This window comes from Pterocles gutturalis, unplaced genomic scaffold, assembly GCF_000699245.1.
Source record: "Pterocles gutturalis isolate BGI_N339 unplaced genomic scaffold, ASM69924v1 scaffold2340, whole genome shotgun sequence".
Classification (NCBI taxonomy): domain Eukaryota; kingdom Metazoa; phylum Chordata; class Aves; order Pterocliformes; family Pteroclidae; genus Pterocles; species Pterocles gutturalis.
The window spans coordinates 1-64417 of NW_010140386.1; the positions used below are offsets into that span (position 1 = coordinate 1).

At 39.2% G+C, this 64417-nt stretch overlaps 1 protein-coding gene across 1 annotated transcript; it reads left to right on the plus strand.

Annotated features, from left to right (window-relative positions):
* Window positions 1-423: 423 nt before the first annotated feature.
* Window positions 424-47048, plus strand: RPAP2 (RNA polymerase II associated protein 2; the record flags this gene model as incomplete). The annotated part of the gene is made up of 12 exons (XM_010083615.1): window positions 424-469; window positions 1484-1598; window positions 2267-2365; window positions 3385-3450; window positions 4691-4779; window positions 7063-7098; window positions 7963-8902; window positions 9979-10073; window positions 12387-12467; window positions 18858-18926; window positions 40664-40813; window positions 46943-47048. Coding segments are annotated over 12 exons (1892 nt in total), but the record flags the coding sequence as incomplete, so codon positions are not given.
* Window positions 47049-64417: the final 17369 nt, after the last annotated feature.

Sequence of the window (64417 nt, forward strand, 5' to 3'; positions counted from 1 at the left end):
GGCCGGCAGTGGGGTGCCGGGGTGGCAGCTGGGGCAAAGCTGGGCTGGAGAGCCCCTGGGGAACCGGGGGGAGCGTGGTCAGCACAAAATTATTATCCCTTTTAATATAATATTTAATGATAGAGTTATTTAATATATTATTATTCCTTTAGCTTCCTGACTGTACAAAACATGCTGGATGAAAGTGTGAAGAGGGTTGGGCCTGTCTGTCCTCACACTTGTAAAAACCATGTGTAGCTGTTGCTAAATGGTTGCTAGCTTCCTGGAGTCACTCAGCCACCAAAAGCAAGTTGCCAAGCAGTTCTCTTGATTATGCTTACAATTGCAAGGTCTTAATATTTTTCAGGTTCCAGTATTTTCCCCTGTTAAAGGCAGAAAGTACACTGATTTCTGTATGTCTACATTTGTGTATTCGATTTCTAGGAAATAAGCATTCAGCTGCTCCGAAGGATGAAGATGCTGCTCAAAGGTATAATTTCTGACTAACAATACTTGGCAATCATATTGTTTTGCCTCACTTTGAAATTGCATTCTCTGCCTTGTGTGGCTGTTTCACTTTCTCAGAGTACCGTGACTTAACTTCAGGAGATCGCCAGCATCAGCGTTGTGCAGGCTTGTTTGGAGTGGTGCCATGTAACTTCTAACAGCAAGCATGGATGTGCATTGTATAATATGCTAGAAGCTTATGAATCTGACCTCCACAGTTGTATTTCCTTACTCTGTAGTGCTTGCTTTTTGCCACGTTACTTTCTTTGCATACCTGCCATTTTTCTTTATTCACTTTATAAACCAAACTTGAGAGGAAAAACCCCTTTCTGCCGTGGGCAACCTCCTGAATATTCATTTGACTCCGTAGCAGACTTCTACTTCCAGGTGAACAGCGTAGACCTCTATTGGTTAAGACAGCAGGACAATGTATATGGACTATCTCTGTGGGAAGCACTGCCAAAGGGAGATCAGAGACACCTAGGTGGTTGCTCTCTGGGTATTTGCTGACAATAGAATACTGGCAAGACTCAGGAAATACACTCTAGTGGGATGTGTTTGATTTATTCTTTCCTTTATTTTGTACCCTCACACTCAGTCTCCTCCCAGTCTTTTTTCTTCCTGCTCTTCACGTCTCATCCAGCTCCCCTTCTCATGACAACACTCCATAAATGGTCTGTCCCAGGCTCTTTGTCCAGCAAGTTCTGGGTTTCCCTGTCTTGCAAGAAGAGTTGAGTAACCTTGTATGGAAGTATTGCAGTGCAATAAGAGTCAGTGCTTTTCCTGACTGGGGTGGAAATAAAGCAAACCAAGGTTGGAAACTCTTTTGTAGTTATTACAGAATTACTAGTCAAGTTACTTCTTGCTTTGTTTGGCCAACATGGTGTGATCCAGAAAAAGCAAGCTACTGTATTTCAGAAAAAAAGATAAAGATCCAATTGGAGAATTGTTTATGGCAATCTCCCTTCTGTGTCATTCAGTGTCTGTTCTATTACAGGAAAGCAGCTTTGGAGGCTGCTATGAGAAAGAAGATTGAATTTGAGAAAAAAGCATTGTATATTGTTGAACAACTCCTGGAAGAGAACATTACTGAAGAATTTTTTCTGAATTCTGTAGGTGTTGCAAGTTTTTATACTATTTTTTATCTTAGCGTTCAACTTTTTTTTAAAGATTTCTTGTAACAATTTGCTGTAGTTTTAAGTAAACAAATCATTTATTCCCTCTCTCGTCAGCTCTGATGATGTTTGTCTTATTTTCAAGGGTTCTGCAGTGAAAACATGCCCTAGTTTTGCAGGACTTTTGTAAGTCCTGACTTCATTACCACTGCCTTTGTTTATTTGTCTGTAGTTCTGAACTGTTAGGTGAAGTGTAAAAATTTAGTTCCACATCACGTCATCTGTGAATTTAGGCAAAAGTATCTGTAATGCCCCACAGTTTATCTGACAGCACGGCTTTGGTGAAACAGGATGATGATTACTTCTGCTAAGGTTGTAAATAGGCTGGTAAATGGGGTATACAAAACATGTAAATAGAGGAGAATTATGAAAATAGGTGCAAATAGAGGCCAAATTATGAGACTCTTGTATATTTAAAAAGAAGTGCCTATGTCTGTCTTCTTTCCTTATTTACCCTTTTACCATTTTCACTGTGTAGGTTCTAATTGTTGTTTATTAAACTTACTAAATAACTAAAAATATTTATTTGCTTATGAGAAGTTTTGAGTATGAAAAAAGACAGATCTTCTAGTATCTGTTGTTGAACTATTGTCTTGTCATTTTAGGGAAAATGCATTACTCCATCTCACTATAAAGACATTGTTGATGAACGGTCTATCATCAAATTATGTGGTTATCCTCTATGTCAAAATAAACTGGAAAATGTAAGTTGCTTTTTTATTAATGCTGTTATCATAAGTCTTTTCACAATTTTTATTCTCTTGCCTTTTCTTTTTAATTTTAAACTTATAATATTAAACAGATTAAAATACTGTCAAGTAACGGACCAGGCATCATATAATTCCATTTCAATATAATCCTTCTGAAGTAAAAGGTAAAATTTGATCAGTTGACAACCATTACTGTATGACAGAATCAGTTAGCATCTACTTTGACAGTAATAAAGATGAATGAGTTATGGCTTCATGGCCTTGGTGCATGCAGAAGCTTCCTAATCTTCTTCCTTCTTCAGTGTAACCACACATACCTTTCTGAGAAGGACTGAAGAGAAAAAAATAATACAATGCAGGGATATCACTATGTGAATGCATATGTCTGCTCTAAAAATGTTACCTGTGTCAAAATCAGTCACAGTAAGTATGGTATGGCAGAGCCTAAGTAGAGCTCAGAGTTCAGTTAGATAGCCTGTGATGTAACACCAGTTGTGGTAGCCCTGATTATCTGAAAAAAATCTGAGTGGAAAAAATTTTACTGTTTTGGACTTTAGATGTCCCCACAGAACTTCACTCGGAAACTGTATTATGTTTTATGTAAGTTCCTCTCTGGGTTTGTCTGGGTAGTGGTGGGGTCTCTGCACAGTACAGTCTCACGTGCATGTATATAGACATGGATTAACAAAGGACCTGTCTGTAATTGCCCAATACTTAAACATGAGTAAAGTTTCTACCATAGCAGCTGCATTGTTTTATGTTCAGTGCTGGCTTTCTTGTAGATCTGAGGCTGTCTTCTACTGCTAGTGAGATGTAAATGATTGAAAATAAATTGCTGTTCTTACATCTGAGATGGTACATTATCAAAAGAATTAGAAAAAAGGTGGTTGTAGTATGTACTTCAGTTAAAATGGAACATATTGCACATATTAAAGTATGTTAATCAAGAATGAAGTTTTCTGTAAGGTCGTGATGGAAGTTACAGTCTTGCTGATAACAGCATATTGTTTTAGGTGCCAAAACAGAAGTACAGGATTTCAACAAAAACAAACAGAGTTTATGATATCACTGAAAGAAAGGTATGGTAACAGGTCTATTTCTATTTCTAAAATGTATGTAATACTGTCTCAACATCAGAAATGCATTTTGTAACAGCATTCATATATAGTGGCTTGTTTCAGAGCCAATATGTTTAGTTCTCATTTTCAGGAACTGTTAGAATATTAAAATTTTTGTGCATTTCAGTTTCTAGATTCTCTGTTTGGAAAGAATTAAAAAACCCACTCATTTTCTCTTCTAAATTTAAGCATAACATGGAAAGTTTTCCTTGGATAGTAGTTTGATTGTGATGGAGCCTATCTGTTAAAGACATTTGCAAAGAAGTGTTCTCTGTTTTGCTCCAGTAGAGTCAATGAGCTTTAGTAGCGTCAAGGTGCACATCCTTTTCGTTCTCTGAAGTTTGCAGTAGTGTAATACAAGTTACCTCATATGCATTCAGTAGCATGTCTACCTTTAGGGTTCTTTTTGGGGACTTTTCAACATAAAACCTATCTCTTTGCAAAGTCTGTTTCTTTCTTTAAGCATATTCATTGGTGTGGTTGAGTAAAAGTTGTCTTTGCCTGCTCACAGGAGACACAGTCACATACAAGTGCTTATACACTAAATTGTAGGATAAATATTTCTAGTTCCAGAACAAATTTTAGTGTCACTAGTATACATTCTTTTCCTCTGGTTACAACTCTGGGATACACTAAATTCTAGGAATTGCATTCTCAAGCTACCAGGCAAGAATCTGAGAAGAAGTGGGATTTTTTTGGCGTGTTTCCTGATACGGGTGTGCAAGTTAGTTTTTCAAAGATGCTGCACATTTTCAGATGTTGTTCTGAGTATTGCAAAATATACAAGTTTTGTTGCTAACCAAAATTTTCGTTATTAAACACCTGAATTTTATTGCATGCCTTTTAAACTGTATGACTGTTTTGTTGGGTTAGGGATTGCTCTTTGAACAGTTTGGGGCTTTTTTTTTAATTATTGTTACATAGAGTCCAACACTGGTTTGCTTCTCACTAGGTGATAAAAGTGCAGAAAGCAGAAAAATGGGGAGAAAAGAAGCAACTAAAAGTGGTTTGTGGGGAATGGAATAGACCTATTTGATAGGTTTGGTTTCTCAGGTGAATTGAAAAAGTGGTCATAGGCTTAAAAAGAAATGTGAATTGGTACTTAAATTTTACAGGTGTAAAAACCTATTACTTTTGTACCTTTCTATGAGTATTAAAATTGTGTTTAGTCATGTTTGCTTGCTTTCTCTCTTGTTTCCAGTGCTTTTGCAGCAACTTTTGCTATAGAGCATCTAAATATTTTGAAGCTCAAATTTCGAAAAGTCCAGTATGGATGCGAGAAGAAGAAAAGTAAGCATAATCTGATACATTCATTGCTCCTTTTGAGAATATTATTTTGTCTGTCCAAGCTGCAGTGCTGTTTAGTTAGCTGCAGTGCATCAAAATGATTCAGCTGCAGCAGAGGTAACCGATGTTACCATGTTAGCTTAGCAGGGTGTTCATTTTAGAAGTGGTGCTGCCATATCGATTACAGTAATTCACATGACTCAGTACTGCTCATGATTACTCAGTAGACATGACCATGTTAATTTAGAGGGGAGACTAGTCATAATTAATAGTCAACTCCTATGAACTTTAAAATGTGCTTATTAGGATTATATTTTTGCAAACTAATGTACAGGATGAATTAATCTTATCCTATACAAGAGATTTTCTAATTTTAGCACAGCACTTGGCATTGGTCTTAAGGTTAGACTGTGAATGCTTGCACCTGAGAGTAGACTAACGTGAAGAGGTTCTTTATCCTGTCTAAAACTTTAATTTCATATTGCCTGTTTCCTGTTGTTACTGCAATACACATTTTGGAACAGTGTGATACAGTCTGTGTTCCTAGTTTAGGAAACATAGGCTTGCAACTAATGAATTGAGCCAGTGGGTGTCACTGTTCAACAATAAATACTTGCCTAGAGAATGTTCAGCTGAATTTATTCAGCTTTCATTTTCCAAGACACTACTTACCATAGCCTCCTGGTTTTCGGCAAAAAAAAAACTAGCTGGAATTATATATGAGCTCAGTTTCACAGTTCAGATCAGTTGTATGAAATACATGAGAGAAGAGGTTTAGAGCAGCCTGTTCTGATCGGAGGCATTCTAGTAGGTAAAACTGATCTCAAATGTTTAGGTAAGGTCACCAGTATTTTTGTGCTGTTGTTTTTGCTGTCTTTATAAAAAAGTATTTCTAAAATCTCCCTTTACTCTTAACATCAAAAGCGTGTAGTTCTGCTATGCCTGACATAGTTACTTGTGTATGCTGTGTCGTGGTGGGGAGATGGTATTTTCAAAAAACAAGCAAAACCCCAGATAGTTCATGGCTAGGTATATCTCTTTGCACAATGACATACATGTGCACACACTGATAAATGTTTACACATTAGGATATCTGAAATTCTTTTGCCAGAAGAGACTACAACTTCCACTTATAAATTTGAGTAAGAGTTATATGGAGTTAATAAATTAAATCGTTGTATGTTATCACCTTTAGTTTCCGAATGCATTTGATTCATATAAGTGGTGCAGCTTTCATCTTTTTAAACCTGTGGGGTTTTTTGTATACTGTCTGAGAGGTGTTAGTGCATTGATGTGCATTTAGTGCATGCTTAAAAGGTTTTCTTTCATTCATAGGACAGGTGGGTGAGGATTTCAACATTTAGTGTTGGATAAAATTAATAGCATTGTGATGCTGCCTCGTAGCTGTAATGAAGCAGATAAACTGCAATAGAGCTTTGGAAAGAAACCCCATCAGAATTTGTTTAGTAATAGTTCTTAGAGTTTCTGGAAACCTTTGAACTCCATTTTCTTGAAGCAGTATAGCTTGACAGCCTAAATTTTGACAAAGTAAAATTTTAAAGAAGTAAAGGTATCCTGAATATTCTTTTTTTTCTTTATGTTAATTTGGAGCATTTTCCTGTAAATGGCCCAAGATTGTTTTTACTATAGGAACCTTGTGACCTATGAGGAACTTGGCATGTTTGGTTTGTTGAAGAGGAAAACAAAGGGTGACCTGAAAGCAGTCAACAGCTACTTGGAAAAAAGTTAAAAAGATTACAGAGCCAAACTATTCTTAGTTGATAGCAGAAAACTTAGAAAGGCATGGTGGCCACAAATTATCATCTGGATGGTTCAGGTTGGACATTGGGAAAAAAAATTGTACTAAGGTTATGGTGGAATGAAACGGGATACTCAGCAATGCTTTGAAATCTCCATCTTTGGAGGTTTTAAAGATTTAAACTTCATTGATTTGTGGCTGACCTAATACAATGCTGGTGACAATTGCATTACAAGCAGGAGGTCAGACTAGAGACCTCCAGAGGTCCTTTCTGACGAAAACTGTGTGACTTGCTGATTCTGTTAAATGTTCAGCATAACAGCATTGTGCTGTAGGCACTTGAATCGTGCTCTGTGAACACGTACGTATAAACCTAGTCTCACTAGCCCTGCTTTGAACAGAGGGTGTTAGACTAGAAGATCCTCAGATGTCCCTTTCAACCTCAACGATGTATTTTATGTATTAATCTTTGTTTCAAGAGCATTGATTTAGCAGGAAGATCTTCATTCTGTGTCTTCTTTTTGCAGGCCACCAGACATAGAGCTGCTGAAGGAGGGACAGAGGTATCATTTTTTTTGTTATATGCACTTACAGTTAGAAATATTAGCATCATATCAGGTGAAAGGGGAATCTTTGATTTCCTGTGTTATAGACAAGGCCTTATTAGAACCTACACAAAGGATTATTTGTCTTGTTTCGTTTTTTCCTTTGTGATTCTAAACCAGCATATTTGATCTGTATGATTTAGTGTACAGCTGCTCTTGGCCTGTGTGTCTTAATTGAGCCTGTTGAAATCTGAAACAAATACACTGTTTGTACTTTGCATATTTTATACCATCTATTATTTATAAAGAAAATGGTACCAATTATATGTGATGAAAACTTCTGTACTTCTTAATCTAAAACATCTGTATCAGCTAAAATGAAATCATGCTACTCTGTCATCTCTCTGTACCTTGCTGTGTATTGTGACTTTTTGTTTGTTTTCTTTTGCAACGTATGGCCATTAGGTGGCAAACTCACGTATGCTAAAAACAGGTCGTCTGTCCCCCTGATTTTAGAGTATTATATTCATATATATGTTAAGATGCCTATTCATTTTAAAATTGCACTATTCATCATGCTAAGTCTGACATTATTATGTTGTCTTTATTAATATATTTTTACTATTATTTTCTAACTGCTAATAAGCAACTGAGACTCACTTCTCTACATAGCGTCTAGACTTGTCATCTTGATTGCAGAACAATACAACTCTTTGAGTTCAAGAAGACTTTTAGAATAGCAGCTATGAGTCTTCAACCAAAAAAGTATACTTCTACTATAAGGGAAAAATGCTTTATTTATCTTTCTTGCACAAGAATGAAAAGCTGTTACAGGTAACACCCGTTTCTTACTTCATTGATGGCTTGTGTTTTCTATTACAGTGGACAGTCTGGAGAAGAGGTGAAACTACGTGATGAAGTAATTAAAGCATCTGACATTGAAAATCCTAGGATACCTTCAAATCCACGTGAATCTGGTTCTCATGACACAGACAGTGACAGCAGTAGTGATGCTGAACAAGAATTTGTTTCTTCTGTCCTCCCAGGAAGTCAGTCAAGTTCAGCCAGTTTTGCACAGCAATTGCACAGAAACAGCATCCTCAAAAAGAAGCGTTCTCAGAAAGTCTATTCCAGCCCTAAAACTGAAACCTCAGATGTGGTAGAAGCCACTGAACAACTGTCTAATTGTAAATTAGATGCTCAGGAAGAAATGCATGCTTGCTCTGTTCATAATAGAATAACTGCAATGCCTTCAGAAAATACTACTCCAGAAAAATCGAGTGCTTCAGAAAGCTACAAAAACACCTGTAGAGGTTCACAGATAGTTTTTCTAGGTGTGAGCAAGAGAGGGGCAGAACATCTTAAAAGAACACTAGCTAACTCAAAAGAATATAGAAAAACTGAACTGAGGGATCCAGTTAATTCTAAAGGCAGTTTATTAGAAGTGCTTAAGCAAACACTTACGGAATGGAGAACTGAGGATACTTTAAAATTTCTCTATGGCCCCAACTACACTTCTTCGTGCTCATCAGAATGCATATCATCTGCCAACCAGGAGGATGAAGAGCTTGATGAGGATGACTTAGGTGCAGCTGATGACCTTAACAGTGTTGCTGTAAAGCAGTCTGAAAACAGTTTGAACTATTCTTTACCTTTCACAAGCCCAGGTGAAATAGTTAAGCCTGTGCCTAGTTACGAAAAGTTAAAAGAAGAAACAGAGTTCCTAGAACTCCGAGTAAAAGAGTTCTATAAAGGAAAGTGCATCTTGGCTGAAGAGGCAGTGACACATGTACAAGCGGAGGAACATCCAAGCAAAGACAAAGTAAGTGTCCAGTGGAATAGTGTCAAGGCTGTATAAAGCTTGCCTTCAAAGACTTGCTACAAGCTCTTTGTTTCTGTCATCATAAGTGGGTATGATCAAGGTAACATCAAACTATTAATGTAAAAAAGTCAAAGGAAGGTTAGATAGATTTACAACAATCCCATAAGGTTGAGGAATCATATTTTAGGTTAGTAAGAATGAATTTGTATGACTCTTTGGGACGCATTCAATTCTGATAGCTGTCTTTCAGTTTGTGAAGCATGAAGGTAAGGAAGGTTTACTTAGGTGAACAATCTGTCATGAAACAGAGTAGACCTTGGGTGAAGAGGGAACGTGTTTGGGGTTCCCCCCCCCCGCTTTGATTAATTAAATAAAATTTTTATTTAATTATTTTTTTCTTTTATTCATGACAGAGTATACTTGAGGTTGTATTTCTTCTCTTGAGTAAGACTAGATCTCTGGCATTACTTTTTGTTAAAATTCTCTGAGTTGGAACCTGCTGATTTATTTGGATATGTTGCTGCAATCTAGACAATTTGGGAAAAGACCTTGGGAGGATTTACTGACCACAAGAAATAGAGTAGTCTGAGGTTTTACCCCCTCCAGATCAGACAAACGAGCTGACAGCAGCCGGGTCTTCTTGTCACTACTGTAAAAACAGCATGCTGACTAGGACAGGTAGGTTGTACAGTTTGTCCTGGTGTGTGAATTGCTTTTGCTTTTAAAGTTCAAGTGTGGTATTAGCATCAGAGGGTGGAATTTTCATAATGCTGCTTCTTGTAAAACAAAGCTATTGCATTGCTTCTTGGAAGAAGCTTACTCTGACTTAAGTTTTGAAGGAATTTACCATTAGTTGAATTAAAATGTCTAGCTTAGGGAAGGGGCTGCACACTGGATGTTGGGTCAGATTAAGCAAGCTTGAGTCCATGAAGATATTACTGATTGCGGGTTTTTTTCTATTCAGAGATAACAGTTTTCTTATGTTTAAACATTTATTGATATGCTGTGACAATTTTGATGCATTGACTTTAATTAAATACTAGGTTATAGCTGTTAAAGTTTTTTGTCTAATGCAGGATGATCAACAGGAAGATCTCACCTTCCCACTTGTTGATTCAAGTGCACAAATGCAGATAAGAAAGCGAATTGTCCTTGAAAAACTGAGAAAAGCGTAAGTATCCTTTACTTTGGTAAATATCAAGCTGAAGTTGATGCTCATTCATCATCCTTTTAAGAAACAAACACACTGTGCAAGGACATTCTGGCTTTTTCTAGGTGGCTTTAGTCATAACTTAAACCCATTATTGCCCTAAGAACTTATCTATTTCTGAGATGTCAGTTTGCACAGCCTGCTGAGGTAGATATCAGAATCCCACTACTAAGGTGTTCTCTAGAAGAAACTTGTCCCTTCCTGCAAGCTTTAGAGCTTGTAGTTGACGGCATTCCAGGCTGACATGAGAGCATGTTCCCGCTCTTCAGTAGTTGGCAGAAGTCAATGCAATTGTGCCATTACACTGAAAATTTCTGGGTTTTGGTTCTGAATGTTGGTATAACACATGGAGCTTAAAATGAGAATATGTGCTTCCAAAAAAAAAAAAATCCACAGCAAGACCTTTATTTATCATCCTCCTTTCCCTCAGTTATCTGGAAATAATATAAACTACTTAGATTCTTCTAAGTTGATTAAAAGCAGATTCTGATGGACATAAAATATGAAATATTTAAATAGCTGTATGTACCAACTGCTCAAGTCTAAACTGAAAAACTTGAAGTTGCTTGGGAGGAGTGCAAATATTTGTCTTGTACATTAAGCATACTGTTGCCAGTAAACAAATCTAAACAGAAGGAAGTGGTGTTGTCAAACCTGTTAATAGTTTAAGCAAAGGTTTTGCTGAAGGAGTTTCTAGTCCATGTTCGGATGGCTGGTATCAGTGTGTCTCTAGCTGCAACCATTAAAGGCCCTCAGAGATGAATCTTAAATCTTTCCAAACATCAGACCTTTTTCAGGAGTCCCAGGAAAGACATTAAGGCAACTCTGCTGTAGCTGTTAAAATTATTAAGTTGTCAAAGTTGAGAGGACCTTGAATATACCCCCGTTGTCGAGGCAATGCAGATAAATGAGTGTTTGAAGGCCATGATTGTGGTGGTTTTCTTAGGGGTATTTTGCTTTTCCACAGTTGTAGTTTGTGTTAGCCAGCCCAGCTAGATTTCGCAGCAGCTCAACCAAAACTCCCCCCAAAACCCCCAAAAAACTCCATTTTATTTCTCTCTACCTGCAAAAAGTGTGGACAGGCCACAAACATGGAATCAAACTATGCTGCAAAAAAGGTGGCTATCTCTGATCTTTCTCTAAGGGTGAATGTTGCATAGATCCCAAGGACTACTACTGTATGGTAAAACAATTTCTTTGCTCCGTCAGATTTTCCCACAAGTTTGTCAGTTTTGCTTCCAGCAAAATTTCTCTTGAACTTAAAAGTCTGATACTATGAATAGAGCATAAGAGAGAATTTTTTTTCTTAGTTTCTTCAAAGGTTTTATTCTTGACTATCCCCTTCCTTAGTTGGTCTTTTTAAATTTCATGAGGTGATGCAGTAGTCCTGTCACACTCAAGTAAAAGAGACAATATTCATTGTGATAAAACCATGATTTCTTAGTGTGTTCAGATTAAGTCAATGGGAATACAGATATGCCCAGCATCACAGGAGTCCTGTGCTCAGTTTTTGTAAAACATGCCATGGCGTAAAGGAGCACAGAAATCTTGATTCTTCCAGCAGTATGGATGCACCATGTGCATATATGCATATAAATATAAATAACTGGATATTTAATGCAAGAGGATATTAACTATTAAACAAGTAAATAGAGGCAAAAGTTTCATCCTAAATATGAAAAACAATGCATGTTATTTCCAGTATTCGGGGGATACTGACAACTAGTTAAATGGTATGTGCGGTTTGTTGCGTGCTACACCAATTTTTACGCAAAATCAAGGAGGGAAGCAATCTGTTTTATTATTTCTTTTGAAATTTTCTGATTACCCTACTATCATCTTGATTCCAACTATCAGGCTTACAGTGGAATGTTATTTATGTTGCATCTGTGTGAGTCTGAGGAATATAAATATTTGAAACATTTATAAGGCCTGGAATTCTAAACCTCCTAATGTAAAAACTTTGATTGTTTTAGTAAGAATGTCATGTCAGAACTGAAATGTGAAGTTAAGTATACACATAAAACTATATTTAATTTCTTCTTTATGATGTCTACACTGAAGTAGAGCTGCTTATTTTTAAAAACAAGCTATTCTAAAGTGAAGGTGTTGCCCAAATACCGCTCGGAGGAATCAGAAATGTAAACTACAGGCCTGATCTCCTGCACAAAAAACCATCTCTTTTTATTAGCTTTCATGAGCTTTGGTGGAAGTCCTAATTGAGAAGTGAGAAAGAGATTAAAATGTATATTGACCAGGGTTTTTGCCTTCTAGATTACCTGCAGTTTTGGGCCCTCTTCAGATTGCTGCAGGTGATGTTTACACAGAGCTAAAAAATCTTGTCAAAACTTTCCGGTGAGTATTGGTCTTTATTTAGAGATTCTTGTTGATGGATTAATTAAACATGCTGTTGAATGATTTGTGATTTGGGTACAGAGAGGGCCCTATTGCAGATTTGCCCTTTTCTGGCTGGTGTGTTCATGTAGGTAATGTCACATTCCCTGTGGACTAACAAGTCAGCCCTTTCCCTGCTCCTGACAGCGGCTAGGTCACCAGGAGTATTTGTAGATTTTTAAAAACTAGGCCAGTGGTCTCTGGAGGATGATGGTGAGTCTTTTAAAGGTTCTGCTACCTCGTCACCTCCTATTAAGCCTGAGTTTCTGAGATCTGTCGCTTTCTCTTGCTCTGGCTCCCCACAGCTGGACTAAATGGTTTTAGTGTGATTAATACTTGTTTCCACTAACTTCTAGAGCCAGGAAGAAGGTCCAGTTTGGTCTGTCTTGTTCCTCATTTCAAGGGGAAGTAGATCTAGTGGACACTTTATCATCACAGATGAAGCTTCTGGTTCAGTCAAAAGCACTAGAGACAGTATTTGGAAACACTGGGATAAAGAAGGGGGGAAACCAGGATGGTGGTAACTTCGCTGAACATTTTTAGGCTTTCTTTGGGATACAACTCTAATAACTTGGACCTAGGTCATGTCCTGGATCTTGAAGTATTGTGAGGAAAAGGAGCAATAACAGTTGCTAGCTCTGTGTACGTCACTCTTGAAACTTCCCCCTGACTTCCCCAACCTGCATGAGGTGTACATGTAAATTTTCCAAAAGTCATTCATGTGGCATTTGCAACAAGGAATCTAGTCTGGAAAAATGGCACTAAAACACAGACTAAAACCTCTATATGCAGGATTTCTTGCTATGGAAGATACTTTTCTCCTTTCTGCTGACTCTGTGCATGATGTCTTTTATTTAAAAGAATTGTTAGTGTTTTAACTTGATTCTGTAATTACAGTCTTTTTAAATTGTGATTAACCTTTTATTTTAACAACAGCACTGAAACCAGGGAAGTTATTTTTGGTTATATTGGAGCAGCATGTATATACTGTATATATGCCTACTGTTTGAATAAGATCTTTGTGTCTTAAAATTTAAAACAAATTTGTTGCTCTGCAGTCTGAGTGCTTAATGCTTAACTTTAGCTTATGGGTTGATAGAACTGGAAAAATTACATTTGGTCTCTTTCAATCTACTTCTGTGTGATTGATTATGTAAGAAGTCCTGGAGGTTCTCAAAAGCAGAACTTCTATTTTAAATCACTTCTGTTATTCAAAGAAAAATGAGGTCTGAATATGAAGTTTTAAAAGTGGTTTGTAGCAAAGGAGCTTTGAAGCCAAAATGGACTTCTGAAAACTTATTTATGTATACACCTGTGGGTTTACAGAATGGAACCAACACTAATTAATTTGCACTTTGATCCCAATACCTGGCTCATGTAGCAGTAATTTATCGTATTTTAAGTGTCTCCCCTGATCTATTTCTGATCCCTCAGATAACACTGTGTGAGTTTATTTTTAAGTCTTCTTTTGCTAGGAAGTAAGTTGAGGGTAATGGTAGCAAGTTCTTGGGGCTCTCATTTCAGATAAATTGCTTAGAAATTCAGCACTGTGGGCAGGGGATGGTTGAAGACAGTTGTGGGCACTACACAAGAATTTGTAAGTGCCTTTATATGCATGTGTCTCAAAATAAATGGAGTTTTATTGTAACTGATAGTAAAATAATACAAAAATCCAGGAAATAGGGAAGCACTAAAAGCCTTTGGGACCTTTCTCCTTCTTCCATTTCTGATACAGGAGGGTCTGTTGATACCCAAAAGCTAGCTCATGGGTATTAAGATGAAGGCATAGGTTTGACTCTCCAGTTCTGTACGTGGGTTTAAATTTACTCAGTAAGAGTGGTCTCTCTGCTTTTAGGTTGAATGCCTTGGCAGGGAGACCTGGGATAAATTTTAAATGGTATTTATGTTTGCAGGGTATTAACTTTACTTTCTTTGTTAATGCGGTTAAAATGCATAATGACTACGGAGGGAGCACTGACAAATGCTAGAGCTCTTTCCTGCTTTTTGTACTGGAAATATTTCAGGATTAAGAACTTGCCAGAGAGGGTAGGAGATAAAACACATGGCTGTACTAGAGCTTAGCTGAAGAAGGGTAAAAGAGCATGTGGTGAACTGAGCAACAACGATTTTCCACTCCATTGGTTTTTAAGGGAACACTTGCAGTTCAGCCTCCTTTGGGCAGCATTTTATTCAATCACCACTGCTGGGAAACGCACTAGAGGGATCTCAAGAGACATTTTAGAATGGTTAGAGCTCTTCCCAAACAAAGTCCCTCAGTGCCTGTAAGCTTTTGTTACGAAAACTGAGATGTCAAATAATTCTCCAGAGTGTGTAAGGGCACTTTGTTAAAAGATCAAGAGAAAATTAGCTATTTATATATAAATTGAGGCTAAATGATTATGTTTGTGCATGTGTGGTTGGGTTTTTTTAAGCATAGTATTTAATATTGAAAATAGAATTTTGTCTGTATCTTATGGTTGCAAGTACTTATTTTGTTTTATGGAGCTTATAATTGACATTGAACTAATTGAGTATCATGGAATGTGATACACTTGTTTCCTAAAGATGTGTTCAAGACTTTTTATTACAGCTTCGTCTTATCTTGTTTCCAAGGCAATAATTTAGCTTTTAAATATGTATTGTGGGTGTAAACAGTCACTAACAGGCGTTTACCTATTATCCCTGTTAAGTGGAATTTTAGGTTCTGGGTTTCAAGTCAATCAGCAATACTTTGTCACAGACAAGGTTCTGTATGCACATGTGAAAGCACCAGAGCATTTATGATTTTTTTTTCTCAAGTCAATGGGCTTCTCTTAAAGAGAGCCTAAAATTATAACAGTAGGTCATATTTGCTTGTCATCAAACTAAATTATACTACAGTATGTAAATATGTTGCTCATTTTCAGGGGGTAGAGGAGCTGTCTTTTGTGGTTAAATGGGTCTAGTTGAAGCCTAAAGAAAAACAATCTATGCTTTACTACTTGCCTGTGCTCACCTGGGTTAGTTTAACTTTGCTTATTTTAGTGCAAGTTTTGGAAAAATTACAAATAGCTGAGGTCCCCTAAAGTCACAACTTTATGTCCTAATCCCAGGAAGTCATCTTACTGCCTTACAGAACAGGCAAACAGCCAAACTAACAGGTCAGATTCTTGAACTGAAGTTACATATGCCTACACCTGGGAATCTGGATGTGTGAAGAAAAAGGCTGCTTCATTTGCAACAATGCTCATGACTTCACTCTGCAACAAAGATAGATGTGTAAAACAAAAGAGAAAGAGAATCTTCGCTATTTTGGGAACATTTTTTCTTTTTCTCCTAGTGTAAGAACAAAGACATACTGGGTAAAACAGAGAGGAAGCACAGACCTGTTCAAAGGAATGTTTTTTCACCAAATGTACCTTTAGTACCAATAACTCATTGCTACTAGCTATTGGTCAAATTCTTAGTAACATGTTAAAAATTGAGCTCTAGATTCATAGATGACAACTATATTCTCATTGTAAGGATAAACAAACTTCTAGAAAAGGAAATAACACTCGAGACTATAATTTATAAATAAGTATAAAGAAAAATATACTTTTAAAAAATTGTTTTATATTAACCAGTTACATTTTCTTGCATCTAGTTCATAACACCTGATGCTAGGGCCTGTTAGGGTATACGTATTTAGCATAATAATCCTGGTGTCCATCTGCCATTCCCTGTTGGACAGTATTCCTGTTGTCAAATTGTTTCCTATAAATCCCAGGAAGCGTAGTCCTGCTGAGGAAAGGCTGTTGAGCTCCTGCATTGCTGAGTGTCTTTCCTATAACTTAAAGTTTATTGTGGTCCCTGTTTAAGTTATTGCAAAAGTCACTTAGGGATGTGCTTAAATCTGCTTCCACGGCTGACACTGTTTACAAATCAGGCCATCATTTGGAGTTCTGTTAGCAAAATTTGCAGCTGATGGTAATTAAATGGGAAGACAACTAAAGGAAAAAAAGTAGAACCAACTGTGTATCCTCTTTTTCTGTCATTTTTGGGCTTACTTTTTTTATTTACTGGTTATTTGAACTTTGGACTCACAGAATCACAGAATCACAGCCCTGGTATTCCTACAACTTCCATATTGGAGTTCACTTCGTTTGCAGGCTGGGCACTAGTGAGTTGTTGGGAGGTCATTTGGAATGGAATTTTTATGCATCTTACTCTTTAGTCCTTTATCCTGTCAGCTTCTGCCCTTGGATCCACCTGCTCAGTCTGAGCTCCTTCACGGAGTATTGAAATTGCTGCATGGCTCCTGCTGCCTACTGGATGGTGGAAGCAGTCAAGACCAGCTGCAGTACATCTCACAGGGGTGAACCACGACACCTAAAAACTAACAGCTCGGTGACCCACACAGCTATTTGGGATTATCCAACCTTCTTGGCTTGCATTTCCTGCCCTACAGAGGCCAAGAAAGTAGTTACATTCTGTTTTGAAAAGTTGCATATTGTTTTCTTTCTTTGAGTAGGTCAGGGAGAATTTAACCAAACTGACAAAAAGTATCTCGCTGCAAAACTCAAATCATGTACACAAAGTTTTGTGGAGTTTTAACATTTCCACTTTATATGTTTATGACAGAAATCGACTGACCTCTCTTTCATGGATTGTTCTGAAGTAACAGTTTTTAGCTAGAGGCAAGACAAAGGATTAATGAACCATTTTTAGAGAGGACTTGCACGTCCCTGTTTTCTGAAAGCTTTGCTCTTCAGAGGCCTTGGTGTTGACACACAGCTTGTTTTTGAAAGTGACTGCCCTTCCACTGCTCCTTATTATTTAAGGCTTCACACCTGTAGGTTGCAAGCTTTAGTCTGATCTGCCTGAAATGTTTTGGGTTTTTTTTCAGCTGCAGAAGTGCTTAGGACAGGTGTTGTACTGAAAGGTTACTCGTTGTGGAAGCCTGAGTTGACTGTTCATCCAGTCCAGTGACAGTAGTACATCAGCAGATCTGTATTGCCGTGTCCTGCTGGTTATCTGTCTTTTGACTACCTCCTTCATAATAGCATATTGATGGCAATGACTAGTGTTCAGACCTTGCCAATCAATACTAACATTGAATGAGAGTTAATTGACACAAATAACTGCATCTCTCAGTTTGTGTACAAGAATGACACCTTCCTGTGCTCTAATCAATAATAACTCCTTGTAGAGCATTGAAATAAAGCTGCTTTCTCTCTTTGACAGAGTTTCCCAGGTGGCTTGGAGCTGTCTCTTCCATTGTGTCTCATCATAGCAGATTAACTGGAATGTTACATATGAATTGCTTGTCAAGATGATTCCATCAGGCATTTCTTGGGAGTGTTTATCACTGTCATCAGTTCTGAGTCACATTCAGCCGTTGTTTTGTCTCTTGTTGTATAGATAGAAAAATGTAACAGTTTACCAGGTGCCAGCTTTTTTGCCAGCTAATGGCATTAGCTATTTCAGATAGTAATTGGGAAACATGAGTCTTTTAACAACACAAGTAATCTGTATTTGCCGGAACTATTGGTTCTAGTTTGACAGTTCCTGTACATGTAGTACAAAACATTGCTTTTCCTTTCATCATTTAATAAGACTTGGGCTGTTGAGACACTGAGTAATCATTGCTTCAAAGTCTTATTTTGGTTGTAAGACCTGGAGATTTGAGGAGAAAAATAGGATAATATTGCTTTAATTTTTACTATCCTTAAATAAAAATTAATTTTTAAAATTTTTAAAAGCTGTCAGAAGCAAGGAAGTGCAAAATCATCCTATAAAGCATCTTATTAATAACTGCACTTTTAATGACCATTTTGAATTAACTTTGGGGAATTAGTTAAAATAATTTTAACAATGGCAAGTACAAATACTTTTCCACTTTTTAACACTTTTTAGGGGTATCTATATTTTAGCCAGAAGAATCTTTTAAAAGGATCTTACTGGGGAAGAAAACCCTGGCTTTGCATTTGTTGCCAGGTGTTTCATTTTAAGCAACCTCCTATCTTCACCAGTGCCTGGAGAAGTGGGTATGAATGACAGGGTACCTTCATTCTGGATAGGAATTTATACAAGGCTACATAGAAGGGAAACTGTGAGCAAGAAGGACAGTTTGCACGCTAATTCAAAGAATTAGATTCTGTTCAGTCTTCCCCATCCCACTTTAATGTAGAAAAAAAGACATATTGGGAATTCTGCATTACAGAGAGGAGCCCGAAAATTGGTGAATTGCTTAGATACTGCTGTCGTTGCTACGTTGTAACTCAGTGTTTTAAGTCTTTCAATGGTAGACTTAAATCAGAATTCAGCAGTTAAAATCTGTTTGCTTTCACTCTGAAATGTTCTGATTTTTTTTAAAATTTTTTTTTTCAGGTTAACAAACAGAAATATTATTCACAAAATGCCTGAATGGACTCTAATTGCTATTGTTTTGTTATCTGTGTAAGTATCCTTTAATATCAAATATTCTCATACACAACTGTCTTAACTAGCCTATTGAGACAAGATTTAATTTTCAGATAAAAGGAAGGAAAGATTTCTTTAACTGGGGAATCAACAAAAATATTTTTTCATGCATATGAACTAAATTATCTTGACAACACAGCGTTGTCCCACTTGCAACAACATATTAACAATGGACAAACTTATGTTAAAAAAAGCTATAGGGGTTTTTAAAGAGGGCTGGGTAAAGGGAGGAGTATACTTCACTCTCTTCCATTTGCTACTGACAAACATTCTTCCCCTCTCCAACAGTAGGACAAAATTACGTTTATTTTATTATTTGTATTTGGCATAACTGTTACACTTTTCATTGCTCAATTTTACTTCTAATTTCTTAAAAGATTTCACTCTCATGATTAAAGTCAAATTATTTCCATAAAGATTTGGTGTGCTTCTAAATATGTTTGTTTGAATATTCTAGCAAACTCCTTTGAGAGGGGAAGGCTTTTTTTAGCAATTCTCAAATTTCTGAAAGGAATCCTGGGACCCAGTATTTTATTTTTTATGAAGATTAGCTTTATTGCTTAAGATTACGATACTACAGTGCATACAGTCCTCCTTAGCTTTGTTCTACCTAATGTAGAATTAAATTCTTTCCAAGGGATTTCCGGACAGGAATCATGGTTTTGTTATAGCATCTTTCAGTAAACTTCTACACAGATGCGTGATCTATAAAAGCTGTAGTCATATGCAGCAGGTAACTTCCTTAATTTATATTTTCCAAATTCAAGTAAATTTCTGAAGTTAAAGATATAAACTTTGCAGTGTGTAAAACAGACAGTTCTCTCACAAATTTGTACTAAACATTTAGCATTTGTTCATCTTTGAAGAAATCACTGGTGGTTTCACATAGTGTCAGGCACTGCCTTTCAGTGGGGTTAAACCATCAGGCAATCTTTGTACGTCTTTCAGTTTGAATTACAAGATTGCAAAAATCTTATTCCAGAGATGGTTTATTACCGCACTGCTGCTGCTTCTTTTGGGCTTCCTGGGTCACTGGAGCCTATGGGACAGAGAAGTACTTACAGACATTCACAGGTCAAGAGGCGTTGTGGGCCAGCCTCATAGCATCCCCAGTACTGCACTTACTTTCTTTGATATTACTTCAGTCTGACACGTTGTTCTGGCTTTACTGTCCCAAGGAAGACTATACCAGCAGGCATTAGAGCAGGCTTCAGCGAGCCTTACATCTGTGTCACCCAGCCAGATACCGCTCAAATGATTCATTAAATCAGAACACAGAAAGTAACTTTACTTGAATGCCTTGGTATAAATTTTTTATCAACTATAAGAACAAATCTTTTGTCATTTTTACTATATATTCTTATGGTTGAATTGGTAATTTGTGAAACAGATCTTATTAATTTTTCAAGTAGTTTCTGTACATTTAAGGAAATGGTGAGTTTTAATCAGAAGTTAAAATATGTTGCTGGTCTCTCTGCATATGATGAGCTCTGAATGTTTGCATACCTAATGATTGTTTTACAATTGCTTTAAAATGTTTTACAAGTAGCAGGCAGTCTTTGTAGCGAGCAGCAGAAGGAGAAAACCAAGTCTCTTTTTACTTTTGCTTTCTAAAGTTCCACCCCTAAACAAATGACTGATAATTGATCCTAAAACAGCAGATTTTATTTCTAATATTATTCTGGTGAAATAATGAATAGAACTGCTGTTGGCTTCAGCTTATTGTAAGGTTCTTGCAAGCTCCTGATCTTAAGATTTTGAACAACTTCTCTCAGCACCCTCTTAGGAGAGGATGTGGAAGAATGTAGGTGGGGCAGAAGTAGAGTGTTAAGATTGCTCTAAGATGATGTGTGTTGCATCATTTCCGGAAAAATTAAACCAGAACATTTAATTATTTGAGAATTCTAATCAAACTTGAATATTTGGTGGAAGCCAGAAGTGTGCAGAGAAAGGCTACTGAGGACTTGGGCAACCTCTTACAGATGGGTCCTCAGACTGTGGCCCTTTCTCACCTCCTGCAGTCTGCCAAGGGATCTGTCATATCTTACTAATATTGCTCATAAAAAGAATTACACAGTCTTCTACAGCCAGTCTTCTCTGGCTTCCCCTTAGCTATACTGAGAGGTGATGCACGTTGCAGCACATATAATGTCATTTAGATTGCAGAGCTGTATGGGGCCTGGGTCAGAGCGGCTATTTACTAGCTTCTCTCACTGAAAGAGGAGAACATTTTCAGAATATGTATTGACCTGATCCCAGACACAGGATGGCCATTTTAGTCCTAACACTGAACAGCGAAGTAGCATAAGCAACACCCTGGAAGAGGATAATACTTCCTCTTCCCAGGAGGATGAAAGACTATATTACAGGTACCTTGGGGTGCAGGAGGTGTAAGAACAGAGACTACAGAAGGCAGAGTGAGCATGGGATTTCAGGGTATACCTCAAAAGAAACTATTGAGACCTCTAGTATTTTTTTATTTTGTTTGGAAGGGGGCAGGGTTGTTTTATTTAAAGTAGCAACTTGTTGGACTTTGCACAAAATGGGGTGCAAGCATCGATATTGTGGCTCACCACTTCCTTCTCATATATGGCTAGCGTGTGCTGAGGACTCAAACAGTGTACTTAGCTTCACAGTGCACTTTCAGAGTGCCTTGACCCTTTTTGTGAAACCTGCTGGGCAGAATAACTATTATTGTTACTGCTGTACTGAATTCAAGTGTTATCACTGCTTAATACTTCGTATTATGTTATGGTAATGCTATCCTCCCTTCATTGGGGTGTACATACTAACTCTTTGTAAGATAAAACATGTTGGATAGTCATAGCACCTAATTTTGGTGCTTAAATTAGACCTAGGCTCCCTTCATAGTCTGCTGGTCCTCCAGCAGCTATTAAATGTACTTACGTGCCCTTGAGTCTACTATTAGAGAAACCTGGGCTTCTAATTCATTGATCTGAAATAAAGTGCCTGAAACTAGTCAGTGTGACTGTCTTTCTTGACTTATAAAATGTGGAGGTTGCAACAGTGGAGCATTTCCTGTTCTTAGTGAACAGATGGATTTATTCAATCAAATTATCGTATAAAATATGAACAGCCAGTCTCAGCCTTTATTGAAAATCTAGCCTGAGGCACTCCTATCTTTGTGACCAGCACATTCAGCAATGCTGTATCGACCTTCTTAGAGTACACTTTGACAGCCAGAGAATTATGTTCAAATAGTTGGAATGGGTGACTCTTCTAAATTTTCTGTAGATTAAATTTCTTATTTATTTGTTGTTTGTAATAACCTTGGCAGTGGTAGATTTCTGTGTCTTCTGTTGCAATGTTTAGTATGTTAAGCAGATTTCAGATTTTTTTTGTTACAGTAATAGCTGCTTTATAGTGTACTGTGTGCTAGAATACAGAAGTTGCATCTTTTTCCCCCAAAGAGCTTCGCAAGATATCAGATGAAGCAGATAAATAGAAATACAGTAATTCAAGAAAGAATGGAGAAAGCAGTAGGAAGATTGGTTGCTATACAAGCATGGGCACTTGCTGTTTTTAGTGTATACCCCTGGTACAGTCTAATGGAAAGCTTTCAAGATATTTTCAGGAAATGTCTGCTTTCATCTTACTTATCTGAGCTGGCTGTTTCCAGTGAACTGTGGTCAGCTTCATCTACAAAGCCTATGCAAGAGGTTCCCCCGCTAAAAGCTTTGAAGCGTTTCAAAATGTTCTGGGATTAGTTTATAAGCATTCGGCTGCAGTATTTAAACAAACTCAAAATGGCCATGATCACTAAACAAAAGCCATCATTATATGTGTGCAGCCACTTTAGATAAATGTGTCATGTGGAGATGTACTCTAGAGGTTTACTCTCTTGGAGATAACAGTTCAGGAACTGGAGAATCTTGGGTTCAAGTATGTGTTTTTACTTTGCACACAAGAGCACATCTTTTGCTCAACAGTGACATTTCTAAATTATTTTAAGAGGAATTCAGATGTTTGTGGTATTGCTACTGTCTTCATGTCTGAAATGTCTGAATGTTTGAAATGTACAAATCGAATGTACAAATACATCTTGGATATGAATCAGACTTGCAGAGTGACTTTTTCCTATAGAAACCACGTACAAGTCAGCTGTGTGATCTTTTATTTAGCAATTCTGATGATTGATTTCCAGGTTTCAGCTGAGAAAAATAATTTATCGTTAAACTAGAAATACAGTTATTTCCCATTTTGAAACAGTTTGCAGGGCCAAAAATCCAAAAATACTTTCTTTTTATAAAAGTGTTTGAATGTTGTAGCATTATCTCTACTCGGTCTTTATCTGTAGAGTTATATTATTGTGTGAAATAGAGAAAAGGAAAGTTTGTCTTAACACATTAAAAATTAAAAATTGTATTCTTCTCTTTTCTCTCTTATAATTTTAGGTTGTCATTTGGTGAGTTTGGACTCAAATAGGTCTTCTGTTAAGCATTTCTTACTTATCAGCACTTTCTAAGCTAACTCAAATCTGCTTATTTGGCATGTTGTGGAGGAGGTCAGTATTATTTACTTCCTCCTAGCATGTTCCAGTATTACTTAGGAAACATATATAGAACAGTATTTTGAGGAATTTGCAGTGTTGTTAATTGTTGTTAATTAGTGCCAGCTTTAATTAAATATAATTCAGAAGGGAGAAAATAGAAGAAGAAACCTTAGCCGTTTCAAAGAAGGTGTTTCTCCTCCTACAAAAAAACCCGCACTGTGTTTCTGTAGTACTGTTACGCAGGAAAGTGACACAGGATTTCATTGCAGCAGGCAGCTGCACTCTTTTTCCATTCTAGTATTTCTCGTGGATAGCCGTTTGAATGCTGTGTAACTTTCATGCATGCCCAGCACAAACTCCCTGACTGAATCCAGGACAATTAGTTCCCCTTTGCAGTTCTGGTCCTTGACCTCATCCTCAGGAGTGGAGCCTTAGTACACGCTGTCTCCTGGACTTCTATTGCAGGGAGTTAGGGGGGTTGGCTCAGAAAGCCCTCTGCTCTGCACCTGCCAATTTTGCTGCCTAGTGCAAGGGAAGAGCAGGGTCATGGCTTTCTGACAAGCGTCTTGGAAATCCCTTGAAGAGATAGAAATCTGCATGTTCCCAGCAGCTGTACGTGTGGGCATTCAGACTGAAGTCATGCCCAACTGTGCAGAATTTGTGTGCAAAGTGTCTCACCAGTTATAAATCCTCCTTCATGGTGGCGTTCTTCTGATGAATCTTTTTCTTAGAATCAAGGAATACGTCCATGTTGAACATAATGTTGGAGCTTCTGATTTAGTCACCCTTGGGAACTTTATATTCCCAATGTACTTGTGAATTAAGAATATGGTAGTATGGAAAGTACTTTACTCTGCCACTTCATTTTTGCCTTTTGTGTGAGTAAACAAGAGATTTTTGTTGCAATCTCTGTTTCAGCTGTCTGAAAGACAGCGTGTTAAATTTCGGACTACTGTTTTATCACATTGACTCTTTGGGGAGCTGACTCAGTCAGTGGAGTTCATGTCCTATTGAACTCTATGCCACAGCTATGTGCTGATCAAGCAGATGGAAAAAATGCTGAGCCCTATTAGCGACAGAACTGTTTTAAATTTATGTTTCTTGAAAAAGATACATATTTAGCAAATTTCTTTTGTAATGTCATGTTTTTTCCTCCTTCCATAATTGCTTTATATAGATTTGCTTATTGGAAGTCATGTCATAGCACAGAATAAGTTGTACATTTACGTGGTGATATAGACAGTTCTGAACTAATGCTGCAAGTAGGACGTGAGTAATCCACACTGTTAACAGCTGCCCTAAACTTAGTTTTAAACTAAATGTATTTTAGCGTCGTCCACTGAGCAAACTGAACTGTTAATTTTGCCACTGAATCCTGAAGCTGTAGCCCTATGAAAATGTACTTGCTTCCTTATTAATAATTAATCTTAATACATTCAATGCAAACATTTTTTATCATGAAACATTGCCCACCTGTTAAAAGAAACACATTACTTTGACACACACTTGCATCTTTTATTTTCAGAGTTTTACCTTTATCTTATTAAACTTTCTAAAGAACTGTCTACATTAATAGGGACATGACACATACTGTTTTTGACTCACAGGAAACTTAATCGTAAGATGAAAATCACTGTTGACTTGGGTTGTTGTTTCTGAACAAAAAAAATGTAGAGGTACACATCATTGGAGAGCTTACTATGGCTTCACAGCGTGTGACCCCCAAGTATTTTGTACCAGCAGAATTTTTAGCATTGGTTCTGGATTAATTTATTTTGTTCTGTGCAAAGTCATAATGGTACCTCTGCTAGGTTAAGTGGTTTGTTCTAGTCTTCTGTAGCACTGAAATCAGTTGTGCCCAAAGTGAAGTGTTGTATACCTTAACTTTTAGTGGAACCACTATAAGAGAAAAACTTTGCAGAACACCCTTGATAGAGCAGTATGTTGTGAAGATCTAGTCATTCCTCTCCTTATGGTGCTTGGTGCATGTTATGGAATGTAAAACCTTATAACGCTAGACAGTAAGGCTGTCTAGAAAGGCAATACTTAATTCCATCGATTCTAGTTTCGTTTGTCATAGTGCTGTTGAAAGTGTCAGACCTGACATCAGACATTTTTGCTATGAAGTGTATAATGGTTTTTAAGGAGGAAGAATCCTGAAAGTGATTGAAAATCATGAAGATCTTAAAAATCTTGCTTTATGAATGAATTATGTTTTGGAAAACAAAATTAGTTGAATAATTGAGCTAAGCTGTAATTTGCTTGGATCAGAACAGTGGTCCACAAACCTGCTTAAAGACCCATGTGTGAAAGATCTATGTCAGTTAGGGGGAAACAGAGAGATGTGTTTAATCGGCTTTCATACCAATGATGTTATGTTGGAGAACGTTGGTGTTCCTATAATATTCTGTGGTGACTAGGGATAAGCTAAAAATTACTCAGAGGCATGAAAAATTTTGAGGGAAGAGGAGAAGATTACAACTAATTAATTCAGAAAGGAGGCAAATTATTTTTTGTGTAATAATTGATAGTGGGCAGTACACTGATGAACTGGATACTTGTTTTCATTCCATAATACTGCAGGAAGTGAGTACAAAGGAAGTTTGTACTTCTTCTCGTTAGTTTGTTACTTCTTGAGATGTAAAAACATTTTGACACCCAGTGGTCTGATCCAGTCTGGCAGTTAAGTTCTGGTCCTGATATGGGATGTTAACAGTGAAGGCAAAAAATGTACAGTATTTTCTGAAAAGTGTTCCTTTCATATTTATGAAAACAGAAAATACAGCCTCCTTGGGGAAGGAAGGAAGAAAATACATGTCACTGACAAGAAGATGATGTATAAAGTGTACCTTCAGGCAATGGGCTGTGATGAAGCCTCTCAGAATTTACAGACAATCCAAGCTAGCGGACTTTGGATCAGAGTGCAGGTGGCTTTTTTGACACAAAGTATGTAATTAAAATAAGTACTTGAGATAAGATGGCAACCATCAGTTAACCAGAATGTTGTATAAATAAACATAAAATAACTACATATTCATAAAATTTTGCATGGCATAATATAAAGCAACTAGAACAATCGTATCCATAACAGTACATCTTCTTTTCCCATTCCTTCCCAAAAGTAAAAGTGTGCTCTCATAGGCTGGTAGCAAACATAGCTAGCCCGTATGTGGGAGCTTAGTCCAGAAGCTGCAAGGTGTGTGTGTGTGTGTATAATTACAAACTATTAGGTGCAAAACCAGCATTGATGCAAAAACGGTACAGATGCTTGATTGTTTAGAGGCTAGGGATTGTTTAATTTCATTTTGATGTATACCACGCTTGTAGTCTATGTTCCACAGAAATTCATATATCGTTCTTATCTTTTCCTCCCTCTCTAGCCATCTCTCTATCGTCTGAACATTTTAAGAAGACACTGAATATATCTATCTCATTCATCATAAAACTCAGCATTTATGAGATGAGATACTCAGTTTTCTAAAAGGATAAAGAATAGTTGAGATTCATGTGGCTCTTCATATTTGTTTCAAACCTTATCACATATTCTGCTTTTTTTAGGTGTACATTTAGGTCAGTGTACTTTCACAAATCAGTGTTAATAGATTTCTTCTGTTATAGAGATGATAAAATTTGAGATTAAGAGTAGAAAGGTGATTTACTGGAGATCATCAAGTCAGTAATAGTTCTGGAAATAAACAGGAAAAGGGTTTGGGGTTTTTTGTTGTTGTTGTTTTTTTTTAAACCTACTGTGAGCTGGCATGTCAGAGAAAAAGTGCTTAAGAATCCTTAACTTTTGGGGATTTTTAAGAATCTCACTTTGAAAGGTCCGAAACTGCACTGGCATTTGTTTTCAAAACAGGAAAAGGCAAGTAGAAAAATATTGAGGTCCTTATGTTTAACTTCTGAAGAAAAAAAAATTGGACACAGTGGAAGCAAGTCTATTCCTAGCATGTCTCTTTACTCAGCTGCATTATTCCAGGTGTTTGACCTGTATATTGAGCTGAAAGGCAGATAATCAAGTTACAATGTTAGAAAGTTGTGAAACTAAACTGTGATCGATTTTATGGTCATTGTTTCCATAGTAACCGAGTACAGGTGAGTACGTTTTATAAAGCCAAGTACTGACAAATTATTTACCTAAATATATTGCATTGTAGCTGTTCTAACTGTAAGACAGTGTATTTTATTTACTCTTTAATGAAATATTTGGGATATCACTGAGATAATGAATTGATAGGAATAGATTACCAGTAAGTGGCAGCAAAAAAGTCCAGCAATTGCAAAAAGGGATGTATATGAAAGTCTTTAATTCATAAACTGTACCAGGTTTGTATGTAAAGACATCTTTTAGATATTAAATTGTCCCACTGTATGTGCACACTAATTTATAACTGTGTATATTTTACGAAGTACTTAAAAGTTCCAGGCTCTCAAAAGCTTAAATTTTTAATCTTACAGAGGCTTATACTTGTGCTTTATTTCATGTAGCAGACTTCAATGGCATAGATTCCAGTATTTCAGAGGTGTCACAGGAAAACGTTGTGGAACATAAATAGTAAGGAATAGAAGACTGAAGAGGATGAAAGGATCAATTTTTAAATAAAATTTAAATTTATTAAATATAAAACTTTGACTAAGTTGAAAAAGAGGGAAAAATGGGAACAAATGCTAGGACTGAGAAGTACTTTTGATCTGTCAGCTGGTTAGCAGGAAACAGACTTCAAATAAACGGAGCGCTTTAAACAGGGCCTGTCCTTGAAATGTGTACGTAAGAAACTTAGATTTGTTAGAGGGGAAACAGCTGATAGTGATTTCTTCAGGGTTTATATTGTGAACTTTTTTTTGCCTTGGTTTTATGCAGATAAGTAAGCTAAACTGAAACCTTTTTGAACAAATCTCTCTACGAATGCAAGTGCTTTAAATGGCACGTAGTATTATAGGAGTTCGGATGCTTCATGTCTGTGAACTAATGTAGTAATAACTTGGAATATGGTGATGTAGGTGTGGCTACCGTGCTCCATTTGGTTTTTTAAAAATCATCCTGCAGTCATATCTATTAATAGAAAATGGTGAAACACAGTCTCTGATATGGCTAAACTTTGTGTGAAGATTAGTCTGGATAAGAAACTGTTGATGTTGTTAAGCTGGTTTTGGTGCTTCCTTAGTCCTCTCTGGTCAGAGATCTTTCTAATCCACTGTTAAAGAAATCTGGAAATTCAGGTTTGCACATGATTGCCCAAGTAATTGGTTTTTGCCAGACCTATATGATATTTGCATTGATGGCAGTCTTGGTAGTAATTTTAAAATAAATGTTTGAAAATAGTGTTCCTAAATGTCACTATAACAGGAGGCAAATAGAACCATTTCATGTTATTACTGTAGCTTTAGAGGAGTCATGGGTGCCTGAATTTTTGTCCTTGGCATTGTAACATCAAAGTATTTCCAGAATGTTGGCCATCTTCTTTCTCATTAGGCAGGCTAAGCCTGGGTTAAAAACAGTGATCCCTGAGTACGTAATGAAGGCAACTGCTTAGTGTTACAGGGTCAGCATAATGCTAGCAAATGCTTGCAGACAATGTGATGTCATTTTCTACCTGCTGATCCTTCTGAAATGTGTAGTTCCTTTCCTGGACAATTGCTGAGGTAACTGACTTTATTTTATGTGTGCATAAATAAGGTCAGGAAGCTTGCTCAGAAGGAACATTATAGGAGTGATACTGTGTGAGAAGAAACAGCGTCGATGCTGCATTGCAAAGGTTGAAGTAGTTGTACAAAGCAATAGACCTGTAAATTTTCTCTTAACTGAATAGAAATGTTGCTATAGTGTTTATGTGCTACTGGTCGTTCACAAGGAACTGAAATATGGGAATAGTGAGAAATGCCAGTTTCTAGTTACTTTCTGAGAAGAATTGTATTATATAATTAATTATGTTACTTAACTAATTAAGTATGAGTTACATGAACTGAGAGTTTCAGATGTTTATCTAATTTTTGAGGCATTTTTAATTTTTTCCATTATTTGCATAATAGTGTACGTTCTAAGGCATGTTGTCTTCAAGTATAACGAGTACAGAACTGATATAAATAGCACTAAATGGCTATACTTAATCCTTACACCATTTGATGAAATGTCTCACCACAGTTTCTTTGAACACATTGCGTAGTTTCCGACTTACTTTGGGTGTTCCTTTGCCTCTCAAATTAATTACTGACCTAATGAGGTAAATAGAATTTTAATATATTTAAGAAAGTGTTTTACTTGTGCTTCACTGTAAGTCAAAGCTCATCTGTCTTACAGAAGTTAATATTTTGAGGACTGTCTGAATTTACTTGAGTGTTTTCTTTTCCTGTATCTTGTTATATCAGTGTAACGTTATTATAAAATATTTTGATGGCAGGATCTTTGAAGTTATACAGCTGGCTGTTATAAATAACAGCTGGCAGCTGATGGAGTGATCCTTAACTTTCAGGGCAGAGGGGAAAAGTGATATAAACAATACATCCTGCTATTCATGCAAGTAGTTTGTTAGGTTAAAAAAAATAGAAAGATCCAGAGCATTTGCGTTTTATTAAATCCATTTTAAATAAACAGTTTCTGTACCTGATAAGGTAATTATAAGCCTGTTGCCTCAACACATCTCCCTTGAATAGTACATTGGAGTCCCTCTCAAAGAATTTCCTTATGCAGCTTAATGGAAAAACAAAAAATGGTACATTAGAGTAGAACTGGCAAAGTATTTTGCAAATGTTCGCTCAGCCTCCGAAGCCCGTGTGAGGAGAGCATGATGCGACACGAGGGAATTCTGCTGCACAGCCTGGTCCCAAGGCTTGGCCTGGCTCCCTGAGCACTGTCCTGGAAGGCAGTGGTGTTTGGGCTGCTACAGCTGTAGGTGCGCCTCAGATTGCTTTCTGAATTGAGAGTTGCTTCTTTGGATACAAATAACTGATTGGGGGGAAGGAGGCGGAGAAAGAGAGAGAGAGAGAGAGAAGGAAAGAAAGAAGGAAGGAAAGAAAGCAAACCAAATCCATTCTCTCTTTTTCAGTTGTTAATAAGCACTTTTATCACATGGTTAGATAAGTCCCTGTTACTGTAGGTATGCTTTCCTTTTACTGTTAGTTGTGTCCATCCAGCTGCACCACAAGTGAAATTTTGGCCCCATTAAAAGGGAATGGAAGTTGACTTACATCTGAACACCAAATATATGAAAAGTGTGTGTGGAAGGTGAACTTTAAAAGAAGAAAAATAGATATTTTATTTAAGTATATACATAAATGTATCAAACAGAACATTTTTCTTAAACAGACTTGTAGAAGCTGCATGGGGAAAAATGAAGATAGTGGAAAAAATTAACAAAGTTAACTTTTGAATGAACCTTAAGTTTTGCCTCACACTTGGATTATGTAGGAATTCCAGTTGTTGATTTTGAATCAGTGTTTATAGCATTGATTTAAATGTAGTGGACAAAAATTTTAAACTATGAATAATTTAGTTTCTGTTGCCATCAGAGGATTAAAGTGTCTGTGCTGGGTTCTGTGGACAAGTAACTACACAATTATGAAAGGAAGTTAAATAATAAATAAAATATAAGTTGCACTTTAGCTACAAAATTCTTGTATTTATGATGAGAATAGGATCTTCAGGCTATATTTAGAACTAGACCAGAAGTAGCTTTTTTTTTCCTTAGTAAGAAAATGTCCTGTTTATTTCTGTCATTTGTTATCATTCAACCCTATGGGCTTTAGAGTGTTTTATCTTTCATTAAGAAAATAGAATATAGGAATAAATTTGAGGAGATTAAAGAAAACTGCCCCTGAATACTGACTTTACTCTTTGACTGATAAGATATGCTAATAAAGGGCCCAAAATTAGAGGTTGCTTTAATTTCAGAGTTGCAAATGACACTGACCGTAATTACCTTTTTTTGGCACTAGTATAATTTAATTTAAAAGAAGACAATTACAGAGACATATTTAAATACTTCTGCATCTAGTTTGTAAGTTAGATGCTTCCAGTTCAAGATTGTCTGTCAAATATTAATGTGTTCTAATGGAAAATGTTCACTCTAGAGACAGTCTTTTGCTTTTAAGGGGTTTTTTTTAATGTTGAGCTTTTTAAATCATGCTCAAACTAAAGTTATAAGAAACAAGTGGGGTTTTTTAGCCGAAAAAAAACCTGTGTGCATAACAGCTAAGTTACATAAGTTGAGGCTGTAATGTTTTCTAATTTCTGAGTGTACGTTAAAACAGTGTAATTGTGTAGCCACTTAATTATACCAAAGGTTATAATTTTTTTTAAGCTCCCTGATGTTGCATCTTTAACTTACAACTACACTCACGTTGAGCTTCAGATGGGCTTTCTGGCCAATAATAACTTTTGCCTGATGGATGCATTATGCTTTAAGGTCTGTGGAAATCCCTGCTGTGATTTAAGATACTTTACTAACAAAATTGCTGTCCCTAGACAACTGTACTGTATCCAGTGATACACTGGTAAGTGAGGGATTCTACATCAAATTAAGCAAACAGTTAGTGTATAGTGAAGAACATTCAGAATTACAGTGATGCTTTGACTGTTTCTGTCAAAACGTCTGAGCACATTTTGGTAGGTGTTCAGGAAATGGATGAACGCAGCAGGTGTTTCAGTTCACCCCATCCACTGAAGCACTAATATTGAGTGATTGATACATTGGCAACACTCTGGTTATATGTACAGGCAGATGGGCTACGGGCTGCAGTGCAGATATATTTGAGTGAGTTTTATTGCTGATGTGTTACACTTCTTGTATTGACTCAGTCTAGCCATTTGTCTTAAAACAATTAATGCAGATATATTTGAGTGCGTTTTATTGCTGATGAGTTACACTTCTTGTATTGATTCAGTCTAGCCATTTGTCTTAAAACAATTACTTTTGTTTAATCAGTTGTGTTGGAGACTTCCTTCATAGGAAAATAATTAAAATGGAATCTAAGACTATTCTATAAAACTGCTCTATTAAAAGAATGGTATTTTTGATTAATAACATTTTAATTGCATTGCTAAGCTCATCAAATCTGTAACAGGAGTAGTGCAAATATATTCAAAGTATTTAAGCTTTAATTGCATTGCTAAGCCCATCAAATCTGTAACATGAGTAGTGCAAATATATTCAAAGTATTTAAAAACAAAACAAAACATCCTAGTCCTTGTGCATTGATGCACTAGAACACATTATAATGGCATCAAAACATCCTAGTCCTTGTGTGTTGATGCACTAGAACACATTATAATGGCATGGTTATCCCCATTCATTCATTTAACGTGGCTTTGTGTATTTCTAGAGATTTTTTTACGCAAAGTGAGATGAACTATTACTGAGAATGACCTGCGGCATCATACTGATATTTAGTTTTTATAAAACTGCTTAGAAGTTTATTTAAATCTGTGGATGGAGTTTTGTGCTGTCTCTTCTACTTGCAGTGCACATGGCTTTGTGTATTTCTAGAGAATTTTTTACACTGAGATGAAGTATTATTGAGAATGACCTGTGGCATCATACTGATGTTTAGTTTTTATGAATCTGCTCAGAAGTTTATTTAAGTCTGTGGATGGGGTTTTGTGCTGTCTCTTCTACTTGCAGTGCAAGGAGTAGGAAATTCACTGTAGACAGCTGCTGAAGGAGTCTTGGGCTGTTGATGAAATTAAAGTACCTGGTATTACTGAAACAACTTTAGGGGCTTCTGTCTAGGTAATGGCATCCTATTGGTACTGTCCTATAAGCTGAAGGAGTCTTGGACTGTTGATGAAATTAAAGCACCTGGTATTACTGAAACCACTTTAGGAGCTTCTAAGTAATGGCATCCTATTGGTACTGTCCTATAACCCGCCTTGGTCCAAGAAGTGGTACAATATGCTCAGCTTGGCCATCCACCTGTCTAGTGCAGGAGGGCTTGTTCTGGGCTCCTCCATGGAACACCTTTTTGCCAGTCTTCCATGGGGTCAGTTTGAAAAAAAACCCACCTCCTACCACTTGCCAGCTGACGTTGCTGCACACGGCGTGTTTTGATCCATTCAGTATCATTCCAATCCTTTATACCTTGTAGAAGCAATCAGAGATTATTTCCCTCATGACTTCAACTCAAAATGGTAGGTACAGAGCTGGGAAGAAGATTATGTTAATATTCCTTGTAAATCTTAAAAGCAGTTGATATTTAGGTAATACTGTCCCAAATGTTTACAAAAAAATATGTGCAGGGGGAAAAAGCTGGAAATCTTGTGGGTTTAGAGGCTTGTAACTTAATTCTTCTAAGTAGCAATTAAGTATTGATAAAGATGGGCTGTCCTACATTTATGACTTTGTTTTTCCAAATCTGGAGAGGGCTCATAATAGTCTTGGAAGTGTGAGTTTTGAATGGAAGTTCAACAGACTTCAAATTAATTTCCATGATCCGTGACCCACACAATGGTGGTATTCCCTGCTTTTGAATTAAAGACTTAGTCCACAAGACAATGAAGATGTTTCATGGGCATCCAACTATTCAGACAACCAACTGTATCTGATACAGTAAGAAAACCAACCAGTATCCTAGTGTTGAGGAAGAGTCTGGGGTTCTTTTCTTTAATATAAACTCTCAAATGCATTTTTATGTGTCTGTATAGTGAGGTTAGCTCAGCCTAACAGTGAAAAGTAGAGATTATTATGGCCAAGAAAATATAAAGCATAGGAAGGAAAAATATGGTGTGTTCAGCTCTTAGTAGCCTCCTCAGTGAGGAGTGCCTTAGTTAAGAATTTCGATAAGCTGCTCTGCTTCCAGAGCCATTTGATCGCACACACAAAAAGAGCATTGCATTGTCAACCTGTCCTTGCCAGATCCCAGCAGCACACTTTGATGTAGAGTTTCCATTAAAATATTTTTAATTTGTGGCTGAATATTGGCCATACCCTTGGAAGACTTGTAACAGAAATGTTTTTTCTGTTCAGACAGGGTTCTTTTTAATGCCTTGTTGTAGTAGTTGACAGGTAACAGTAAGTGTCGCTCCACAGAGTGTCTCCTGCACGGTCATGTTTCTTCATGTTTTTTAGCATTGTTTCTCCCAAATCAGTCCTTGCAAACAATGTGATGTGACTTTATGTCACACAAATGGAGCAAATATGCTTTAGCCTAGTGCTAATGGCACATTGCTGGAATGGCTGATTGATCTCTCGGAACCTTTAATAGCTATGTTAAATCACCCGAACTGATGTTAGAGGCTTGTAAGCACTTTTACTCTTTGCTAAGTGTACATAGTGCATGTTTCCAGACCTTTAGCTAAAATGCTTGTGGGATGAGAGGACTAGATTGCTCATAGTCATAGTCCAATTCGTGACTGTCCAAAGACAGCAAAAAATTGACTTCCTTGGAGGTAGGGACCCTTAGCAAGAGTCTGTTGATGGCACCTTGATCAGGAGCTTGTTGGCACCCTCCCTGTAACACACATGTAGTAGTCCTCCCTGCAGAAGGAAAACAAAAAGTGCTGCCTAGCCTATAGTTGCTGCCAGCTCTTGCGTCCTTTCCATGTTCTGAAATGAGTGTTCAAGACATTCTGATAGAAGAATAGTTATCAGTCATCCTGGTTATGGTGATCTTAAAAAATTAAGTCTTAAATGCCTAAAACAAAAGGTAAAAAGAAAAAAACTTTTATGTTGGGATGATTGTGTTGAGTCTTATTCACAGTACTCAAATGCCTATAACTGTCAAAAATGTTGATATCCTATTTTCCAAAGCTTTCTATGGAAGGACAGGTGGTGCTTGCCTGTTGCATCATCCTCCTTTGTAATTCTGTTCTTGTTCAAGTTCTAAGCGTGCCAAACAAGGTAAGGGACTGACATAATTGTGTTCAGATCCATGGCTTCTGCCACAATCAGTGGCTTTTATTTTTTTAAGGTTCTGCCATTAGAAAAAGTTGGGAAGACTGACAATACTTCTCTTTTTCTAGGAAAAGCTTATTCTGAGAATAAGCATACAGCTTTTCTTCATGAGTATACAAGTGCTTTGTGTGATATTGGCTAAATTTGTGTGCACTCAAATTCTCAACACTTTTTGTGTAATTTTAAGTGACCAATTTTGGGGAACGGAAAGGAACCAACCCAATTCTTAAGGAGTTGTGTTCTTAACCCTGTTTTCCAGCATCTATTTCAGAGAGCTGTAACTGGCTGATACCACAGTGGTGGCTTTGGAAATTTAACTTTTTTCAAAGGGGATCAAAGAATTCATCTTAAACAAAGTGTCCAGAAAGGTTTTCCTGAGGTCCAGTATCTAAAGGGGAGTATGGTACGGTACAATTAGGGTTTTTTTAAAAGGCATATACACACCTTTGGATAGGAAGTGCCAGTTAGTGCTTTTAACTACATAAAAATATTACTCCACCATTGTCTCTTCTGAATGTATTCAGCTGTCTTGGTTAAGGTATACACAGATCTAAGAATGAGTTGCGCACACTACCATATCAGTTAGTGACATTTCATCCACGTAATGTGGCTGACTTCTAAAAATAATTTAGGTTAAACTCCTAAATATATTTGTCAAATGTTTTTGTAAGGCAACTAATTCGTAGAAAGCTTGGATCTTGAGTTGAAGCACTGAAACCATGTAAACATTTTGCGGTAGCCAGGTGTCATTTAATAGCTTGATAATAATAGCTTGGTATTCACATGAATTTGACTTTTTTTTTTTCTTTAACATGTAACATATGTGGAATAGCCAGCAAATATGAATTTTATCAATCAGATATAGTTTGACATTTTTAACACTTTTTAAACTTTACAAAGACCTGCTTACCATATGGTGCAAGTGGGTGTGCAGGAAACGACACTTGTTTCATGAAGTCTGGTATATACTGCACTACTTTTCCATGAACCGAGCATGAACGTTTCCTTTTAGCGGGTGTGCTTAAGGCAAGCCTTTGAAGCATGGGTGTATAACTTTGGACAGTAACATTTACATTTGTTATCTTCTGTAGGTGATAGTTTTAAATCACTTAAAGGTTTAGCTTTTCTTATTTTTGTTTGACTTTATTTACAAAAGTTTTTTCCACAGTAATGTTGCCACATGTGAAAGAAGTAACAGAAATGCAGAACTGATATTTTTCCTTTCAGTGTTGCAGTAACCAGTTGTTATTATTGTAGTCCCAAGCATGCTATTTCCTGTTTACGTTCTACGTCTTTTGAAGATGCTGCAGAGTTTTGAGGCAATTCCATGATCCTTGAACTGAAATCCTGTATATCATTAAATTGGATTAGTCGTGATAGTTTCTTCAGAGTTAGGGTCATTGCAGCTTTCAGTGACTCAAAGATATTGATTCCAAGCACTGTTCTGGCTTATTTGCATACAATTATGGTTTAGTTCAGTAAGCACTTCATGCAAGGCTGAGAGCACAGCCCTTAGTGCTCTGTTGTGCAGTACCTCGAATAGATATTGGACCAGTGTTACTTCGAGCATAGAACTCAGTGCAAACTAGCAACTTGTGTTTGCTCCTTTTGCAGACAAAAGCTGCTGCTTCTGTTCCAACAGCCACTTAAAAGTAGGAGAGTACTCAACAATAACTGCTTTCCAAATCACAGGTTGAAGCATCATTTAAATGCCGAAGGACACAGTTTTCCAAGATTAAAGTATTTGTACATATATTGGTAAATGTTTAACATATTGTCCCATCTAGACACAATCTTTAACTTAATTGCTAGAAACTTACACATGCCTCTCTGAAATTACCTTTTGATTTAGTCTCCTGCTTATCAGATACTTGGTAGCTTAATTAGTTTTTAAATGAAGTTCAAGTAAGGAAAAAAAAGTGATCCACAGCTAATTTATTTTTTTTAACTTCATTTCTCAAGAGGTAATGCCTGGCAGTTTCTCTGACAGTAGCAATACCTTTCTGTTTCTTAGTGTGGGCTATGATAGCTACTCTTTGAACAGAATGTCTTAAACAGGGTCTGATAGTTAGGACGTTTGTAATTCATGAAACTATGTAATATCACAGACTGCAGTTCCAAAAAAAAAAAATTATATAAAATAGACTGCTTAGCATGTGAGCTTCATGGTATAAAGATTTTAGTTTTAGAACATTTCTTAAAACTGTACACATTTTCTGCTCTTTTTTAAAAATTACATCCTTATTAACATCCTCTTAAGCTCATGGCAGGAGGAAGAAATTCAGCTGCAAATTCATGTAAATCTACAACATTGCCAAGAGAGTGTTTTGCAATGTTACAGCCCCTGGCACCAGCACTCAGGAAGTCATGACTCTTTGTGCCACCAGTCTCTTCATATATAACCTAGTTAATCCTGAGAAGGGCGAATTGAAGACTAGTAATAATGCATCTCCAGGTCTTTCTCCTGCTATCCTTGTCTCCAGACTAACACTCTGAAATGGTCACTGATCCTCTATCAGCACTTCCTCTCCTTCCCTGCTGACAAAGCGTCATAATGCAAAAATCAACCTCCAGATTGTCAACCCTGAGCAGAGGCACTTTGTTTCACCAGTTTAAATAGTAACTGCTGTACTTCTCACCAGGAAAGAAACAACTCGGTCCTGTCTGTCATGAAGTACATTACAAAACCTAGTGGCCTCAGTGCAAAAATCACAAATCCAACTGTGAATACTTCTCTTTTGTGGGAGGGTTTATATAGCAGGGTATGTGCATAAGTCTGTTTCTTTCCACACCATGTCCTTACTTTGAGCATCTCTTAAAGTCCTCACCAAGTTTGACGGTTGAAATATGAAGTGAAAATATTTAGCTAAATTTACATATGAAATGGAATACAAAAAGAAATGGAAAATAATTTAACTCATTAAAAGTCTATTTATTGATCAAACTTTGTTTGTAAAATTTTTTTTTTTATTTATTACGGGACTCTATTTACTATGTCTTGTAAGATCCTTTCTTTATGCTCTATCACTATTTTTGCTTAATTTAAAAGAATATTCTTTTATGGGCCGCTTTCTTCAAGTGGAGATGGTCTTAATACCAATGACTGCAGGGAGATTGATCTCAGTTGTTACTGACTTAAAGCCTCCCTGAGCTGTGAAGTTTTAGGAAGTTTCTTATTAAAAAGTACATAATTTCACAAACATATTCTAAAATAACTCTTTCCTATAGGGTGTCAATGGCACTATTTATCTAAATATAGTATTCAGGACAGAGTAACTGTTGCTGGGATATGAGTTCTTGTTAAGTGATCTTGTCAGTAACATTTGATGTTGAAGTTACTTAACATTCAGCATAAGCATTAATACTTCATTTTGTTCATTAAAGATTTTTTTAAAAAATATTTGTGCTTAAGAAGTAGATTTGTCTGTTACTACCTTTGCAATATTTTGCAATAGAATTATGAGAAAAAGAAAGGACTTCAGGATAAAAATAGATTCAGATAAGATTAAAGCACAAATGAAAACCAACAGCTCAACATTTCACCTCATCTCCATACAGTTATTATATACGTATTTGATCTGCACAGTGATAGCTCCTTCCAAACTGAGGAATGTGTTTTAGCAGCACAATGCGTGTTTGGTTTTGGATCCTTTGAAGGTTTTGCCTTCCATTGCTGTTCTTGTTGATTCTGGAACTAATGCAATGTACAGTAATGTGTGCCGTGCAGTTTCTGTGATTTCAGATGATGAGTAACATTCTCTTTGGGGATGTGCACTAATGCCCTCTTTATTTTTATTGTCTGTCCTCCTGCAAATGCTTTATTCTCCTACTTGGCAGCTACTTTCAGCTTGCATTCATTGCAGTTTTTAAAATCAGTGGAACCTGGATAAACTCCACCTACTCGGCAGTTCAGAGAATCAGGCCCAAATGGAAGATTTTTCTGCAAAATGTTGTTGCTAAATGGCGAACTTTGAAAGGCCAAGTATTGTTTGAATTTTAAAGCTAAACTTTGTGAGCTGAATTCAGAAATATAATTTCCTCCCCCCTGCATCCCCTTTGATTCTCTTAATTTTCTGAAGCACTCTAAGGCTGCAGGCACTTTGAGACTTTAAGCGTTTAACTTCCTTACCAAAACAAAAAATAGTTTCACTATAGCAAATCTTTGTTATAGTATCAGCTTGAAAACTGAAGTTTAGTGTCCCGTATAAAAGCTTCTCAAGATTGAATTAACTTTGTTCTAGTTTTGTCCAGCTTTCTTAAAGCATGAACAGTTCAGTGCGTAAGAAGTACAATTTAAAACGTTTTAAGGTACAGACTGTCAAAACTAAGGAATCAAATTGTTCCGATTGCTCACTCAAATTTCTCCTCAGTTTGAGAATTTAATTGATGTCTCATGTGCTCATGCGTGTCAAGTAAAATTACTAATAATCCAAAATGCCTCTATTGGGAGGGTTCTATGCGAGGCACGGGCACAGGTTGCCCAGGGAAGCTGTGGATGCCCCATCCCTGGAGGTGTTCAAGGCCAGGCTGGATGAGGCTTTGAGCAACCTGGGCTAGTGGGAGGTGTCCCTGCCCATGGCAGGGTGGTTGGAACTCAGTGGTCTGTCTCTAAGGTCCCTTCCAACCCAAACCATTCTGTGATTCTATGATAAATCTCAGCTTAAAGCAAAATGCATTTGCTGTTTTGACATACCATGTGGTTTATGGCATACAGAACAGGGTGAGAGAATTGTCCAAGTGACCTTCTTGAATGTCTTTATGAAATTTGACAGTGTGTGACTTACCAGTTAAGTACAACTTCTGTCAAGGAGCGCTGTTAATAATGTGTAGTTAAAATAGTCTTCTTGGTTACTTTGCGATAGAATTTTATTGCTCTTTTATATTTTACTCATACAAAGAACTATACAAGTTTTACAGTATGAGTGTTTGGAGCCTTTTGGTAAAGAAGAAAATAATGACTGATATCTTTCTTTTTTATGTGTAAGTAGATAACATTTTGCACTTTGTTCTGAACTTTGTTTGTCTACATTATATAATGTCAATATACAATTGATCAGAGGCATCCAAACTACCAGCCCATTCTTTTCTAAATAGTTTTTTTTTTTAGTTTGACTACATCTTAATAAAAAAAATATTTGTGTGTATTGTCTATAATACATACAATCTTACGTACAGTAATGAATCAAGTGTGACATTATAAACTGCATTTCTTCAATACAGTTGTTAAAACTCACAAGCTTTGCTTTTTTTTTTTTTTACATCTCACTCTATAAAGTTGCTTTTCTTTATTGAATATGTACTATTTTTTGTGCCAGATTGTCACAAATGACTCCACTTTTCAAGAATACTCAGACAAGCCCCATGTACACACAGTTCCTGACTACATTGCTGGAAGAACTGCATTTCAAAAATGAAGATCTGGAAAGTTTAACAAGAATATTTAGAAAGGACAGCCTACGTGAATGGTCAGTCAGTTTTAAGCTATTTTGCGCGTCATAAAACTAAGCCAGTTAACGATTTTAATTTTCAGCATTTTGTAAGTATGCACAGTAACTACAGATCGTATCAGCCAGAATAGAAAATGTGTAAAGTACATTTTAAACCAAAGAAATTTATGTGGTATGGAAATGAGTGTCATCATTTTGTAACTTACAGTAAATGCCAGCTACTTACTTATCACTTTAATCTTTTGCGAATATATAGTTGGTTTATATAGAGTTGATTTATTGCCATTTGGGGAGGAATTTTTACTCAAGTTCAACTAGAATTTATAAAAAAAAAAATCAGTGTGGCTACAATGGCTAAGTCTCAGCAGAGTTTTTTATTATGAAAATGAAATTATGTTCAGTCTTTGTGATAAAAATAGAGCTAAAGGTCATTGATTTTTTGCGTAATACTGAGCTTACATTTTGCATTCTGAGTAGGCGGAAAAATTTAAGAGCAAATACCTTATTTACGCTGATCATATTCAACTGATTTGATGAATATAACATTATAGTATTTAATTAAGTAATGAGTATATTCACATTACTGATCTCACTCCTTTGTTCCGCACAGAATCAGGTGATCATCATAACATCTTCCACTACTTGAAATAGTGGCACCGAGAACAAAGAACACCTTCAATTGTTGGAACTCTTTTTTTAAATGAAAAATTAAATTTAGTATTAATTGTACTTCTTGCACTTCTGCTTTTTCATTTCCTTCCTATGAATAAAAATTTTGAAGTCTTGTGAAGAAGCTGACTGTAACAGCAATTGTTCAAGCTGTTCATGAAGACTAGTTAAAATGTGGATCATCTGAAAACTGTCTCTTTAAAAGCAGTAGAAAGGAATTTGGGTTGGTTTGGTTTTTTCTTGCTTTGGAAATTTTCAGCCAAAATTTGTCAACAGGAACTGGGGAAAGAGGGGGGGGAAAAAGCATATTAGCCTGGAGTGTTAAGAATGCTGCTGCTGATGGTTTTTCCAGTTGATGCAATGCATGGTGCAGTATAAGAATGATAATAACAGTACACAGAGATGTCCGATTTATAGCCTGTTTATTTTGCTACTTCTAAGAAAAGGGGTCATCTCTGAACTTGTGTAAAAGTTATTTTTAAACAGTCTCTGGCTGTTACTGGTTTGGACTTTCAAATATATTTTAATAACTAGAAACTCAATTCTTGGCTTTCAGTAGTCATTTCATTTAAAAGAGTTGTGTTGTTCCAACTGTGTTTAGACTTGCTTCTGTCACTAACTGATTATAGAATACAATTTAAAATGAATCCACGAGTAATTCATAATGTTTCCATAATACGGTTTATGGTATAGTTCTCAGTTCCTAGGACTCTCAGTCCTTTGAGAGACTTGAGAAGAAAGTTCTAACTGACAGTCTGCGGCAAATGCCAGCGCTAGATAAGGCTGAAGCGATTTACCAGAGCTGCTACACAGCAACTCCATTTAAAAAACAGAGTTTATTCCTTTGTTTTGTTTCTGTAATTGGACACCAAAAGGGAACTCTAGTTGGTTTATTGCTGTGTAGTTCCTTCGTGATAATCAGGATAAATATGTTGATTGCCTCCAACAGACAGAAGCCTGTGCAGCTTTTCCCTGGAAACCTCATTGTGCAGTAGAGTTTATTTAGGTGAGGCTTGACTTTTCCTGACTTACTTTGTAATGGGAAGTTACATTCTGTATAAGTTGTAAAAGCAACAGTTTAAAATGAGGAAAACCTTTAACTCAGAGCTAAAGCTATGCATTTTTCTAAGTATGCAAAAGGAAAAAAATACCCATCATGATCAGAGCATGTCCGATGTCAAATTCGAAAGAATGCCTGATGTAATCTGAATAGAAAGTACATTGGTTTTGTACCATCATGGAAAACCGCTTCCTTGATACATACACAGAGAAGGGAAAAGACCTCACCAAAAGATAAGCTTATAGAAGACTCAGTAATAGGTATGATCTGAGCAAAACGTGACTCTTGAATTTATATCGATCTGCTTCTGATTTTGGAAGTTTAATATATTTTTATTTTTAGCTAGTAGTTCAGTGTAGATTCAGAGCAAGCCATCGTTCTCTTCCATGTATGTTTGCCTCGGGGCACAGAGATTACAGCTACCCCTGGCAATGCTGCTATACTGCGTGCACCTAGAAGGCATTACAAATGTACATCATACCGGGAATATGACTGTGTTTCATCAGGTTCGCTGGCTCTCATTTGGAAAGTTTTTGCACTTCCTGTCAGTTTCGTGGTGTGATTTTTTTGTTAGTTATTTTTAGGTTTGGTCTTCAGCACTTACTGTGTGGGAAACATAACTCGTAATAGGAGTGAATAGGTCACAGGCTAAAAGAACTGTATCAGGGTTCACTGTAGCTGCTTTTACTGTCTGCCTTAGCAGCTCAAAAATGTAAGTTTCTAGGATTTTTGCATCACCTCCTTGGCTGCTGTGTAGTAAGGTCACTCATTCTTTTCCTTGCCCTAAGAGAACACAGTAAGCTTTCTGCTTCCATGACCTTCATCAGTCCAGAAGAGAGACTTCTATAATATCCTGGAAATGCCCTGAAGGGATATTCTTCACTTACCTTTAATGATTTCATCTCCCTTTGATGTGAGTAAAACACATGTAAACAAACACTGAAAGTATACATATACCCATTAATTTTGAGTAGGAGAAAGGCTGTAGCATCATCTCAAAAGGATCTTTCATACTATCAGCTTTAATTGGTTGTACAAAGAACACTCAAGCACTAAAAATTAAGTTCATCTATGTAGTTTTCTTATGAGCACATTTGGTAACGGCTTAACTGCTCAGGAATGTTGAAATCTAGATCTCGTTTCTGAGCTTAAAGCTAATTTCTGCCACAGGTAGCTGTCCTTTAATAGGCTTTACTCTTTCTCCAGTTTATTTTTTTTCCCCTTCTCATTTTGGTTGCACTCACGTGCAGATTGTTTCCTTGTGGCCTTCCTACTGTGCTTACTGCTTTTCCTTCCTATGTTGAGTGGATTAGAACAGTTCATACTTGGGTCATTGGTGGGTTTGAGCTTTACCTCAGCTACACTAAATTTTAGTGACTTGTGAGCTGCAGGTGTGTAGGGACATTATGGATCGGGGGCCTAGGGTAAATGGGATCTAAGCCTCTATTTCTGAACAGTGCTATGAAAGGGGCATGAGCTTGGTAAAGCCATCAGCTGTTTAGATCATAAGGATCATGAAGTCATAGAAGTCCACTGCTGTGACCACGTATAGCATGCAGTCATGTCTGGCAGTGGACCTGTAGCATGGCAAGCATGGTACGATGTGTTTCTTTTAATAGCAGGAGGGTGGGAACCAGACTTCTACAGTGATACTCTTTACTTCTGACTTACATAATGTAAGGAACAGAAGAACACTTTAAAGCAAAGCCTGCTTCATGCTGTTGCAGCTTCTCAGCATCAAAGGAGGAGTGTGTGACTTACACCTGCACAGAGCAGATACGGATTTCTTACCAAGTTTTCTGTTGATGTAATGAAGTAATCTCAGGAAGAGAACAGTGTTAATAAAACCACATATACAGAGAAAGTCAAATTGTTCAAGGTTATTCCAAGCAGTTATTGTGCTGGCCAAAGAGGATGGAGGAAAAGCTTTTGTGTCTGTTTTCACACACAAGTTCAGTTCCCAGTGCTGTAAATACTGGCAGTGTAAGTACTGCACACTGTAATACTGAATTTCCTAGCGCAGAGCCCTTCGCGGCTCCTGGTCGATTCTTTGTGCCCATTGACCAAGCTTGCTGATTTTTCTTGGGTTTTGGAGGGAAAAAGAGGATTCAGAGGTGTTAGCTTGATAGTCAATAATTCAGGAAATTGGGCAAGTCATAATGTAACCTCTATAGCGTATTGAAGGAGATTATCCTGCATCTTGGTAAAGTTTGCAAATCATGTTGTGCTCATGTATGGTCATGCAAAATTCTACATTAAAAGAAGCAGAAGAGAGCTTGATGAAGACTATCAAAACAAAGTGCCTTAGTAAATCTAGAGCAGCATAAGTGACATGGCTGTGCTGCTGGCTAAACCCAGGACTGGAAAGTTACATCTAGCCAGTCTTTAAAGAGTGGTGCAGGGAGCACCAAAGAGCATGCTGCATACATGAGATACATCTGGGGCCTCAAAGGCTGCGTCCACACAACATCTGGCAGATTCACCTGTTTTTTCACTCTTCAGGCTTAGTGAGTAGTTTCAGTGAGGCAGCTCATGGTTTGGGGAGGAAATAACGGTCCTGTGAATCTTGGTGTTGAACCTGCATGTCCTGCCCTTCTCTCCCTAGTTTGAGAGAATGTGGACTCTACAAAATGCAAGAGGGGATGAGCAGCTCAGCTGGACGTCAAGTTTCAGCTGACCTTTAACTGCTAGAGAATAAATGTGGGAGAAGAAAAAGGAAGAGAGAAGGGGAAAGCAGTATTCACACCTAAATTTATGAATCCAACCTTAGGTACCTGCCATTTACTTTAGAGAGAACCAATGCTCTTAAATTTAGGTTCTCCAAATCATGCCTTAGTCCAGTGCGTGAAGTGAGTGGTGTTAATGCCTCTGCCCCTGTTCTCTGGTGGCAGAAAGAAAGCAGCTAGGTCAGCTGAGAACTTTGACCATAGTAGACTGGCTCACCCTGGAGTAATTTAGTGTGTATTTAGTAAAACTGTGGCACAAAACTGAATGGGAGCCTGACGCTGCAAAGTTGGAAGCAATCTGATCCTACCTGTAAGAGTTAAACCAAAAAAATTAAAGTGAGTGGCAGTTTTCAGGAAAAAGAATAATGCCAGTGTGTTGAAAGTACATCTAGGAGGTTCTAGTTCTACAATTTGCCTCTAAGATTTCCATACTTGCTGTTTATTTCTGCAATTGCTTATGAACATCCAGTACTGTGGGTGGGGTTTAGCTTGATGTAGCAGGTAGTGGTGAACTGTCATTTCCAATGAGCATTAAATATTGAAAGCACAGAATCAGCCTCTCTTTGGCAAGTCTTAAGTTTCCATAAGCAGCAGATGGTATACAAGGCAGGGCTAGGCATCTATAAAGACCTCTGTTTCTCAACTGCATATCTCTACCACCTGACAGTCAGTCGTCCTCTGATTAGAGTTGGAGGAAGTGGGTGTGCCTCCCATTAGCAAAAACAGAAAGTAATATTGCTAGAGACTTTTCCTCTTGTGAGCTTTCTTTTTATGGCTCTTCATCTTAGAACCACTTCTCTGCACAGACTGCAGACTGTGCTTTGGGAGACAGGCTGCCTGAAAGATGCTGTAGAACGTGAGCTGTGGCATTTGTGGTGCTAAACAGGATTTGGTGAGGTGGGGGGAGAGAGCTGGAAACCTATGTCTTCAAGTAGCTCTCATTTGAGCACTCTGGTTTCAAAAAGCAAGTGAAAGCATATGTTGCCTCAGTGGCTGATCTGGATGTGTGTGATAAATGTTAGTCATTCCCCCTGGGTTGTTTGCAGCTGAAGAGCAAGGAGCAAGGCAAACTGGAGTTCTGAAAAAAACAGACAAGACTAGCCAAAGAAAGTAATAAATAGCAAGAAGAAAGGTGAGAAAAAAGCACAAGCCTTTTCAAACTGTTCTTGCCCTGAAGAATGAGCAATATTGTGAGCTACCTTTTGGGCATCCTCCTCGAAATAATCTCCTCAGTACAGCATCACGTTTGGTGCAGCATCAATAGTAGTGCCAGGGTTGGAAAAACCAGGAACAAAGGCCATCAACTTTCTGACCAGTGTTTCTGAAATCTGTGAGCCAGGTTTACCTTCCCTCTGACTTTGCCACCATAGTTGAATGTGCAGACTCAAGTCCTAGACTTGGGAAGGCTTATCAATCAGAATAATGCAGCAAGTGTGGCCCCTGTAACACCTCTGATGGCCACCTGCTTGTTGGTTTTACTGGCCTACCCTGCAGTTACCCCAAGACAGCAGCTCCTTAATGAGTCCCTTCTCCAAGAACAGACTAGAGCTGACACACTGGGGATCATAAGGCAGTTGCACCTCACTACTGGGAAAACTCACCCCTTAGAAGTCAATCCCCAGAACACTTTGGTAGCCTATACTGTAAAGGCCAAGTCTTTAGTACGTTTTTGCCCTCTGTGATTACCTGCAGGAGCTACATGCGAAGATCGGAGAACAAAGCCAGTGGGGCTACTGACCAGTACATGCTGCATCATTCCAAGCCACATCAAATCAGTGCCTTTTCTGGCACTTTTTAGCCTCATAAATTTCATAGGGTATGTCTAGTGGGACAGCAGCAGCTTCCTGGAGAGTCCTACAATTTGGTTAGAATTAGTCATCACTACAGAGAGTTTGAAGGACTTTGGATACAGCTTTAATAAGCTGCAACCACTTCGATCAGGATTTACATCATAAATCTTGCCTTTTTATTCTACTCAAATAGGAGTGTCTACAAATCAGGTTAATATAATTTAACAGTACAGTAGTTAAGTAACAAAAAAGATCATAATTGGTAGTATTATCTAAGAAGCCAGAACAACCCTGCTTACAGCTGCCAGCTAAGATCTGACTCATCTAAGGTATTTTATAGCAACCATATGTTAGGCATGTCTATCTCACCTATTATGCAAAAAAAATGATAACGTTTCCTAATCAGGATTTGCCACTGAGCAGGATTTTCCGTAAACACCTCTATATTGCAAGCGCTATGCAGTCAAGAGGAAGCCTTTTGCAGACACTTCCCGTTTGTTAATTTAACAAATAGGATGAATGGGTACCAATCTGTGGCAGTAGTGATTCACCAAGGCTGGCTGTAGTTCAAAGTGTAGGTATGTTACTTTGTCAGTTCACATGTTAAAACCACTTAGGAATTCTGTGTTGGAAGGTAACTTAAGAATACCTGCACTTGTGCAAAAAACCCAATGTGTTTCACATTGAAAACACAGTCTTGAAGCAGGAACAGCCATGTGTTGCATTAAAAATACTTCACGGAGATGGTGCATGCAGAGCTGTATTGGTATAGTATGTTTACCTGCATAGCCAAAACAGAGAGGGGGAATTCCTGTCAGTACAGGAGAGAAAGATTAAAATTAAGTTTGAAAAGATGAAGATCTTTGGATAACAATGCAGTTGGTTAAACTAGAGTAATCCTTGCATTTTAACAAAGGCAGACACTGTTGTAAACCCCATTGGCTGTTGATTTTTGAGCAAGTTTTACATCCAGTTCACTTTTACACAGAAACCTTCCTAAGCCAACACCCCTCTGTAGTCTGACTTTAGTCCTTCTTGCAGAGCCTGGTTAAATGTCCATCAGCCTTCACTGTTCTAGGCACTGGCTGCAATATCCAAGTAATCTAAAGGAGAAATATGGGGGATGAAGCTGCAGTCCCAACACTCCCTTCTGTTCACCAAAGGACAGTAGTTTTTCTGATGACAAAGCTCCTGGTGATGCAAATAAGAGCAAACCGTCGTCTTAGTAATTATACACCTTGTTTAGGAATCACAATTTCTCATTTTTTGAAGAGAAAGCCCTTCACTTAGAAGCTTTTTTGAAAACATTTTTTTTTAGCTGTGGACTCACACTACATTAAAAAAAGAAGCAAAGTAGATATTTTTGCTACTTAAGATCCTTGGCTTATTCTAAAATTTCACAACTAGAAATGTAGTTAAAGTGTTTCTTCCTTATTCAGATAATTTCTCCAGAGGGCATTTGAAACTTGGAAAATAAGTGATTTTACAGATACTACCTTAGCCCTCAACAGCTCCGGGTCAAATACATGTCATCTCTGGTAACTATTCATTTCTAAGATCCTCCCAAGCTCTGCTTTTTTGTACACTGAACATCTGATGCTTCTTGTTTTTCTTCTATAACCACAGATGTGCCCTCTTCAAAAACTCACAATCTCAAAATACTAAACTGACAAGCTGAGTGTCAAACCACACACCCCAAGCAGCAAGCAGTGCTGAAGAAAAACAGAATCATGCTTGAAGGAAAACAGAAGAAATCACACAAATTGTTTCCAAAGAATGAATCTGAAATGTTTTCAACTCGGTCCAGGCATTGTTTCTTAAGAATGCAAATGCCATTTGATGCTTTTAGCTTTTATGCTCACTTACTCTATAGGCAGAGGCTCCTCTTGGAAAGAAGAGATTAATTTGAACAACGCTTTATATTTTCTTGTTAAGATGAGTTTTATCTCTCTTTGAGCTAAACTGGAGCCTTTCTATGGAACCAAGATGGGTCTCCCTGTTTGCCAAAAAGCACAGGTGTTCCTGTGCTGGTTGAGTTGCACACGAGGGTAACTGAGGCCTCTTCCCTGGGAACATGTGGTTTGTGTGTGCCACAGAGCCTCTCTGCATCTCAGCCCCCATGTGTTGCTCGCTGCAAGCGCACTGGGGAGCTGGACAGGAGCAGAGCAAAGCTCCGGTCGTGAGCAAGCAGGCCCACAGCTACCGGTTTGCAGTAGCAGGTCCCTCCATTACAGAAGGCTGTTTGAGCACAGGGGGAGTGAAGTGACTTGTCCAGGCCTTCGTGGACAGGCTGTGGCAGGACCCCGCAGCTCTTTCAGCTGTAGTGCCTGTCTGCAGTCTGTCCCTCCTCCCACTGCTGGGGCTGATGTGGGATAAGATTTGGTCTGCAATGCTCTACTGATAAGGTACCAAATATTTATAATTTGGCTTGGCAGTAATGCTATGAGTTCTCTAAGAGCCCTCATTATACTGTCCAGTAAAGAATTACATGTAGAAGCAGTAGGGGGGGTCATGTTTTGCTGAAAAAAATATGTAAGACCAGCTATCTGGTTTCTTAATTAAACTGTCAAGCACACTTCACACTCTGCAGCATGTTGTCACCTTATTCCTATGATTCAAAATTTGTCATAGCATTAAAAAAAATAATTAAAAGCATATCTACAAAACATGTATTTAGCTGCCTTGAAAGCTGTCTGTCAATATGCAACTGCAAGATAATGCTGTTGTGCAGGTTTCACTGAAAGAAACATCCTTTTTTTAATCTGGTGATTCAAAGGTTGACCTCCAGTTTTGCCACCTGACTGCTAATCTTCTGTAAAGATCTGTGCAAGAGTAATGCTGGATTCTGGGTTACATCATTTATATTTTAAGGGTTTGAGTCAAAAGCCAGAATTTTTTTTCCTAGTTCATCTCTATCTGATAACCTTGAATACAAGAGAGATAATGCCTGAGGCAAAGCTGATAAAGTCACCAGTACTAAGAAGCATGTGTGCTGGGGGTGGGGGGAAGCACAGCAGCATAGATACATATCTTCACATCCCTATTTCCTTTACAAACAGAGGAAGGAAGCTCCCTGCAGGTTAGCCCAAGAGTATCCGCTCTTACAGGCTGAGAGCTAGCAAAGTACAATTTCCAAGAGCCACAGGCTTTGTAAAATATTGAATTTGGTATTTCTCAGATAATACTCACTTCATCAGATTTTTTCTATGCCTAGGGCCACTGAAAGCCTTTTACTAACAATTCACAACTGGGTATCACAGCCATCAGAGTTACAGTCACCCCACCCTGTTTCCTCTCTCTGCCTGTTCCCCTCTCTTCCCTCTTCTTCTCAGCCTTTCCTATTCTTCCCATCCCAGTGCCTGGCCATTCCTTTCCTCTTCACCCCTTCACTAATTCTGACAGCTGGTGCTCATCCCTCTGCCTCCTCCCTGTCCACCCCCGTAAAGCTCCCACCCAACAGTTCAGTTTCCATGGCAGGAGACCCCTGGGCTTCCCACCCAAGGGACGGCACTGCCCGGCAAGGGCCGCCTCATGCTGCCCACTCTCCTGTCCACACACCGAGCTACTGCGGGGAACCTGCTGCAGGGCTCATGTTTTTCAGCACAGGGTGATGGTAAATGGCCATCTGTCCCCTCACTCCTTGAAAGAGGCTCACACGAGTCATTGGTTTGGTGCCCACTGACACAGGCGGTCTCACTAAAGCTGGGAGGCCAGTGACCCAGGGCCGTACAACTGGTGCTGGATGGACAAAGATACTCATCTAATGATTCTTACAACAGCATTTATAGATTATTATGAAACTTGTCCCTAAAACAGATATGAATCACCCAACAGCTACAGCAGTGCTCCTGTGCAGAGATGATTAAGAACTTTTATGCAACTTCTTTAATCAGAAGAGGCCTGCTTGGTTGAAAATGAAACCTCTGCAGGAAAAGGTTGGTTTTGATTAATTTCTCAACTTGAAAAAGTGTCCAAATTGTCAGTGTGTTTCACTTCAACATTTCTAAACACACAGAAAAGGAAAAAAAAGAAAATGAAGTTTAAAGTCACTTTTAATTTTAAGGTGGGTTAAATTTCATTACAATCACCTGGTATCCAGCCATTTTACCGCACTTTACACCATTAATTTTTTGTTTGCAAAAATTTACATTTTCACTTGTCTTCACAAATTGTTTGTTGTAGGTTAAACTGTGTGAACACTCAAATGTGTTTTTCCTTAGTAGAAGTACAGTATTTATTTGTAAAACTAATGTGATGAAGAGGAGTAACAGCTTTGTTCAGAATTTCTTGCTATATATAGGAATCCCCAAATAATAGCCCCTGTATCTCTATAGGCTGTTACCTATCAAAAGCCATTATCTTTCATAGTGCAACCTCAGGGAAGATTTTATTGCTGAAAGAAGAGATACATTCCTGTTTTAACTAATTGTTGTAAGAAACTGTCTGGTTTCAGAACTTTGACCAAGATTACAAAGTCACCACTGAAGATGGATCAAACTGATCAGTGATCACACAGGATCATGCTTATTTTTAGCAGGTAATTTTTCTGACTGAGCTAATGATCTTCTTATGGCACATTTATGTGTATTGAGGTGAGTCTTTACCCTTTGAGGACTCTTAAGAGGGTTATCAATTAACACTTTCATCATTAATTTCAAAGCATTTTCCAAAGATAGGTAACCCCTTTTCACAGAAAAGGAAAGTGAAAGGGGAGTGGAATGACTCATCCAGACACGTGGACTATGTCAGATGCAGAGCCACAAATAGACTCTGAGCTTCTGGTACCCTCACTCATGGCCTGGGGAATAAAATGGCTTTCACTGAAATTGATAGCTGTCATCCCACCATTTTGCAAAGGAAAATCCCTTTCAGGTAGAACATGCATTTGAAATTCAAAATATATTTGCTTTCTTCTTGGTGATACATGCTGTAGTATCTCCCTTACTCTTTTACCTAACCCTACCCTGAGCTGAAAGAAAAAAAAAAAAAAAGGTCATTGAGCATATTTTTCTGTATCTGTTGCTTTGCCTTGATGTTGCTGATACTATAAACTTGGCTTCACACCAAACAGAAACGTTACAGCTGAATTGGGTCAGATTCTCATTATTCACCGCCAGATTTGGGTCACATCTGTAGATGTACCCACTGCAACCTTTAGACTCGATTTTAAACATGGTTAAGTAAGTTGAGGCCAGGCACTCTAAATTAAGAAGAGACTAAAAGCAGACCATTTGCTCTCGCTCGGTTGTGAATGCTGAGGTCTTGGAGGAATCTGGGACGCTTCATCTGTCTTCTGTTTATAATCTTCCTGCCCATTGAAGAAGACAAGATGAGGCTACAGATGTAAGGGAGAGCAGATGGTTGGGACAGAGCTACATGGGAGATGTTTGGAGAGCACAGGACAGGAGTGCTGTGGGGATGGAGAGTTTGAGATCCTCTGGCTCAGCACTATTCGTAGCAGCCACCTAACAATAAACTGACTGGGCTGGCCTGGGGGCTTTAAACTGACCGTGGGGAGAAGAGAATGTGGCCAGTCTGGTACAGTGGACTACTCTAGACTATATGAGAAAGAAACCAGGAGGATGTTGTCCTTTCCTGTGACACTGTGGGTGGACTAGACCAACTAATGTTAGTTTTTAAGAGACTTGCAAAATTGGAGCACATTTGAAAGCAACAATGAACTCCAGTATGTTTCCAGTAGTAAAAGATGAAAAAGGGTATGGGAGACAGTCCAAGGAAGCCTAAGCCAAGTGGTCCAACTAGTTCTGGGTTAATCTGGGACCAAGAAGGAAGAAATAGTTGCATGGGTGTTGGGCATGGGTGGAAGCAGTTCTTACAAACTAGTAAGACTGCAAATCTTGAGTTTCTTTTACCAGGCATACTTATTAAAAATAAACCCTTCTATTTAGAAGAAAAAAATAAGAGGGACACAACATTAAGTGTATTGAAAACCAGCTTGCTGGTTGTCAATACAATGAAGTCAGCCTGGACAACCAAATGCTCAGCACAAAAGCGTAATTATGTTTTTAGCATCTGCATCTACATATCAATATTATGTACTACTTATGTTGGTACAGATGTTTCTTTAAGTACAGTTGTAATTATAAATAGAACGACCACAAAATCAGCACAAGCATCCTAGACCTGTGAAACCATTGCAAAGCCAAGCCATGTTGCAGATGGTGAAATACAGTGTTGTGTGGGAGTTAACTATTTCCACATTTACGTTATTCAATCACAGTGGCCCATTTTCACATTGCTTGCTGAACTTCAGAAAGTTTGCACAAAGGTTAAGGTTTGACATTTTGAGACAGAATAACTTAGTCCTCTATCGTCTAGTGAGAACTACAATAAATAATCAATAATAGAAGAGAAACACAGATCCTTACTTCATCACTTTCCAGGGTGGAAGCACTGAAAACATGCTCTTTTTTGACACGAATGCTTATTCTGAGGTCTTCATTACCAGGATTTCCAGTAAAATAGCCATAGGCAAGAAAGCACTTAATCTGACAGTTGCATTAGTCTTCCTGAAACCACACATAGGTGCCATTGTGAGTGCAGGCATGAGAAAATGTCCTCAGACTTCTAATGCACTAACAGAATTCTATTTCTATCAATATGTAAGGTTGTCATGAGCTCCTGCATAAAGGGTAGTCATTTAGTGCATTAGGATTTATTTTATTAACAGGTGTGACTTCTGTGTTAGTTTATGCAAAGCATGCCTCTAAGAACGAAACAGACTGAGACAGGGCATAACGCCTTGTTCACAACAGCATAATTCATGACTGCACTCAGAAATCACTTCTCTCTTTAGATTTAGGTATAGTTCAGAGATGCTTACTTCTAGAAAGCAGTATTCTCTCTGAAACCATCAGGTCTACAGATCCCTAATCATGCGTTTTGCTAATTTATTGCTGCTGTACATCTGTTATTTCTGCAGTACAGGGTAGATAACAGCACGTCTTCAGGGTTAGTACCATCACAGAAACACCATATCTGTAGGTGTTTGCACCACTTCTTGATCAGAACTTTCCAGTTCTAACAGTACTGGTGCAATAACTCACTCCTAACACCTAAAACAGACACCCTTCAACTGGACGATTTTCCCACCAAAAGATGTGCATCCTCCATCATAACATGCTTAGGGGTAAACTGTTGTCTTCCGAAATGGCTACCACCACATTTCACTGCAAGTTCTCTTGTCCTTGCTTAATCCTCACAAACAGGTGGTTTGGCTCTTAGGGACATTCTCAGTTTTCAGAGCTGGGGGCACAGAGCACACATTGCCCACAGTGGTGACACAGTCACTCTGTGACAGAGCAGAAGTCCAACCTGACCGTAACAAACCACACAGCCCCTCCGAGCCCAGAGTCAGACCAGGCTCGGCATCACACCAGCCACTGCAAAGCCTCCATGGCTTGGCACTGCTCATTAGCAGCATGAGTGCTAGTTAATGACCCCTCTGCATGCATTAATAAAGTGGTACCCTGCGAAGTTTTGTACCTTTCCCACTTACCTACCCATCAACCTTTGCAGCCAGTGCGACAGGAATCATACAGAACCCACCTTCTTTGTTACCCAGTCTTGAGTCCTCCCAAAGCAGGTCAGCCCAGAGTGTATCCTCTGGATCAAGAGCAGCCTGTGGTCCTGCAGTCAGAGCTCGTACAGTGATGGGTGTGCACAAGCAGCACTGAAAATGCTGGCATTTCCACGACATCTGCCTTTGCATGTTCATTTATTAAGTGTTGGTTGAGTTTTCATTGGGGGGTGGGGGAACCCCAAAACGCATTAGCAGAAAAACTGTTGTGTGGCAACGAGGCTCAGCATGACTGTAGCTTCCAAGCTCCAGCTCCCTCCATTACGCACACGTCCTGTCCCTGCACACTTCCAGTTCCAGGATCCTTGTCCCAGATTTCAGAATCTCCTCATTTTAATCTGCCCTTGCTCCTCTGTGCTCCAGGAGTTCTTCACCTGTGTTACGTGGTTTGTCCCACCCTGACACTTGGTACCCTGAGGCTATGGGAGGAGGGGGACCCTGGAGGCAGCCTGCCTGCTCTCACCTCTGCCTCCTGGATGCAAGGAACCATCCTAAGGGAACTTAGCTGCAGAGATTTTGAAAGTTTCCACCAAACCTGTATGAATTGTGGGTTCACAGCTTGCAGTAGGTCTTGCAGGTTCGACAGAGGTAGAACCCTGATACCAAACCCAAGATCTTTGCTACAGCCTTGATCCCAATGTCCTGGTGCAGAGAAAGAGCAGCAGCGGTACTGTCACCATCACCAGCATAGCAGGAGTCAAAAGATCTTGGTCTGTGTGCCAGCCTCAAGTCTGCAGCTGAAGCCAGCTGCAGAGTCATTCCCTGGTAATAGCAGAGAGTCACTGCTTTGTTCTGGGAAGGGACTGCAGCAAACCCAGTGGTGTTGTCCAGACACTGCTCCCAGGCATGCAGGTGCAAGCATGACATAGAGGTAACTGGTCATTAAGGAAAGTCCGTAGTCCCACTCCCCAGTCTCCTCATGTATAGGTCCCATTTCCCTGCCACACACCTTGAGGTGAAGGAACAAAGTTCCCAGCTCAGAGCAGCAGCTTGAGAGGGATGAAAACTTTCAGGTGCCTTTCCCCCCTCATGACAAAGCAATTCTGTGGGACCCTCCAAATTGGAGTGCGGAGAGAAGGGAAGACATCCTGCCCAATGTGCCACGAGAGGGAACTGCAGCTTCATAAAGAGAAGGGTACAGAGCCAGAGTGACATTTTCCCAAGACCTTGTTCTCAGAGATGGCTGAACCACGGTGACTGCCTGTAACCCAAGCAAATAGCAACACAGAAGTTCAAGCACTGACATAAGACAGTTCAACCTACTTTGTTAGTCTGACAGTTACAGGCAAATGAGAACAGGGGCCATAACACCAACTGTTAGGCAACTTTTAAACATGCGGTGTTTGCTATAGTCATAACATATAGCAATCACCAGGAATTACTTCTGTTAGCATGTAATGACTGCTAAGTCACCCACAACAAAAAAAAAAAACCACACAGCACCGAACAATTCTGCTTTTTAAATGCAACAGAGATACAAAAAAGGGCACTTGAAATAAATGCCTGCTACAAAAGAGGAGAGGGTTTGTCAAACCCTGCTGTGTGCATTCTGCAAATTGGACTGACCGACATCCCAAACCACAGAGCGTTTAGGCAGGGTGTAATCCCAGTGCGAGGAGGCTCCTGTTACACAGCAACCTCCCCTCTCTGCCAAGGTCAGTGTCTGACAGGGAATGGGTTCATCCTCCACCGTGGTTTCTGAGGATTAACTGGTTTGTGATAGCATTGGATATGCCCCTTCCAATTTAAGGCAATGAATTTCAGGCTGACCACAATCTGGCGTGCAGCTATCAAGTGCCAGTTCTTTCTCCAGGGGGGTTCAAGAATAGCCCTTAGTCCCTAGCCTTGAGAAAAAGCAGAGTGAAAAACGGATGCTTCCTTAAGCCCAAACCCAAATGTGCCGAGCCATGCAGAATCGCAGAGGAAATACTGGAGATAAGAGTAACGCCTACAGACCCGGCATTTCCAATAGCCAGCAGTGACCAGGAAACAACCGCTTTCCCCCAGCAGAGCGATCGCTGCAGAGTTCAGCCTGCAGAAGCACCCCGCCAGCACCAGTGAGACTCTTGCTGTGGTAGTTAGGTGCAGTCCACATATTATCAACTGGGTTATGGAGTATGAACAGGTTCAGTTCAGTTTAGAGCACAGACTACTCAGATTTACCCGAAATATGACAGGTTAGATGTAGGTCATCCTACAGTCAGGTTCTTGCTCTTTGATTTCAGTTAGAGTAAGACAAATCTGTCACGTGTGAGTCAGCTCCTAAACGTTCCTGGGGCAACGGGAGTTTGCCTATATACAGAGCTATGTAAATACCAAAAAAGAAACTAAAGATTTGACCTTTGTTTGCCCAAGTGAGTCTCAGTTGACCAAAAGGCAAGTCAGATTTTAATACCGTTTCTAGGATTGATTCAGCTCTGAATTAGGCCAGCTTCCACAACTCAACTGCAAGTATAGCATGTCTATTGGCAGAAAGCCTATGAAGAAACTGCAGTGGTACCAGGAACCCGCAAGTCACACAAAATAAACAGTTTGGTGCAAAAATCTGGAGCAGAAGCACAACCAGCATGGCAGATTGCACTGATTGATTCATCGCCTTCGCTCCAGCAAGGAGCCCTCTGCTGCAAATGCCTCCACCGCATCTGGCTGCCCCAGGGGAATGCCCAGGAGGTCAGAGAAGGTGCACGAGCAGTGCCAGTGCCCCAGCAGCACCAGTCATAAGTCAGGCCCCGTCTGCACAAACTCACGGGGACCAGTCATCACGGGGGCCATGTGAAACTAGCGCTAGCACCAGCAGTGCAGGACTGGCGCTGTCAGTGAAGCCTCGTCACCAGGCTCTGGGTCCCTTTGCTCCCACGTAAGTCCAAGACCAATCCTCAACGAGGGCTCCTTTCCCTTTACTCAGAACTCCATGACAGTCTTTGTAATACCTTGGGCAAATATTGACTCGGATCCAACGGACTGAAAATATTTGGTTTGCACCAGATGTGGTGCGTATATGTCTTTGAAACATTAGCTAAAGGAGTGATTTGGGAAAATAAAAATTCTAGGTGGATGTGTTTACTTTGCAAGGTTGTTCGTGTTGTGCTCAGATCCTGAGAAGTGTGCATGAAGGTTTTAACTACAGGAAGAAAGCCAGCTGTAAGGGCCACAACACACAGTAAAACGGTGTGCACACACATGCATTCTTGCATCTGCAGCTCACCCACATGATAGTTGAAGGGCTGAGGATCACTGGTGAATACGTCAACAAGTTCATACATTCCTGCCCTGAAGAGATCTGAAAAAAAAATCTGTCACGTGAAGAAGAAATTACTGAGCTTATCGCTTCAGGCAAAGTCCTCCAAAGTACTTCCAAAGTACTTGGCATCTAATGCTGGGCCTGCTTTTTCAAAGAACTTGGGCACCATTTCCCTGGCTCCCAGCTGACAGCACCTTTTGGAAATGCTGACATTGTTCCAAGGGAAGGGAAGGTAACTGCTCGCTCTCCCATTTCTCTTGCCCCAGCTTATTAGAAAGAACTATAGTAAAAAGCAGAGAAACAGCTTTTATCAGAAGGTTGAAACCAACAGAGATGTAGTTTGAGCGGTTTAAGTTGCTTCAGTTTTCAATTCTTACGTCCCTCCCCACCCTGAGTGCAAATTCTCCGTGTGTGTCTACTCTCTCCTGCTAAAAATCATCAGTCAGGTGTGGCTTTGGCAATTGCAGAGCTTGTGTTATGGAAACCAGGGGAGGGAGGGAAAGCAACATGGGAACTAGAGCAAAAGCACTTCAGCACCATTCAGTAACCAATGGATATTCCTTTTGTCCAATATTTTCATTTTGTGAGTCAATGGGCATTCATTTTAGGGGCCTTTCAGAAGGAAAAGGAGCATAAAAAGAGGTTCCCTTCCTATTTATCTAATAAGCACAGAAGAGGAGGAAAAAACCTAGACTTGTGTTCAGTATATTCACAGGAAGAATCCTAGTGAAAAGTTTGTTTTCTGGACAACTTGGGGCCAAACTGAATAGGTAGAAGTTTGTACAGAGCAGAATTATTGTTTGGGACTGTTGGACTGTGAATTTATAGCAATGCTCTTTGACCACCTCTCTTAAAATAATCCTACTTGAGCCTGCAACGCATCCCAGGCAGCACTTGAGAAGTACAAGAGTAATATTTTGCTGAGTCTTTTTCCACGAGTGAATCTCTTCATCAGATGTACAACACCTGACACCTGGGGCTCTTGTGCCCTCAGTCAACAGACATTGCCCAGAGCAACAAAAACATGCAAGCCACACACTGATCCGCATGTACACCTACCTCTAATGGACTGCCTCCCAGCCCCACTTGAAATTCAGGGGTGTTGGAGCTTTCGTGGTCATGAACGACCGCCACAGCAGCCAACCTCTCCCTCCTGCAGCTTACCTACAGGCTTGCTGTGAATGTCTGCAGGAAACTAACCCCGAAAACTTTACTCAGACACTAAGCTTACATTGAAATCGATCTGATAACACTCGGAAGCTGCAGGAACATCACACCCCCAAAAGGGGAGTTACAGGCTGGTTTCAACGTGATGATCGGTTAAACCAGCACTAGAAAAGAGATTGAAACTTTGGCCATATGCTTCCTTGAAAATACTCCTTTGTGCCACAAGTTCACAACAAGAGGCCAAGACAGTTCACAGTAATATACCACAGGTTTTGGAACTAAGGTTATTTTACAGGAGCCCCGGAAAGATACTTTTCTGTACTCATGGTAAGGTAGTTAAGCTCATACGACAGTGTCACAGCAGCATGCAGAGCCTCCTAATGCAGCTGTAAATCCAGAAAGGCCACTTCGAGCTTTCTCCCTGCCAAGGAAACTCTTGAGATATGTTACAGTCAATACGCCTCATACCTGGAGGTTTCTGGGCCATCATCCCCACCAGCAGTGCTTTGCATGCCCCTCTCCACAGCTAATTATTGACAGTGCAGCATGCTCTTAGCTCTGTGTGTCCGAGTGAGTTCAGCCTAGATTTTCCTTCCTCAGGATCGCAGCATGTATTTGAGTCCTCCATCTCCCAAGTCATAGTCAGGTCCTATTCCCCTTTCAAGGTGTTTGAGGCGTTCCTGTGGAGGAATCAAATCACTCCAGCACCACCCACGAATCCTTAGCCTGACCTTTCTGGCTACAGCTGCCCAGAGGCACTTGCTGCACACACATTTTCTCTTAAGTATTGTTGTGGAGTTTCCTCCACCTCTTTGTCAACCACTGTTACAACATACAAACGAGCACCACCGTTAGCATAATGTGCAACTACCCTATTTGAAGCTTCTCTTCCAAGTTTTTAGGACTGCAAATGCACAAGGAGCCCCTAGCAGCAATCTGTAGCCGTGGGTTCGTACTGATGGCACCTTCCCTACCGCCCACCCCGCTCCTCAGCCCTGACCAGCCTTTACACAAAGGAGCATTTTAGTTTGTCCTGCAGAAGTGAATTTCATTCTTCAGGGCATCATATAAAGCTGTTAAGTCAAATTCTCAGTCACACGAAGACAGCTTTGTATGAAGCTAACAATAAAAAGGTCTTTGAAAAGCTGTTTTACTACCGGATGGGGAATTAGGCCCATTTCACACTTGTTTAAGTTGACAAAATACTTTGTTATGCTGTGAAGAACATGAAACCTCCCAGAAGCATGGCTGGGGCTGCTGCAGTGTCAACGCGGTCTGAGATCATACCACGTTCCCTGGCTACTGTAGGCTGTGCTAAAGGGGTACTTCAACTCCTTTAGCCCTTATATCTGATTTCAGCGACCACCCTTTATTCACAATAAACATAACAGCACCCCTGTGGAGTAAAGGGGCTGAAATAGTAGAAAACAGAGCACCCAAAACACAGGCCAGATGCGCGGCAGGCCAGGAGCAGGGCTGTGCGGTCACAGGCCCGTCCCTGCCACGCACCAGCCTGGCTGGGAGCCCACATGCGTGAGCCAGCTCTTCCAAGGGCATCTGCTGCCAGCTCTCACACAGACGTGACCCCTGTCTCTCACAGTGTGGGGGGTCAACGAAAACACAGGGCACTGAATCACCCCACAGCAGCAGCAGAGAACAGGCACAGCAACACCCACCACCCAGCTAGGGGAAGGGTAAGAAGCAGCTTTTTGGGCAGGAAGCGAGGCACAGTATTTGATGGCTTCTACAGCATTCAGGAAAATAAAGCCCAGGGAAACAAGGGAGGGTTGTTGTTGGAGATACCAGACCTGCAGCATTGCCAGGCCACTCTGGTCAAGAGGCAGTGGTACCACCATCAGAGAAAATTCATTTGCCAACCCTTGTGCCCTCAGGGGGCTTCACTGATTACCAGCCAAACTCCCACCATGCAGCTAGCTAGGAGAGGGATCGGACAGAGGGCAGTAACACTTACCTAGGAGACTCTCACTACCAGCAACAACAGACACCATCAGTGTAACATGTGCTACATGTCTAGTCAGCTGCTTAACCGTAGCATTTCCCTGGATTTGAATGAACAGCAGCAGAACCGAACCCAGCCGGTGTGTTACTGTATGGGATCCTTAGGATACAACACACTTCCCAAGTTGCGAATCACATCTCCTTATGTCTGCATTTTGCAGAGAGCTCCTTGGCTCTCCGGCCACTCCTGAGAACTAAAACAGCAAAAAAGAGAATGAGGTCCCTAAACTTGCCAGAGCATCAGTGCAAAGGCTGCAACAGTCTTTCCATCATGCGCAGACCCACAGAAAAAGTTGCTCAAACATGAGATTTCAGCAACCGAACATGCAGAGGAACAAAACGCACATCCAAATGGCAAGTGGAAAGAGCCACAGTTAAAACCAAACCACAGCAGTCTAAAAAGAGAGAAGTAACAGTTGAACATCTCCCCATCTGAAATTATTTGGTGCCTAGCATTTTGAGGCACTTCACACTTAAGCAGGCACGTGCTCCTCCATGGCCACACGTTTGGCTGGAGTCTCACTGTGAGCGGCGTGAAAGGTTTCAAACAAAGGTATTTAAAATTTAGGGAAGAGTAAGAGAGGACAGAGCTCACCCCACTTGCACAAAACCCCTTCCTCCCATAAATGCAACCACCCTTTTCCATCCCTGCAAGGGTCTGTGACGCAACTTGGGTTGGGGAAACCGGGACGGAAGCGCCCGCTGGAACATCTACCCCCTTGCCTGGGATGAAGGGAGAGGTGGCAAACGGCCTCACCACCTCAGCTGGCCACAGAAGTCAGTCTAGACATTGCCAAACCCCTGTAGGAAAAAGGGCGGTGAGCCCTGCCAGAGCCAGGCCTTGACAAACAAGCAGGAAAGGAGCGAGGCCACCCGGGTCCCGGGGCAGCAGAGCTCACAAGCAAAACACCTCAGCCATGGCGGAAATATCACACAGGAAGGAGACTCTTCTCAATTGCCATTAATGTTAATTTAAGCTACTGAAAACAGAAATAATTCCAAAACCAACTGACAGCAGATACATAGAGTACATGACAGAGCCCAGCAAAGGTCAGGCCCCTGCAGTGCAGCGCCCGGCACAAGCACACAGGAAGACCCAGCTCTTTGCTCTCAGAGCTTGAGGTGCCGGTGCCCTGACTCACGCCTGCTATTACTCAGTGTGAGCAAGAGCATCCTGGTCCAGCGGGTCCAAGCTACCTGACTGCTGGATGTGCAATGTAAGGGATGCCTACATCCATAACTGTCACTTCTGCAGCAGCTCCAATAGTTGGTACAGCTACATGAAGAGGATCAAGACCATTTTTCACCTGTTCCCTTTTCGGGAGCTGGGCTTGCCCTTCTGCCTGCCTGTCTATGTTGCTGTGTTTCAGAGAGGCAAAAGGCAACAGTAGAGGCAAAGCTGACAGTTTGTGAAATTGGGAATTTAGCAAGTTTAACAGACGACATAAGATCCCTTGGCTTAAATCAAGGTAAATTAATCGCTAGAAGTGGCCACTGCAAGCAATTTAGACCAAGTAAATGTCTAATCTCTTCTGGTTGATCACTTAATGAAATACAAGTAATTTGTTGTGGGTCTTCCTTGCAATACTTAAACTTTCCTATACGGAACACTGAAAACATCTATTTTGCCTCTTTTCTTGTCAGATGAGTGTACTCTTTTGAACTCCGGGAGTTCAGCTTCCTGTCTCTTGCACTGATACCTCTTTTTCCCCTTTGAACTTGCCTGTTGAGTCTATCTGTGAGTTTTGGGAATGTATTATTCATAGGAAAAAAAAAAAGAAAGTGTAAAACATAAGTAGCATATCATACTGAACCGTCTGTCACCTCAGAGGATTACAATTTCCCTTTAATGCCAGCTGGCTACATTACAGTAACTAAATCAATGGAATATATTGGCTATATTAAATGCATGCTGTGCTGCGCTCCCGCCAGCACCCTTCACTGTCCAGCCACCTCCATCCTCTACACCAAAGAGGGAACTGGCAGGATGAGCCAACAGCCGAGGTGCCTTCTGGGCTGCTTGAGCAGAGGAGTACAGCATTGCTGCAGCAACTGCTGCCGGTGCGTTGGCAAGCTGGGCCTGGGTGAGGCAGGGGCTGATGTGCCCACTGGCTCGGAGATCACACACATGTCAGATGCCCAGCATCCTGCTGGCTGAGAGATCACACATGTGTCAGAAAGTTGGCTGGATGGTATTAAAAGAATAATAATATTAAAATAATTGATAATTTAATTAGCTGTCACATTCTTTTCATTCTAGGTTTGTCTTACTCAGTATTCTTTTGTCATGCCATCTCTACTAAAAACCAAAAAAATCCAGATGAGAAGCAGCATGTTGGAACAAGCACACAAAAGTGGTTTGCTTTCATCTTATTGAAAAGATTTATCACATGCTCCAGGTTAATCCATTAGGCAACATTATTCTAACAAGGTGTGGCCAGCAGTTTTTATAATGTATGAAACATTTTCTTCCAGATTTATGTGCTCCCTCTATTTACAGTCCATATGTTGTGTATATTACAAACTGGTGTGATAAAGACTCAGGAAATTTTCTGAAACTCGTGTGTTGGGGTTTTTTCTTTTCTCTTCCCACACTAGGAAAGTCAAAGACACAACTAGATACCCATTCCTAATGCATATTCAGATCTGTCTGCAGCATTAGATGCACAAATATCCTTTCAAATCTGATTCCATCACTTTACATGCCTTATAATGCATTAGACGTTTACATGCCTTAAATCTATTTAGACTGCTTTATTACTCAGAGGAAGAAAATACTGGAAACTACCACTATCCTATTGATAATTTAAAAAAAAAAAAAATTACCTTTGGCATTCTCAGAAGTCATCTCCACTGCAGGTGAAAACAGACAGACAAGATATGGCTTGGCAATGGAGTGAGGTCTAGGATTCAGCAGGGAAAATCTCTGGAATTTTAATTCTGAGCAGGCATCTCATAAGGTCCCTGCTAGAGAAGCACTTCATTGACTTGCATGCATATTTCAGTACTTTTCTAAATCAGAATTCCCTCAAAGGGCTGTATGCTGAGCTATATTTCACTATTAAGTTTAGAGTAAGACCCAAATCATAAATAAAGGCAAAATCCATTCCTGATGTGAACTGGGGTTATGCCAGAGATGAATTTGACACAACTGACCTATTTGTTTCTTCTCTCTTAAGGAAGGAAAACGTAGAGGCTTGAGGAGCACTCCTTTGTCAACGTGCAACAGCAGCACAGCTTGCAAAGACAGTTGCATGGGTCTCGCAATCTTTCACCCAGGGCTTATTCTAGAAACCTCTTCCTCCCCCCCCCCCCCCCCCCCATCCCACACACAAAAAAGTTTTGCTTTG